Source organism: Hyperoodon ampullatus (genome assembly GCF_949752795.1).
Source record: "Hyperoodon ampullatus genome assembly, chromosome: 4".
Lineage (NCBI taxonomy): Eukaryota > Metazoa > Chordata > Mammalia > Artiodactyla > Ziphiidae > Hyperoodon > Hyperoodon ampullatus.
In genome coordinates this window covers 146,411,433-146,466,975 of record NC_136917.1, presented here as the reverse complement: position 1 = coordinate 146,466,975, position 55,543 = coordinate 146,411,433, and the positions used below count along the sequence as shown (strand labels likewise).

The 55,543-nt window shown below is 35.9% G+C and overlaps 1 protein-coding gene across 2 annotated transcripts; it reads right to left on the bottom strand.

Annotated features, from left to right (window-relative positions):
• Nucleotides 1–13,062: 13,062 nt before the first annotated feature.
• On the bottom strand, nucleotides 13,063–45,742 carry LMBRD2 (LMBR1 domain containing 2; the record flags this gene model as incomplete). 2 transcript variants are annotated; one of them, XM_079702789.1, is made up of 17 exons in its annotated part: nucleotides 13,063–13,123; nucleotides 14,063–14,192; nucleotides 17,920–18,025; nucleotides 19,357–19,403; nucleotides 20,840–20,943; nucleotides 23,824–23,921; nucleotides 24,581–24,686; nucleotides 26,305–26,438; nucleotides 26,998–27,179; nucleotides 30,283–30,466; nucleotides 30,833–30,946; nucleotides 33,199–33,273; nucleotides 39,408–39,618; nucleotides 40,538–40,705; nucleotides 43,830–43,925; nucleotides 45,214–45,311; nucleotides 45,569–45,742. In XM_079702789.1, the coding sequence occupies 17 exons, from the start codon at nucleotides 45,740–45,742 to the stop codon at nucleotides 13,063–13,065; spliced, it is 2,088 nt and encodes a 695-aa protein (XP_079558915.1). The 2 variants fall into 2 exon arrangements, with proteins under 2 accessions (XP_079558915.1, XP_079558916.1); XM_079702790.1 differs by having other exon boundaries at nucleotides 14,063–14,189.
• Nucleotides 45,743–55,543: the final 9,801 nt, after the last annotated feature.

Below are 55,543 nucleotides of genomic sequence, written 5' to 3'. Positions count from 1 at the left end.
ATGAGGGTCTTCTGATTGGATTGGTAAAAAAAGCAGACAGGGCTTCCCTGGTGGCACAGTGGTTGAGAGTCCGCCTGCCGATGCAGGTGACACGGATTCGTGCACCGGTCCGGGAAGATCCCACATGCCGCGGAGCGGCTGGGCCCGTGAGCCATGGCTGCTGAGCCTGCGCGTCTGGAGCCTGTGCTCCGCAACGGGAGAGGCCACAACAGTGAGAGGCCCGCGTACTGCAAAATAAATAAATAAATAAATAAATAAATAAAGCAGACAGCTAGCTTAAGGCCAGAAAGAGATAGTGTAAGGAGTCTTCTTGAATTCAGTGACTGAATGAGAATAATTTTCCAAGTTATACCTGGAACAGTAGCAAAGGTTTCATTAAATGCAAAATCCTAGTCAAGAAAGATGTGATTTATACTTTGGTCTAATATGTCTATAAATCTCAATCTTTAGATAGTGCAGTAAATGTTTACCATCTGCCTACTATGTGCTGTACACTATGATACATTCTGTGGACCTGGTAGTAAGCAAGGCAAACATGACCTTTGTCCTCATGGAGCTTACAGTTTGACTGGGAAAGAGATGTTGAGTAAATCATTAAAAATAACAGGTTAAACACTAAGTATGTTAAGGTTTTCAAAGGAAAGAGCTAGGCATTATGAAAGTGTAGACACAATCTAATTAGTCTAGCAGTTAGTATAGTGATTCTGTCTGTATGTTACTACCTATTTCATGTAAATCAGCTGGGAGACTTTAATTCTGCTTAAAAAAAAACAGTTAAAAACACGTGGGATAGTTTTGAGAAATCCTGCCGAGAAATCCAGGGCTGGAGAGTCTCTACAAAAAGCAAGTCTTTATGTAGAGAAAAGAAAAGTTCCTCTTCAAGGTGGGCAAGTGACACTTTGAGCAGCACTGGCCCAGAATGCCAACTCAGGATACCCGGAGTCTGCCTTCAGTGTTCCCACGTCTCCCTTTCTGGACCTCTCTCCCAAATTTTGGGCGCTCCATTACCCTTCTTACTAATTCTAATAGTCACACATCTAATCTCCAACCCTCCCCTCTCGCCACAGGGAAGAGACTGACAGGTGGTGAGGTTTAAAAGGTGTCACAAGGCCCCTCCCATTTAGTATCCTAGGAAATACTCCCCATTACCTACCATAATGCAGTAGCTCAGATAAGGGCAGGATGGTGACTGTGTAAATTATCCCATCTATCTACTGATTCAACACAAATTTATTGAGCACTTATTATGGGTCAGGCACAGGTGGTTCTGCAAACAAAAATAATTCCTCTTGGAGCTTATGTCTGAGAAGAGAGATGAGAAATAGCACATATTATGTTAGATAGTGCTAAGTTAAGTGCTAGGAAGAAAAAATTAAGCAGGGATGTTCCCTCAGAAATGACTTCCAGATAAGAGCCTGAAGGAAGAGGAAGAGCTTGACCACACAGATGATTGGTGTTTCTTAATAAATGAATATCTACTGTGGGGTAACATTTTGCAGGAGACTTCCAAGTACATTATTTGATTATAATCCTCACAGCCACATTGATAAGCATTGTATTATAAGCCATCCACTCACCACTCCCCCTTTTTTCAAACAAATATGAGACTGAGGTTTGGGTTTACTGGAGGTCTGTGACTTAACCAGGGTTCAGAGGTTCCAAACACCACCTTAAAAGATGCCACTTTCTTATCAATTCTAATAATTTGTGTATTTTTGGATCTTCCACATACACAATCATGTCAGAGTAAATAAAAGTTTGTTTCTTCTTTTCTCATTCTTAGGCCTTTTATTTCTCTCTTCTTATGATTATGGAACATACAATGTTGAACACAAGTGGTGACAGTAAGCAACCTTGGCTTGCTCTGGGTCTTAAAGGTAAAGATTATAGCATTAAGGATGACAGTTGCAGTAGTATTGCATTCATGTTTATGCATATATATGTCTATATATATGCATGGAGACATGCATCCTTTATCAGAAAAAAAGAATGCTTATATTTTCATTGTTGTCTTTTTTCATTTATTATTTTTTAATTGAAATACAGTTGACGTACAATATATGTTACAGGTGTACAACATAGTGATTCACAATTTTTTAAGGTTATACTCCATTTATAGTTATTATACAATACTGGCTATATTCTCTCTACTGTACAATATATCCTTGTAGCTTATTTTATACATAATAGTTTGTACCTCTTCATCCCATGCCCTATATTCCCCCTTCCCCTTTCCCTTTCCCCACTGGTAACGACTATTTGTTCTTTATATCTGTGAGTCTGTTTTTGTTGTTTTTCCTGTTATATTCACTAGCTTGTTGTATTTTTTAGATTCCAAATATAAGTGATATCATACAGTGCTTGTCTTTGACTTATTTCACTTAGCATAATACCCTCCAAGTCCACCCATATCATTGCAAATGGCAAAATTTCGTTCTTTTTAATGGCTGACTAGTATTCCATTGTATGTATATATACCACATCATCTTTATCCATTCATCTGTTGATGGACACTTAGGTTTGGTTCCATATCTTGGGAATTGTAAATAATGCTGCTATGAAAATTGGGGTACATGTATTTTTTCAAATTAGTGTTTTTGTGTTTTGGGGGATATATACCCAGGAGTAAAACTGTTGGGTCATGTGGTAGCTCTATTTTTAGTTATTCTGAGAAACCTCCATAATGCTTTCCACAGTGGCTGCATCAATTTACATCCCCACCAACAGTGTACAAGAGCTCCCTTTTCTCCACATTCTAGCCAATACTTGTTATTTGTGTTCTTTTTGGTGATAGCCATTCTGACAGGTATGAGGTTGTATCTCATTGTGATTTTGATTTGCATTTCCCTGATGATTAGTGATGTTGAACATCTTTTCATGTGCCTGTTGGCCATCTATATACCTTCTTTGGGAAAATGTCTATTCACGTCTTCTAACCATTTTTTTAAAATTTATTTATTTATTTATTTATTTTGGCTGCACCGGGTCTTCATTGCTGCACGTGGACTTTCTCTAGTTGTGGCGAGCGGGGGCTACTCTTTGCTGTGGTGCATGGGCTTCTCATTGCTGTGGCTTCTCTTGTTGAGGAGTTCGGGCTCTAGGTGCGCGGGCTTCAGTGGTTGTGGTTCGCGGGCTCTAGAGCAAAGGCTCAGTAGTTGTGGCTCACGGGCTTAGCTGCTCCACGGGATGTGGGATCTTCCTGGACCAGGGATTGAACCCGTGTCCCCTGCATTGGCAGGTGGATTCTTAACCACTGCACCACCAGGGAAGTCCCTGCCCATTTTTTAAATTGGGTTGTTTGTTTTTTTTTTTTTTTTTTTTTTTTTTTTGCGGTACGCGGGCCTCTCACCGCTGTGGTCTCTCCCGTTGCGGAGCACAGGCTCCGGATGCGCAGGCTCAGCGGCCATGGCTCACGGGCCCAGCCGCTCCGCGGCATATGGGATCCTCCCAGACCGGGGCACGAACCCGTATCCCCTGCATCGGCAGGCGGACTCTCAACCACTGCGCCACCAGGGAGGCCCGGGTTGTTTGTTTTTTTGATGTTGAGTTATATGAGCTGCTTGTATATTTTGGAAATTAATCCCTTGTCAGTAGTATCATTTGCAAATATTTTCTCCCAATCTGTAGGTTGTCTTTTTGTTTTGTTTATGGTTTCCTTTGCTGTGTGTGGGTTTATTTCTGGGGTCTCTATTCTTTTCCATTGATCTAGGTATCTGTTTTTGTGCCAGTACCATACTGTTTTGATTATGTATCTTCATAGCAAAGTCTGAAGTCAGGGAGTGTTATTCCTCCATCTCTGTTCTTCTTTCTTTAGATTGTTTTGCAGTAGTTTGGGGTTCTTATTTATACATATACATGTCTATACATATGCACGCAGATATCCATTCTTCATCAGAAAAAAAACTGTTTTTTTTAAAAAATAGAACTTTAAAAAATATAAGTGCTGAATTATATCAAAATGTTTTCTGCATCTATTTGAGATGATCATGTGATTTTACTCTTTCAACTATTAATGTGATTTACAGAAACTGATTTTTCTCTTTAGAAATACAGACACATTCAGAAAAGTGCATAAAATATAAATATATAGTAAATAAGTATAAATAGAAAAATGCTTGTAAAAAATGCCCAAGTATAAGAAACAAAACATTGTCCTTAGTAACTGAGAGCCTCTCTGAGTGATACCTTTGAATGTCCCATCCCTATCAGAAGCATACTGACTTATATAGTAAATCACTTAACATGACTTTCTTTATAGGTTTCTCAACTATGTATGCATTTTGAAACAATAAAGTTTAGTTTTAGGGTTATTTTTGTTCTTTTGCTGTTTTGAATTTTTTATCATTCCATTTTTCCTTTATTTGTATCTATATCTTATTTCTGTTCTTTTAATGATTATTGTAGCATGCATCCTCAACTGAAAATCTGGCTTAAGCAACCTCTTTACTCCTCCCTTAGAACACTATAATGCAGTTTCCTCCACTCCCAATTTATATGGTATAAGTTATGTAATTTAAATTCTTTTTTTTTTTTTTTAAACCCCACATTTGTTTATTTATTTATTTATTTAGGCTGTCTTGGGTCTTCGTTTCTGTGCGAGGGCTTTCTCTAGTTGTGGCAAGCGGGGGCCACTCTTCATTGCGGTGCGCGGGCCTCTCACTATCGCAGCCTCTCCCGTTGCGGAGCACAGGCTCCAGACGCGCAGGCTCGGTAGTTGTGGCTCACGGACCTAGTTGCTCCGTGGCATGTGGGATCTTCCCAGACCAGGGCTCGAACCCGTGTCCCCTGCATTAGCAGGCAGATTCTCAACCACTGCGCCAGCAGGGAAGCCCTAAGTTATGTAATTTAAATCTCTATATTTTTTAAGTTTATTATGAAATAAAAGGTACATATAGCAAAGCATACATAAAAGCACGTACTATTCAGTGATTCATTACAAGTGAACACGTGTAAAACCACCCACCCAAGTCAAGAAAGAGAACACAGGCAGCAATCCAGAAACTTCTCTTGTGCTCTATTGCAATCACTAATCCCTTTCTCCTCCTCAAAGGTAAGCAACAGCGTGACACGTATGGTAATCTTTCCTTGTTTCTTTTTTATGATTTTACTACAAAGCATTCATCTTTTAAGTCTACAACTTAGTTTTATCTTTTTTTAACTTTATATAAACAGAATCACACTATATTATTTTTTCACATCTGAATTCTTTGGATCCACATTATCTGTTTCATCCGTGTTGTCATATAGCTGTAATTAATCATTTCCACTTATTCATGCATATATCCATCATGTTGAATAAATAAACTCATTTTGTTGACTGAATTATTTATGGTTGAAGTAACTGTGAGTAGCACCATGAACATCCTTGTACATGTCTCTGGGTACACATACACACACATTTTTGTGTGATATATATACTGGTCGCCAAGCCCAAGTTCACCTACATTTCCTCCTATGTTACCTTCTAGAAGTTTTGTGTTATAGTTTTAGGTTCATGAACCATGTTGAGTTAATTTTTGTGAAAGGTGTAAAGTTAGTGTCTAGACTTTTTTTTTTTACACGTGGTTATCCAGTGTTCCAGCATCATTAGTTAAAAAGACTACCCTTTCTCTATTGAATTGCCTTTGTTCCTTTGTCAAACAATTGACTATATTTATGTGGGTGTATTTCTGGGCTCTCTGTTCTGTTCCATTTGTCTATTTGTCTATTTTTTCACCAATCCCACAATGTCTTGATAATTGTAGCTTTATAGTAAGTCTTGAAGTTGGGCAGTGTCAGTCCTCCGATTTTGCTCTCCTTCAGTATTGTGTTGGCCCTTCTGGGTCTTTTGCCTCTCCATATAAACTTTAGAATCAGTTTGTCAATATACACAAAATAACTTATTGGGGCTTTAACTGGAATTGCACTGAATCTATAGATCAATTTGGGAAGAACTGACATCCCAGTAATATTGGGTCTTCCCATCCATGAACATGGAATCTCTCTCCATTTATTTTGTTCTTTGATTTCTTTCAACAGAGGTTTGTAGTTTTCTTCACATAGATCTTAGATATATTTTATTAGACTTATACCTAAGTATTTCATTTTGTGGGGTGCTAATGTAAATGGTATTATTTTTAATTTCAAATTCTACTTCTCCATTGTTGGTAAAAGGGAGAGTGATTCACTTTTGCATATTAATCTTATATCCTGCAAACTTGCTATAATGACTTATTCCAGAAAGTTTTTTTGTTTTTTTTTTTTTTTGGTCAATTCTTTTAGTTTGCTACATAGATGATCATATCATCTGCAAACAAATACGGTTTTATTTCTTCCTTCCAAACCTGTATATCTTTTATTTCCTTTTCTTATCTTATTGTATTAGCTAGGATGAATGTAAATGGTGTTGTGTTTTTAATTGCAAATTTCCATTGTTCTTTTTGGTATATGGGTAAGCAACTCTCTATTTCCTTTGTCAGCCTGGCTAGGGTTTCATCAGGTTTTTTTTTTTGTTTTTTTGTTTTTTCAGTACGCGGGCCTCTCACTGTTGTGGCCTCTCCCGTTGTGGAGCACAGGCTCCGGACGCGCAGGCTCAGCGGCCTAGCCGCTCTGCGGCATGTGGGATCTTCCCAGACCGGAGCACGAACCCGTGTCCCCTGCATCAGCAGGCGGACTCTCAACCACTGCGCCACCAGGGAAGCCCTCATCAGTTTTATTGATCTTTCCATACACTCAGTTTTTGGTTTCACTGATTTTCTTTATTGTTTTCCTGTTTTCAACTTCATTGATTTCTGCTCTAGTTTTGTTTTTGTTTTTGTTTTCGTTTTTGAGTATAATTGCTTTACAATGTTGTGTCAGTTTCTGCTGTACAGTGAAGTGAATCAGCTGTATGTATACATATATCCCCTCCCTCTTGGACCTCCCTCCCCACCCCCCATCCCACCCATCTAGGTCATCACGGAGCACCGAACTGAGCTCCCTGTGCTATACAGCAGGTTCCCACTAGCTATCTGTTTTACACATGGTAGTGTAATTATGTCAAACCTAATCTCCCAGTTCATCCCACCCTCCCCTCCCCATTACCCGTGTCCACACATCTATTCCCTACATCTGCCTTTCTATTCCTGCCCTGCAAATAGGTTCATTTGTACTATTTTTCTAGATTCCACATATATGCATTAATATGATATTTGTTTTATAACAATAATTTATTTTAATTATAAATACAACATAAAGTAATGTGGAACCTACAGTATTGAATTATTTACCTTAAAACATTTCTTTTGTGATACCTGTTAATAAATTTGTAAGGAACAAAAAATGCCTTAGTCTACTAAAAAGAGTTTAATCTCAAAGGTGGTATGAAGTAAAACACATAATCAGCAAAATTCTTAGTAACTTGTAGAAATGTACTTTATTTCATGCAAAGCTACATAATTTCCTATATTTTAACAGCTAATCAAATAAACATTTCAAAAAATTCATTACATCGCAATAAGTTAAAATACTACAAAGCAATTCCAAGTCCATGAGTTTGTCAAAACCAAACTAAGAGAACATTATGCATAGATAAGGCCAAAGATGCTAACTTACTTATAGGTAGCACTTTGCAGGTTTGTTCAAATACATATTTAGTGAGAATCTGCAGAGAAAAATAGTTACATCTACAACCCATTAGTCAGAAAGGAAAACATGTGCCATTACGTAGCAGGTAGTAGTAGCTGATTAAAGATAAATTGGCATCATGCACCAAAAGTGAACATAATGAACATTTTGAAAATTATGATCAGATGCACTTTTGAAAGACTTATCTTCTATTTCACCTAATCCACTGAATTAGATAAATAACAAGTACTTTATTAATGCAACACAGAAATTAGGCATTTGGTATACTTTGCTTGGGTACTGGTATATATAAAAAGATACTGAAGAGATGTAGGAGTATTTCAAACTCATACTGGACTACTGAACTTTAGAGTATTGCCCTAAGGAAATAGGTTCTGGTCAGAACTTATTTGAGAAAGATTTTTAAACTACTTAAAAGCAATACTACAATTAGTTACTTACAAAAACATTTTATAAAAATTAAATACCAGAAGGTAACAACATCAATATTAGAGCTCTTTTTTCAATGCTATAATTTATAAACATATATATTAGATTACAGTAATTTAAAAGACAGGTCCACATGTTCTCTATCTAAATGAGAAAAATCCTTCAAGTTGTGTTCAAAATATGGACAAAAACAAATCCATTGGATTGCTTTAAAAAAAAAAAAAGAAGTCTCTCCCCTACAATTTGGTGTACTAAGTAGGGAAGATGCTAGCCAGCATTCTTTTGAGAAATACAGCTCTAAGTGATTAGGTTGATAAGATTTATGTCAATAATATCAACTCAAAATGGTGTTGTACAGTCAGATGAACAAATTATGACTTTATTCTCCATATGTCTGTCACAGTAAACCATTCTTTCTACTCTTTTGCACTAAGTACAGTAAAAATCTCCTTTTGCAAAATGATGTGAGATCAGGATAATCACAAAAGAAAAGATTTTCACAGGAAAAAAGGTTAATTCTCACCAGGAAGTGTGTTAAAAACAAAAGTATTTTAGGATATCTATGAGAAGAGGAACATGCCAATATTCTTGCTTTATTAACAAATTTAAAATTGTGATCCATCTCAATGGACAAATCTTTTGAAAGTGAAAATAAAATGTTAGGAAAACCAGGCTGAACATGAAAGGAATTAGGGGTGAGGGTATGTTCCCATTGCGATGGGACTGGGGATGGGGCAGGGCTAGTGGCTGCTCTGATCGTGGAGATGGCTCACAGGACCTGGTCTCCAGGAGTTAGTACAGGGGATAACACTGCCTAGTCTTCCAGGTCTCTGAGCAGGAAAAAAGTCATAGAGTTGGAAAGAAGTACCCCACACAAAGGGAATTCACAATTCAGAAGGCTTCCTGTAACCCTCTCATATTGTTTCAACCTCTCTTTAATGAAAACTTTGACAATGATGTATATTATTTATGAACTCCTTTTCATAAAAAGAGGCCTCAAGGTTCTTAATGTTTTGGGTCTGTTTGCTTGTTTTGTTTTTAACAATTACTGGTTTTGGAAGTCTAATTTTATGCTAAAACATTTACACTGAGAATAATTCATTTTACTGAAGTGTCCTACTTAGTGGCGAAAAAGACAACACACTGAGCTAGCATCCATCACATTTACATTCAGATGTTGCTTAGTTGTCTAGCAAAATCTGTTTCACTACTTTAAGTGCAATACTGCTATTCAAGTAGTGGGATCTGTAGTAAGAACCTTTTGAGTGTACTGATCATCAAAAACAACTGTACACAAAGAACAAATGGAAAAAAAATCTGTCAGCACATTAGAAGTCATACTATACAGAGAGGCTTCAGAGAGGAAGGAAGGTATAGAAGGAATGAAGGGGAGAAGGAAGAAAAGAAAGGAAAGATAAAACTCTAAATTCATTTACTTCTCAACATTTAGAATTTAATACAATACAATCCATTGTATTTTGGAGATTCAAGTATGTTAAGATTTTTCAGGGACATGTTTTGCCTCTTAGTGCAAATATATTCATCCCTGTGATTTTTCAGGCATTGCCCACACAAATCACAAGTATAAAACTCACATTACTGAACAGTGTGAATTATAATTATGGAGAGCTTATTTTCCCTTTAAAATAGTAATCAACAAAAAAATCAAGAACATTCTCTAAATCTACTAAAAGTATAAAAAAATGAGGTTTGCTATTGTACATCAATGAATCCCTTCATTGATATTCTAAAATGTACTTAAAAAACACTCACACTGACTTTCCTATCCACATTTAATTTCATTTGGGCACACAACCAGCATAAATTTAAGAACTGATAATCTAATCAAATAGTAGTATCCAAAAACAAATCAATTGGCAGCATTTTTTTAAAGAAAGTTTCGATTGTCGAACTCTCTGATCTATTCTTTATAAATGAAAAACCCTTGAATGTTCTGATTTAGCCCTTACCACTCTTGTGAAATGAGGGCCTCTTGTATGATGAAATTATTCCAAAGCCCCTGCGTTCATTTGGTAAGAGAACAAATTCTAATAATTAGGCTTATTTTAATAATGATTTTTACAAAAGTGCTCTATTGATAATAAGAAATTACTGATGTAGTAACAAAAGTTAATTAGCAACTTACAGATTCATGAAATTAATAGATTATTAATTGTTATTTTCTGCAATGGCTATTTTGAACTACTGGCTTAGAATATCCTTACCTAACATTATTTAGAAAAATAATTTAGAAAATTTAACCAGATATCTATTATTATGTAAGAAACACCTCAAAAGGTAATTGCCAGAAGTAATTCTTCAAGAAATGTACTTTGCATGTAGTGTATGAATCTAGTAGTAACGTTTTGCAAGTTTTTTGCAGTTTTTTACAAGGTGGCTTAATGAACATTAACTCACTTCCCCAGCAATGAACTTCCCCAGCAATGAATGATTTAACCCCAGGGGTTAAATCATTACCTTCTGAACACAAATTTACCTAGCTAGGTAACCTTCTTATATGATCATGTAAGATAAATTCTGCTTAAAAAGTTGAATACTCTGGATCACTTAAAAAACAAAAAATTATTCTGGAAATAACTCAAAAGTTATTAAAATCATAAAAAATGTAACAATAAAATAAAGTAGTACATTCCTTTACTTATTTCTATCAATATATCTTAGGGTATTATAAGTTATAAAAGTAACTGGATCATTTCTTCTCTTTTTCTGCTTCTATTTCTATAATAGCATCTGAGTTTCATGATAAAACCTGATGAGAAACAACATTATACTTAAGGAAAATATTCCAAAGTAAACCCAAAGACTGAATAATAAAACAATATTATTTTCAAAGGATTTTGATTAATTGTTCCCAAAAGAGCTTTTGCTCTGGGAACTTGTAAGCTTCTCTGTAATAATAAGAAACTGGACCCTTTCCTGGGGTGATCCTTTTCCCATCCACTATTTTCAAATAACAAAACCAGCACAGCTAACAACTTATTTTGTCTTTTTAAACGCCACCATATAAACATCAACTCAATACCCTCACAATAGCTTTGTGAGGTAGATCAGTAGGTAAATAGCAAGAGTCCTCTTCATCTTGAAAATGAAGAAATTGAGGCGCTGAATGGTTACATGATTTGCCCAAGGTTTCAATGGTAAATCATGAAATTTCAAACAGTGTTAAATTATCTCTGCTCCTGGCCTACTGCTCTATAACCATGCTTCACAATAAAAGGCTGTGTGTGTGTGTGTTCTTAAATAAGCAGTCTATATAATCTTCGATTGAGAGTAAAATCTATCCATTGATAATTATTTTAAAAGGGATCTAATCTCAAAGTTCATAAAAATTTAAGAAAATCAGATAATTAGGATGATACACTATTCCTCTCAGTATCTGCATAAAACTGTGGCTTTTAAAAAATTTAAATGATAACATTACGAAAAGAGGAAAATAAAACATTTAAAATTATGATTCAGGGAAAAACTACCCTCAAGAAACATATAATCAAATTCGACTATATAATTCATCTTCAAACTGGGCCACTACTAAAAGTTACATGGGGGCTTCCCTGGTGGCGCAGTGGTGAGGGTCCGCCTGCTGATGCAGGGGACACGGGTTCGTGCCCCGGTCCGGAAGGATCCCACATGCCGCGGAGTGACTGGGCCCGTGAAACATGGCCGCTGGGCCTGTGCGTCCGGAGCCTGTGCTCCGCAACGGGAGAGGCCACAACAGTGAGAGGCCCGCGTACCGCAAAAAAAAAAAAAAAAAAAAAAAAAAGTTACACGGGATAATAGGTGTTAAACTAAGACAGCCATGGGCAAGCTCAAGTACAGTCACCACTGGGTGAATCCAAGGTATGGATTCTCAGAGTTGCAAATATTTCAGGGACATAACTCTCTGCAAACACATTGTGCTCAACTATAGTCACTGTGCAATAAAACACTGATGATTTAAAATATAATACCTAACTTTGGCTTAAATACAAAGTTTAAAAAATTCAATTTTAAATAATAACGTGTTTAACCAACAAGTTACTACACATCTCCATTCTAAACTAGTTTTCTGTTTTCTATAAACCATAATTTAACTGTTAGTAATAACAGTAAATGGATTGACTTTTTACCTTTGAATAACCAGATATTGTTTTTCAAAAGGAATAAACAGGCACCTTTCAAAAGCAGAGAATTTTGTGGGACTCTTTGGTTATTAAAAAACCCCACTATTTACCATTAATAATTACGGTTCTCCTTGAATGGAAAAATCAACTCAAATCAATATGCTAAATGACAAAGGTGAACACCTCTCTTTGAAATGAAAATGTTTTACAAAGCCATACCAAAAGCATAAGACAATTTCCAGTTATCACCAAAGACTGAAAGAATATATCACCTGATTATAGTACACATGCTGAAGATACAAACACTATCAGTTGAAGGATAATCTTAATTATACATGCAAAAACCTAACTAATTTGCATACAGCATTGAAAAAGAGCTTTCTACATTCAGTTATGTCTGGTAAGTAAGCTGTGTTTTAAGACATGGGTTTTGTAAATATGGTTGTTATTGAGGTGCCCATCTCTTTGAGAAATAAAGGATCAACATACTCTTTAGAAACAGCAAAAATGTAAATCACAATAATAAAACTGTATATTATTCAGTTATAACTTATGGCTTCCTTGGACCTTTGAAACAACTTTCCTGAAAAAAATTTATCTGAAACAAACTGAACTACATGTTTTCAACATATACTGATCTTAATCATGAATTAAATCCTTCCACTGTAACTGTACTTCTAAGGCAGACACTTCAGGAATGGTATGTAACAAACCTTATTAGAAAAGATGATACTCTATTCAATGAACAATAAACTATTATGACTAAGATCCCATTAATTTTTAGTGCCTTTTTTATCCTGACACTTTTCACTGAGAGTTCAGTGTAAATTCTAGGGCATACAGATGTTCATAAAGACTAAACTTATGTGTTGATCTTGGTTAGTTATTCCATATATTCTTACAGATTTTAAACATCATCAAATATTCTGCTGCGAGACATTGAGAGGTATCGTCCACCAGGCTGATACCTGAAAGGTGGATAAAGAAATGATCTGAAGCATCAAAAATAAAGAAGGAGAGAAAAACAAGGACACATTAAAAGGAAGTGGCTACATAATTTGTAAGAACTGTAAAATCTATTCAGTAGCTGAAATCAGGAACTTATCCAAGAACGTTATCCCAAAGGGATTTACCTAATTATAAATCAACCAATGACTGTTTTAGAGCCTATGACATATGACACATATGGCGGGGTGAGAGATGTAAAAAGAAAGGAGTGGGGAGATATAAAATACATCATGGAACTTAACAGATTTAAAAACTACTCTAGATTGTTGAATATAAATAGAATATTCTTTTTGCTATTTATAGGCAATACTATAGCAAAATATCTTCATGCATATAATGTTTTGCTTTTGCTTAATTATTTCTACATAGTATAGTAGCTAAAAGCACAGACTCTGTAGCCAGTCCTGGGGTTTAAATGCCTGATTTTGTCATTTACAAGCCGTGTGATCCTGGGTAAGTTACTGAGCCTCTCTGGATGCAAATTCAATTGGACTTAAACCATAAAATACAATTACTGTTGTTAAAGTGCTTAGAGTAGTGTGCCATCCAGTTACACCTATGTAAACTATTGCAAAATATGATACATTTCATAAATGGGATTGTCAGAAATAGGCATATAAATATTGTTAAGATTCTACCAAATGATTTCAATTCTTTTTTGTTATTTATCATACTACTAGTAGTAGTTTGTGAATATACTAATTTCAATCACCACCACTAGATGCTATAATTTTTTAAATACAAAAGCATTAGAAGGTGTTAAAAGGTTTCAAAGGTTGCTTAATATGCTTTTTATTAGTAGTAAAGATGAATACTTTCCTTATGGTTATCTCGTCAAGTCAGAATGTTATTAAAATTTCAGAGGAATGCTGGAGCCAAAATGATAAGCTGGAACTTACCTTCCTGATTCAGATTCAAGAGGATCATCAGTGAATGTTTCTGCATTAAAATCCAAAGGTTCTGCATCTTGGAGGAGTTCTATTCGGTCCCTTTCAGTCCTATTATTAGCCCTGGTATATTTGGATGCTGCTGCAAAAGAAGAAAAAAATGTCCACTTCCTATTGTCTTTATGGGTCACAGTCTATGGACTCACAGAAAGAAAAGTCAAGATTATAAAGGATCTGAATTTTGATTGTAAAGACAATATTAAGAAAAGATAACTACATAGTTATCTTAAAATTAGATTAAAATGATTAATAGTATGATAGAAAATAACAAGGAAAAGTTATCCCTTGTACGTAGTCTAAGCTCAGAAGCAGCTATAGTGCAAAGACTCAATATGAATCAGAATTAGTATTTAACTACGGTATCATAACAGTGAAATTGTTCATAATCAAATTAAGTTTCTCAGGGACATGTGAAAGTATGAGATTAGATCATTCCCTAACACTATACACAAAAATAAGCTCAAAATGGATTAAAGACCTAAATGTAAGGCCAGAAACTATCAAACTCTTAGAGGAAAACATAGGCAGAACACTCTATGACATAAATCACAGCAAGATCCTTTTGGACCCACCTCCTAGAGAAATGGAAATAAAAACAAAGATAAACAAATGGGACCTAATGAAACTTCAAAGCTTTTGCACAGCAAAGGAAACCGTAAACAAGACCAAAAGACAACCCTCAGAATGGGAGAAAATATTTGCAAATGAAGCAACTGACAAAGGATTAATCTCCAAAATTTATAAACAGCTCACGCAGCTCAATAGCAAAAAAACAAACAACCCAATCCAAAAATGGGCAGAAGACTTAAATAGGCATTTCTCCAAAGAAGATATACAGACGGCCAACAAACACATGAAAGAATGCTCAACATCATTAATCATTAGAGAAATGCAAATCAAAACTACAATGAGATATCATCTCACACCAGTCAGAATGGCCATCATCAAGAAATCTAGAAACAATAACTGGAGAGGGTGTGGAGAAAAGGGAACCCTCTTGCATTGCTGGTGGGAATGTGAATTGGTACAGCCACTATGGAGAACAGTATGGAGGTTCCTTAAAAAACTACAAATAAAACTACCATATGACCCAGCAATCCCACTACTAGGCATATACCCTGAGAAAACCATAATTCAAAAGGAGACATGTACCAAAACGTTCATTGCAGCTCTATTCACAATAGCCCAGAGCTGGAAACAACCTAAGTGTCCATCATCGGATGAATGGATAAAGAAGATGTGGCACGTATATACAATGGAATGGAACTCAGCCATAAAAAGAAACGAAACTGAGCTATTTGTAATGAGGTGGATAGACCTAGAGTCTGTCATACAGAGTGAAGTAAGTCAGAAAGAGAAAGACAAATACCGTATGCTAACACATATATATGGAATTAAAAAAAAAATGTCATGAAGAACCTAGGGGTAAAACAGGAATAAAGACACAGACCTACTTGAGAATGGACTTGAGGATATGGGGAGGGGGAAGGGTAAGCTGTGACAAAGTGAAAGAGAGGCATGGACATATATACACTACCAAACGTAAGGTAGATAGATAGTGGGAAGCAGCCGCAGAGCACAGGGAGATCAGCTCGGTGCTTTGTGACAGCCTGGAGGGGTGGGATGGGGAGGGTGGGAGGGAGGGAGATGCATGAGGGAAGGGATGTGGGAACAGATGTATATGTATGACTGATTCACTTTGTTATAAAGCAGAAACTAATAAAAAAAAAATTAAGTTTCAGCTGGTTGCACACTGAATGCAGGGGGTGCTACATCTCACTTCTCGGCTAGGATTGTTTTTTTTTTTTTCTTTTGTGGTACTCGGGCCTCTCACCGCCGTGGCCTCTCCCGTTGTGGAGCACAGGCTCCGGACGCGCAGGATCAGCGGCCATGGCTCACGGGCCCAGCTGCTCTGCGGCACGTGGGATCCTCCCGGACCGGGGCACGAACCTGTGTCCCCTGCATCAGCAGGCAGACTCCCAACCACTGCGCCACCAGGGAAGCCCTCGGCTAGGATTTTAAGGTGTAATCAACTCAAACTCTTCAAAAAAGGCCTGAGTCTTTTTCCCATGAAGCAAGAGTTTAGGGCAGTAATGTCCAACAGAAATAAATTCCAAGCCCCGTATTCACTTTTTACTAGTAGATACATTAAAAAAAGTAAAAAGAAATAGGTGAAATTAATCTTAATATATTTAATTTAACTCAGTATATACAAAATATTATCATTTCAATATGGGGCACCAGCTACACTGCAAATGCTCAACAGCCATATGTGGCTAATGGTTACCATCCTGGTCAGCACAGATCTAGAGAACTAATTCCTTCTCTACGTGAATGGGGTTTTCTTCATAAACAACCCAAATTTTCACAATGCTATTGTGAGCAGCTCAACAGCTTCAAAAAAACTATAATATCTTTTTGAAAATTTAAGGCAAGCCAATTCTCTCATATTTTTGTCATCTTGGACTCTGCCCTTTACCGTTTCTCTCATTCATTCAGCAAATATTGGTTGCCTACCACATGCCAGTTTCTAACTCATCATCCTAAGGCTTTGTGTTTCCTCTTCTCTTAACCATTCTCCATATTCCCAGATCTCTGCACTCTGTTAACTCCAAATCCATGATAAACTTCCAAATCTCTTTGTAGAATCCTCCCTCTATTTTCTAGCTTTAACTGAAACTTTAGTTTTCTCCTATTTCTTCTACACTAAATCTCATCCAAACACATCCTTTCTTCTTTATCTCCAGGGTCATCTCAAGGGTGCTTATTTCATGCCCTCATCATTTTTTGACTGCATTACTAAAACAGACACTAAACTGGTTTCTGTCTCACTTCCCTGGAAATCATGCTTTATATAGATGTCAAATTCATCTTCCTAAACCAAAAATCTGTGCATGCTTCTTTCCATATTGAAATCTTATCTTTGGGATAAAAGCTAAACTTCTAAGCATGGTAATACCTGTTTCCCAACTATCTCTGCAGCCTCGCCTCTCATCAGGCTTCTCATACTTTAGGCTCTAGTCATAGAGAAAAACCTACATTTCCCCAAAGGTTCTCTCATGTCACTCATTCCTCCTTCTGCCTAAAACCCCTTCACCTGGCTAAGTACTACTTATTCCTAAACAGTACTTCTTTATAACAGAAATCTGTTCCCAATAAAGAATTCTTTTTCCATCCCCTGAGCTGTGTTCCCTCAGCATCAGGCATGCCCCCTTACACTCTCTCAGCATCCCTGCATCTCCCCCAAAGACAAACAACCTCTGCCTTCTACTCAGTGCTGGATCCTGGGAATTCACATTCCCAGAAGCAGATGGCAGGGTCAAGGATGTGGGGAGGCTTCCTAACCCAACCCACTGACCCATGTCTTCTGCCTGATATCAGTCCCTTACTAAATTATAGGCAAACCAAGGATGGAAGTTATCTTCTTTGTATTCCTGTATTCCTGGGAAAGTACCTGATATATATGGGTCAATCAGTAATTTATTATAAAAATGACTGAACAGCCTGAAAAACATCTAGGTAAATAGAAATCAGTACCTGCTTACAATGTGCCTGGGATAAGTACTATTATTTAGGTAGTGTAATTACAACTATTCACTTGATGTCCCAGATGTCTCCTTCTCCTACCAGAATGCGTATTTGAGTTTCTCCTTCCTCTCACACACTGAGGGATGAAAAAAGTAAAGTCACTGCAGAACCACATTTATAATTCTATAAAGGCATTTCTGGATGGGTAACTAATCCTCAGACTCTATGCAAGCAAGCATAAGAAAAAAATTTCTTAGAAAACTAGACAATAAACTACTTACATCGGTTGGTACTAATATCTGAGAAGTTTGATTCTTTTGGGTCAATATGAACATTTCTGTTTCTAGTGGAATCTTCTCTACTGTGTCCATAACGTTCTTTCCATTCCTAGGAAGGAAACACAAATGATTATATAACACAAGAACACACAGTCAGAAAATAATTCATCAGTGATAACAGATTTAGATTACATATGTAGAGTAATATAATCTAATTCTTTTTCATCAGGAATTCATCAGATAATCAGTATAATTAGCACAGTGCCTTTAGAAATCATAAATACTTTTCTTATCTCTAAATGCTTTTAATAGTTGCCAAACTTAACTTAAATGAAGATATTTATAGACATTTTTGCTAGCTATGATTATTTTAAGTTATTGAATTCTATCTAAAATGTCAAAATAATTTTACAACTACAATAAGGTTACCTTGACCATGTAAGAGTTATGATAACTCATAGTAATTAATGAGATGTTAATAAAATTTTCTCTCACTCAAATAAACTACAAATCGTAGAGACTGAAAAGTCATTTCTGATAGCAAAATTAGAGTTGTATACAAACATAATTAGGTAATGACTCACGTGGCATTGTGTCTTAACTGCACTAAAACCTTATTAACTGGGATTCTACTCATTAAATTCTTAGAATTGAAAGGAACTTTAGAGGTCCTAATTAAGCCTCCCATGCAGTGCAGGGTTTCGTTTTAAAATAACCATGCCAGATACCATTTGGCTCTCTTACTAAATGACATGGAAATTTCTATGTGTGATGATCCCATTGCAATTTTGGTAAACTGTGGAAGTTTTCACAAAGAGGTGAACTCTATTTCCAGTCACTTCTGCTCTTTTGTTCTAGTTATGCCTTCTGAAATTAAAGACCAAGTCTCCCTTACATAACATACACTAAAATACACGAAGACAACTATCACGTCTCCTGAGTCTTCACTTCTCCGGTAATGGACACACTCAGGTATTGAAAATTTGTGGTAACTGTGACTAGATTTTTATCATTTTTTGCCTTTTCAATTCTCTAGGAGGTTAGTTTGCCTCAGGAAACGAAGGACTAAGGAAAAATTAAAGAGGAATAAAATTAATGTCATATTACAAAAAAAGCATAATTTTCAAGCAATCAAAATCACTTTAATAGCAAAATTGCATGAATTTATTCACTTATCCAATAAATATTTACTGAGCACCTACTCTAGGCAAGAAACTGCTAGATGTTGGACATGAAGTAATTTATTACTAATGACTTTTTAGAACAGGTCTGACAGGATACCTACATGTACATCTGAAACTATTAAAACTGCTTTTCTGGAAAAGTACCTCCTATGTCTTTTTCCCACTGTTTTTAGCCAATTATTCTAAATCAATAAGATTCTTACGATATTGTACATTAATCTTTAGGTTACAGAAATGTAATAAGTACGGTACTTACTCTTCGTCGATTTTCACCTTCTTCTTGCCGTTGCCTTTTTCTCTTCTCTAGAGACAGAAAAGTGGTCTCAAATTTGGTATAACATGGTTTAATTAGATGTAGAGTAACTGAAGTAAAGGTATCAGGCTATGACCAATTTCCTTTAAATTACTACAAAGCCAAAGGTAATAGGTTATTGTTGGAAAGAACCGGAGAGGTCACCTAACTCCACAGAGAATACTTTCTCTACTTTTGTTGGAGATGGCCCTTTAGGCTCTGACTAAATAGCTTGAGTGAGGAAGAACTTCTTCCCCATGGTGACTTGAAATTTGTTTCTCTGCAACTTCTCTTTTTCTTTATGTCTTGTCTTCTAAATTAAGTTCATACTTCTTTCTGCATAAGAGTCTTTTCCATTACTCTTTTCTGGCTATATACTCAGTGGTTCTTTTCCAGAAGATATGTCCTCCAGACTCATTCTGGCTGTCCTAGCTTCCTTCTGACTTGTCAGTCTTACTCTTGAAAATCTTACCCAGGACTGGATATGATACTCCAGATGAAGTCTAATTAATGCAAAAAGCAGCAGAACTATTACATTAACTAGATACCACCTTCCTATGAGAGCATGTGAAGGCTACGCTGGCTTATTTTAGAGCCACAATACGTTTTGGATTACATTTAAATAAGATCACACAAAACCCCCAGACCCAAGTAGGGAGAATGCGTAAGAACCAATGTCCCAAAACTCAAGTTTTGTTTTTCTTTTTCCCCCTATTCTACCATCACTTGAACATCAGGAAATTTGATACACTCAGTTTTGAGATTAGATTCTAACAGAGTGCCATGTATTCTAACAGATTGTTAATGATTACCACATTCTAAAAACCAGCCTTGGCCTGAATGATTTCCTATGCAGCATTAAACTAATGATGATTCTTTACCTTTTTTTTATGGTGATTCCTTAAATTAATGAGTTTTCTAACTGTATTTAACTTGGCAAATCTATTTCAAAGCAAACAGGAAAATGACTCCAACACCAAACAAGGACGTTATTTAGTTGCAGACATGTTAATTATTAAATCCTCTGCAGAATTTCTTAAAGACAGATGAAACAATCATTTATGTTTTCGAATTATTTTTGCTATGAAAGCTTTCTGTAGAATTTTAGCTAAAACATATTAATTTGTAATTTCTTAAGATAGATTAAAAATTTCAGGGCTTCCCTGGTGGCGCAGTGGTTGAGAGTCCGCCTGCCGATGCAGGGGACACGGGTTCGTGCCCCGGTCCGGGAAGATCCCACATGCCGTGGAGCGGCTGGGCCCGTGAGCCATGGCCGCTGAGCCTGTGCGTCTGGAGCCTGTGCCCCGCAATGGGAGAGGCCCGCGTACCGCAAAAAAAAAAAAAAAAAAAAAAAAAAAAAAAAAAAAAATTCAAATCATACAAACATTAATTTTGTATTCTCAGTCTTAGCACTTTCCCTTCGTTTATTTTAAAAGACAAATCTTACCTCGTCTGATTAATTCTTTTCCTTCATCAACTAAGTCTGATGTCATATCATTATCTCCCATGAACTGCTGGAAACCAAGTAGATTCAAACAACGAGTTCCCAAGCTAATAAAAGTCGATTTTCAAAAAGATAAGCATTATTTCACACTGTAAATGTTTAGATAAATTAATTGTTCTTTAGTATTTGCACCCCACAGAAGCCTGTGGTTTATTACTAGTTATCATGTCAAGTTACCTAGAGCTACATTTGTCTTTTTTAAGAAGTACTTATTTCCCTTTCTAAGAAGCTTATATGCCCAGTACTCCACTGACTAGGGTATGCACCAAAGCCATATTTCTTACAGACACAAATTAAGTTAGGCCTTTAGCATACCTTCAGAAGATTATTATAGCAGGATGCTAAACAATGGCTATAATACAAAAGCAATTTATTATTTTCTTATATTCAAACAGCAATTTTAATAGTGAAAATACACATACACAACCAGTATTTACAAGTGTAGAATATTCTGGCTTAGAAAGTCTTAGTTATGCAAATTGATTTTCATGTTTTATTTTTTTTATCCTGAGAACTAGTCAATTCTATTTAAATAGGTGTTACTATAAACTCAGAATTCATTACTATAGCTTATCTGGGGGTTATCATTTTATATCTTATTTACTATTTACTTTAAACCTCACTGTTGTACAAGACAGAAATACTCTGAAAATATGGCATGCAAGGAAGGAAGGATTAATATTTGTTAAACTATTATGCATCAGACAATTTACAGATACTCTTATTTAATTCTTATTATAATTCTAAGAGATAAATAACACTTTACAGATAAGGAAACAGAGGTACAAGGGGTTAAAAACCTTGCTAAAGATCAATTAATAAATTTTAGGCCTGAGGATTTAAATCCAAAACAAAACAAAAACCAAGCTCTTTTTATTACCTTAGTTCTCAAACTTTTTCATTGATGTACATTTTTTTTTTCTTTTGAGGTAGAGAAGAATAGCTTTATTGCTTTGCCAGGCAAAGGGGGCCACAGCAGGCTAATGCCCTCAACATATGCCCTCAACACCATACATGGAGCAAGGGGGAGAGAGGAAGAAGGAGAAAGGGAGAAGTATGTGTGTGTGTATATTAGGAGGAAGAGAAAACAGCGGAGCAATTTAAAAAAAGTGAAGATCTCCCACTTTACATTAGTGATGTGTAAAAATCTGGCTAATTCATAAATTATCTGCCTGTTTTAATATATAAGGAATGCTCTGTATGACTTAATGGTAAGTAAAACTGGGGTTTCAGGTAGATGGTCATGCTAATTCCGTGACTTTAAATATTCCCTTACCATCTTCATATTCTTGTGGGAATACTATACTCCAGGATGAGATCATTGTCTCTGGGAAGGTCTTAGCTTTGTCTAAAGTGTCAGGAAACAGCTTTACATTCTCTAGGCAGTTAAGTCTGAATATTAGCTCTGGGTATGGCTGTGTGTTAGTAATATGGGAATTAGACTAATTATGGCAGCATTTCAAAAGAAAACTGGCCTATAAAGTCAAGTTACCATTGAAATGTCAGCAAGGCATTGCTTCATATACTCCTATAATAGAGTATTTTTATAATTTGAAAATTGAGGAATATGACCATTTTTTTCTCTTAAAGACAAACGGGCACTCAAAATTTATCTTAATTAACTCTAAAACAACACTTTTAAGGAATTATTTTTAAGTTCAACAATTTTCCTTTTAGACATAATTCCTTACATTTGTTTAAGATTTTTATAGTTGACAAGGCACTATCCCACCCATCTATTCCTCGATCAGTATAACAATCTAATAAGATGAGATGCTAATCTTACCAACATAACTACTAACATGAGAAGATACGATTTATACATCACAAGCTCTTAATGTTCCATTTGTAGTTTATAAACTGTTCAAATGAATAAGCATATAATAAAAATTTAATTTTGGATATCCAAAGGATGATTGGTCTCTTCCTTTAATACATCATTTTCATAGTATAAACCTCTGTCTTTTCTACCTTATGGAAAAAAATTGAAAATATTATATTTTTTTATCAGTTCAAATTAACTGTTTTATTCTAAATTATAATCCTTTAGCTCCTTTACTTATGAGAAGGTAAAATATATATGTTTTACAAAATTCAATAGAGAATTTATTTCAAACAAAACTTGTCTGTTTACTCAATATCCTAGTATTAGAATATCAGTACAGTAATGTACATTATTTACAATAACTATATAATGGTACTGAAAGATTTAAATGAAAAGTGGTTGGATGAAACTTATTATCAATAAAATTTTTTTTTTAAGTGGCATTTTTGGTGTGTCACGGAGCACTTAAGCAGTGAAGAGGGTAGGCAGAGTACAGGATATGGGCACCTAACACGTGGAAGTAGGGAAGACGGGGGGCTAGAAGCCAAGCACACCTGTCTTTTAACTCCTTTTGAGTCTGATCTCTGCCAAGGTTCTACCACTTTTTCTGATCCTATAAAAAGAGCAGCCCACGTACTTTCCTGCCTTACACGTACTGTCTGTTTCAACTGTTCCTCACCTGACCCTTTTTTCTGGCTATGATCTGAAACATCTAGAAACCCAAAAATAATTGTGGGGAAAGCCCTAAGACTAATATATGTTACTGGATAGAAGCTGGGTATGGGGGTGCTTTATAAGCTACACTGGCTGCCAGTATCACAGGCCAGGACTCAGAGTTAACATTCTGTAATTAATCCTATCACTCTGTAGACTAAATATGTGTAACAGAATAAATCTCTCTCTTTTCTTGAAAATATCTTTGGAGGGAGAACCTGACCCAGTCACTCAAGCGACCCCTTTAAACTATGCCTAGCACCCACAAAGCCACAATAAAACAAACAACCAGAACCCAATCAGTGAATATTTAAAAGAGCTTTAAGGAGAAAAGTTATCCAGATCAGACTAAGCGTATGTGGAAAATAAGCAATGTTAAGTTTCTTACCTAAAATAAGTAGCAATGCAGAGAATTACCACCAACATAGGATAATATATATAGAACCCATCTGCAATAAAGGATAAAACTTTCATGGAACCCATAATCTGAGGAGCAAGAAAAAATTAAATCAGTACAGTTCTATATCTTTCATTCTTTTTCATCATTAGAAAATTCACCCATAACCATTTATATCAATTAATTTGGAGTTTTCAAAAAAGTAGAAATGAAGCACTAAATAGACTGATTTTGAAGTTCTCATCACAAGAGGAAAGAAATTGTAACTGTGAGGTGATGAATGTTAACTAAACTTATTGTGATAATTATTTCACAATATATATATATATATACCAATTATGTGTACACCATAAACTAATATAATGTTATATGTCTATTATATCTTAATTTGCTTATTTATTAAGATATTTCTCCCCCAAATATTAATATTTTATAAATACTACTGAAAATCATCAAATACATTAAGACCATAAAGGTTAATATTATTATAGGTCAGGTCTATTGATATTGCTCAGCTGGAGAACTTATATGAACCAAAAAATAATTTTTTATAATAAGAGATGGCAATATCACTTTTATTCAATCATTAGTAATTACATATACAATCTGTAAAACAAAGTTTTAGTAATTTCTAAAAAGATCCTAATAATGCAACAGAACTTTTCCACCAGCAGTAAAAAGAAATTTCACAATAATAGCACCCTATATAGATAATGAATCTAAAGAACTCTTTTTTGACAATACTTACAGATGTATAAGCAGTTGGCTGTGTATTCTGGTGAGAGATGGATGAATCCATATGGGTCAAACCCAAGAAATTAAGACATAAAGGAGGAGTCAAACGGCAAAATAACCTGCAGTAAGTGTTAATAAACACAATATATAAAAAATAAAGCAGCAAGATACATTATATATTATGTTGAAATACATTAAGAACATTTCAGATCATTGTAACTATTATTCTCATCCATTGGTATTTTTAATTCTTAATACAAACTGCCCTTACTTTTGAGACATTCTGAAAATCCTATTAATCACATCTTCCTTAAAAACATCAACACCTACAAGGCAAAACTCCAGCCTCAGGATATCTCCTTCGGTGGTGTTTGCCACTGCTTTATCCCAAGAATTTGTAGAGTGCCTCTGTATGTGCCTCTTCCACGTCTACCATCTATGTAATCTAAATCTGTCTCAATAGCATGACGAGGACAGTAACATCCTCAAGGTGACTTGTACTCAGTACGTAAAAGATCTGAAGTTTTATCAAAGTATGTCAACTGACAATTACAGGTATAAATAATTGTTGGAGCTCAGTTTTGACCAGATAAAAAGAGAACCTTACAGAACTACAGAGTTGGAGAGTAGGAGGAGACAAAAATGAAGAGAGGGTGTGAATACAAAGAGGTAATATGAGGAGTTCTTTTGTGGTGATAGAATAGTTCTGTATCTTGATTGTGGTGGTGGTTACGGGAATCTACACACACACACACACACACACACATACACATGAATAAAGGACAAAAAATACTGAAAATTAATAAGGTCTGTGGTCTAGTTAACAGTAGTGTGTCTGTGTTTGTACAACAACAGTATAAAATGTCTCCACTGGGGGAAGCTGGGGGAAGGTTACTAGGACTCTTTGTATTATATTTGCAACTTCCTTTGAGTCTACAATTATTTGGGAAAAAAAGGTAAAAAAAAAAAAAAAAGTCTTGAGCTTCCCTGGTGGCGCAGTGATTGAGAGTCCGCCTGCCGATGCACGGGACACGGGTTCATGCCCCGGTCCGGGAAGATCCCACATGCTGCGGAGCGGCTGGGCCCGTGAGCCATGGCTGCTGAGCCTGTGCGTCCGGAGCCTGTGCTCCGCAATGGGAGAGGCCACAACAGTGAGAGGCCCGCGTACCACAAAAAAAAAAAAAAAAAAAAAACCAAAGTCTTAGAGATGCCTCAGATATTGATTCCTCTTGAAGTTCCCAAAGTCCAGCCCTAAAAACCTAATATAACTAAGTTAACAATACGGACAAATAGTAGATTGTGCAACCTAGCCCAAGCTGGAACCATCTCTCTAAACTTCTACTAAATCTCTCAGCAAGAGTTATTCTTTTGGTGTTCCTCGTCCTCCACAATTCAGTTTGAGGCTACTGAACCCCAGAACACTTTCTAGGTCTTAGTCTCTAAACTCTCAAATGTTCTTATTATTACTAACCTATTTATTGACCCTCTAATTGGTAAATCCAGGCTCACTATGTCTTTCTTTTCCTTCCTAATCTAGCATACCCATTTTAACCCTAAACTTCAAGCAGGATTTAGCTAGCAGTCAACAAGCACCTAATTAATACTTAAACCTAATCAATTAGCTCATAGAAATACAGGTGTTAGTGAAGACCCATAAACAAAAAGAAATAAAAGAGAGATCCATAAGAATACATGTAATGGAGACATTTCCCTCGTTTCTACACACAATCTACTTACATGCCACTGAAAAGAAGGCTGTAAGCATCAGTCTGGTGATGTGAAGCCAGGTAATAATAGTTAAATACACGAATCCTGAACACAGTAGAATAAACACAGATACTGAGGAAGAAGATGGAGAGGAAGCAAGCAATCTAAGAAAACAAAGAACCCAGTTTCAGACTAACAGACTTCAATACTTATATACTATCACAAGCATTATCTTTTAATTCCAGCTAACATTTATTGACATTCTAAAGTTTATACACAGTAACAGTATAAACTTTTAATGGCCTAATTTCATTTTTTCATAAAATGAAATTATGAAAAAAAATCTACATCTTAATCAGTCCCACATCCTATCCATAAGTTTCAAAGCTACCTCCTGAAGTGAGCCTGTTCTCCCATTCCCTTGGCAACTCTTCACAGGAAGACTATAAGTTATGTAGCTTCACTGGCATAAAGAGGATCAAAGCATTCTCATAGAAGTACTTTGCACTATTTTGCATCTTTTCATCTCTCCTCAAATACAGTTCTTAGTTTTTATATTCTGGGTAAAATGATGAAGCTCATTTTTGGAAGTGTGAATAATAACACTGTGGGAAACTTCACTGCTTTCATTATTACTAGAAGAAATATATGGAGAAAAGATACAACAGTTAAGGATTATACTATGGCTGACATTTATTTACGACCCATATAAAATAAACTGACCTCGATATAAATATAATTGTACGTTTTTTCGGCCAGCTGTATGAAGACTGCAAAGAGGGATAAGACAGGTGTAGTGCTAAAGAATGTGCACTCTGACCACACAACAATCACGGAGAAGATGGACAGCACCACAGCAAGTACCCTATAAAACCACGGTCGCAAAAGACATTCCCAGTACCACTCTGGAAGATAAAAGAAAAAAATGATTAGGAAAACCATAAAGGAGTAACAGCATATTTACAGTGTTTCAAAATACCTCCAATACAAGATACGTAATTTCAAAGAGAAAAACAGTGGCGGAACCAGGCAGACAGCATCCTAAGCAAATGATCACCAGTAATGGGACAAACTGATATTATGTGCCTCATGCTCTGATAAGAACACATCATTGCTGAGGTATTCCTGCCAAAAATGCAGAACCTGCTTCTGATTATGAGGAAACATCAAACTCAAATTCAGGGACATTCAATAAAAAACTGACCTGTACTCTCCAAAACATCAATGTCATAAAATAATAACAGAGACACAGAAATTGTTCCAGATTAAAGGAGACTAAGGAGACATGACAACTGAATGCAATGCACGATCTGGGATTTTTTTTACAAAGAATATTATTGAGACAATTAGCAAAATCTGAACAAGGTCTATAGATATCTGTACTGTATTAATGCTAATTTCTTTATTTTGATCACATTGTACTTGGTTATGTACAAAAATGTCTTTATTCTTAGAAAATACACACTGAAACATTGAGAGGTAAAGAGGTTATCATGTCTGGATTTAACTCTGAAAAGATAAAGGAAAAATATGTATACAGAGAGAAAAAGATAAAGCAAATGAATAAGGTAAAATGTTAACATTTAAAGAATCTGGGTGAAGGGCATATGGGAATTCTTTGTATTATTCTGGCAACTTTTTGTTAAGTCTGACTTTAGGCAAAAAAAAAAAAAAAAGTTAAAGAAAAAAAGGAAGAAAACTCACAAAATTGAAAAGGTTATACTTCATTTCATTCATTGAAGAGTTGAGCTCCTGGCTCACTCTAAATCTTTTCAACCCTACTCACAGGATAGCTCCTGGTGATTTCAATATCCACACAGGTGATCCTCCTTTCAATACCCTGGTCTTTCACTTCCCCGACCTACTCTCCTCCAATGAGTCTGTCCTCCAACTTAACCACTCATCCTTTAAATCTTTTATTTCCGATAACTCCAACCCTTATAATCTCATTAAAGAATAGGATCCCTGTCCCCAAGCAACACCTTCATCTAGTATTCCAGCTCCACTGACTGACTTTCCCCTGACTGATAGCCCATTTATTCTACTACCTTTTTCTTGCCACTTAACCTGATGTCCTTACTTTCTTTACCCAGCTCAGATTCCATAGTCTTTGAGGATAATCACTCTCCAATATCCCAATTCCTGTGGCCTCTCTTGCTTCCCTGTACTTGCTAAGCTAAACCACGCTCTGGTAAGATTCAACTCCTTGGCTACCCTGAGCCTGCACCCATGGAACTGTACATTGCAAGAGTAAGACACACAACTCTTCTGACTCGTCTCACTTTAAATTCTTAATCAGTAGCTTCAAGTGGACCCTGAGCACTGCTTGGCTAGCATACTATAATTCACCTATCTTCTCCCATGCATACTCTCCCTAAGCAACTATTTTGCACCTTCTTTCCTCAAATTTCCAAAATCTCTTGCCCTATAATTACTCTCAGCATTTCACTGAGGAAACAGAAGCTGGAAGAACAGAACCTCCCCAAGTGCCCGCCACTACATCTTTTCTCACCTGCTCAAGTATATTTGTGCTTTACTTCCTAAACTAAGGCCTTTCTCCTCACTATTCACTATTTCTCATTTCATCTCACCTGTAAATGTACATTGTCCCAGCCATTCTCTTCTGTCTCAACATATTTCCTCGAAAGTGTCATTTGCAAATTACATGCAATAAATTCTCTTGACCCTACCACCCTCCTTCAGCTACTCCCTCTTTATTCCCTTTTATAAGGAAAACATTCTGAGAGTTTTCTATTGTGTCTCTAACTGCTTTCCCTCTTTCTCCTTTCAAATTTCGATCAGGCTTTTTTACCCTTCCCCCCACTTCATTTCTCTGAAATCCCATTGTCAAGTCTTAATATTCATAGTAATCTACCTATCTGAAACATTTGAAAAGGTACTTTATACAACCTTTTTCTCAAAACATTTCACTGTCCTGGTTTTCCTCCTATCTCACCGGCCATTCTTTTTCTAGTCTTTTCTGCTGGTTCCTCCGCATCAACCTGATGTCTAAATTGGCAGTACCTCAGGCTTGGTCCTCAGATTTTCTCTCTTCTCTATCCCATCACTTCTTCACTGACTTTATCCTAACCCATGGCCCACCTATACATTAATGACACCCTAATTTATATTTGCAGAGCAGACTTCTTCCTTGAACTCCAATATCTACAGCCAACTACCTATTCCACATCCTGTTCATACCTTTATGTATATATTGCCTGTTTTTCTCACTCTGCAAGGGCAGGAATTTTTGTTTTTTTTGTTCAGATATATACCAAGCAGCCAACAATTCATAGCATATATAGGCTCAAATATTTGTTGAATGAATGAAAACAAGTATCACATCATTCCTTTATTTAATTAAAAAAAAAAGACCTTCATTGAGACATTTGTTATGGCCATTATGTTTTCATACTCAAGACCAAACATGTAAAAGAAAATCAAGTGAACAGTTTATTTGAATAAATAAGGTAAACAGAAGTTCTAATACTGTGACACTTTGATATTTTCATTAAGTTCTTCATACTAAATTTGATAACATTTGAAGAAAGTGTCATAAATAATCATAAGGGAGAGTAAAATAATTATGACTATTGAATGTAGGTTTTGTATATAGACTAATAAATGTAAGTAATCAAAGAGGACATCTTAGGGGAACATTTTAGTAGTATGTCAAGACGAAAGAAGAGATCCACGCTTGTGATATAAAACTGCTTAAAATTCTAATTGTTTTAAGTATATATTATGTATACAAACTATGCTTGATGTATTGCATATATTTTTGCACAGAATTTTGGTTATCTGTGAAGAAAGAGTGGAAGCTAATAGTTTATACGTTATATGACAAGTAAAATAGTTTTTGGGGAGAGGTTTATCAAATACATAGTATTACCATATGGCATAAGTCAAATACACAATTATAATTCAACTTTGCATTGGTGAAAATATACACTTTCTGTCAGAAAAATTATCAGCATTACAATTTGAAATGTACATCAAATTACATACCAACTGTAGGATTATAAAAATATTGAATAAATCTATTTTCTGGCTCCGGCAATTGAAAGGTATGAACAAACTGACAAGTAGCACTAGTTTCATTTTTTGCTACATCTTCTAGATAAAATGCTTGTTCCAAAAGAATCTGCCATTGTACTTGAGTTCGACGGTGTCTCTGAACTGAATAAATCACCTAACAAAGAGAGCAGGGGTATACCTGTCAGTGTTCTGATCCAACAGTGATTCAACTCCCCACTAAGGAGCATGTTTTGCTTGTCACAACAATAGGAAAGGGCTCATGGCATTTACTGGATGGAGTCAAGGATGTTAATATTCTATAATACATATAACACTTATGCTTAGTGAATAGATCTCCCTCCCCCAAATGCCAGCAGTAACCATGTCGAGAAAAACGAAGTTAAAACACTTCCAAGAATAATGATAAGGACAGGATCAAAGGAAATTTCTGATACACATTCACTCAAACTTCCTTTTTTGTGGGCAGTAATTACAAATCTAACTAAAATCATCAGAAGGTAAAAAGGCTATATAAAGTTACCTGTTTATGTAGTTTTACCAGACTCTTTTCACTTGGGTAGGTATTATGTTTTTCATCAAAATCTTCATAATCATCCATGTTCCTACCCATTTTTTCCTGATACTCTATAGGGCACTAAAAGGAATGAGTAGATTTTTAGAAATTTTATTTGCAAAAAAGATAAAAATTTTATTTTTATTAAAAATCTTTCATTCTTGAGCATATCTAATTTTCTTGCAAACATCTTCCAGATTTGAAGTTGTCTATGCCACTATTAGTCATTTATTACCTCTATGAACTTGGGCAAATTGGTTAACCTCCCTGAATAGATCTCAAAACGTGGCAAATATAAAAGAAATGATTAGAGAATTGATTCTCATGACTATCACCTTAACCAAAATGAGCACTAGCTAATAATTAGTACAATAGGTTTAAAATATAGGAAAAGAACTCGACAGCCATATGCAAAAAAAGGAAACTAGACCACTATTGCATACCATACATAAAAATCAACTCAAAATGGATTAAAGACTTGACTGTAAGACCTGAAACCATAAAAATCCCAGAAGAAAATATAGGCAGGATGCTCTCTGACATTGGTCTTAGCAATATCTTTCTAGATATGTCTCCTCAGGCAAGGGAAGCAAAAGCAAAAATTGACAAATGTGATTATATCAAACTAAAAAGCTTCTGCACAGCATAGGAAACCATCAATAAAATGAAAAGACAACCTACCAAATGAGAGAAAATATTTACAAATGATATATCCAATAGGGGGTTAACATCCAAAATATATAAAGAACTCATACAACTCAACAATGAACAAACAACTTGACTGAAAAATGGGCAGAGGAGCCGAATAGATATTTTCCAAAGAAGACATACAGGTGGCCAACAAGTGCATGAAAAGATGTTCAACATCACTAATTATTCAAGAAATGCAAATCAAAATCACAATGAGATTATCACCTCATACCTGTCAGAATGGCTATTATCAAAAGGACAAGAAATAACAAGTGTTGGTGAAGATGTAGAGAACACAGAACCCTCATACACTATTGGTGGGAATGTAAATTGGTGCAGCCGCTATGGAAAACAGTATGGAGAGTCCTCAAAAAATTAAGACTACGACTACTGTATGATCTAGCCATCCCGCCTCTGGGAATTTATCCAAAGAATATGAAAATACTAATCCTAAAGGATATCTGCATCCCCATGTTCACTGCAGTGTTATTTATAATAGCCAAGATAAAGAAACAATCTAAGTGCCCATCAGTGAATGAATGGATAAAGAAGATGTGATACACACACACACATGTGCACACACACACACACACACACATACATACAGGGGAATACTACTCAGCCATTAAAAAAAAGATAAAATCTTGCCATCTGTAACAACATGGATGGACCTTGAGGGTATTATGCTAAGTGAAATAAGTCAGATGAAGACAAATACCATAGGATTCAACTCATATGGGGAATATAAAAAGCTGATAAACAAACAAAAAGAAAATAAATGAATAAACCAAACCAAATAAAAACAAACATGTAGATACAGAGAACAGAGTAGTAGTGGGGGATAGGGTGAAATGCGTAAAGGGGATCCAATGTATGGTGACTGATGGAAAATAAATTTTTGGTGATAAGGATGGTATAGGGTATCTAGAAGTAGAAATATAATGTTGTACACAAAACTCACATAATGTTATAAGTCAATGTTACCTCAATAAAAAAATAAAGTCTTACATACAAGTCTTTAAAAATAAAGTAAACTAAATACAAGAAAAGGAATAGTTCAGTAGCTCTGTGGTTGCAGAGAAGACAATTGGGGAACTCATTTCTGGAATAATCATTTTCGGAAGTATATGAATACCTCTAATTCAATAGTAATGCATCAAAACCTTAACCGTATGGTTTCTTATTAAATATCTGTATTAAATATCTCATAATGTCGTTCATTTTATGAAATATATTGTAAAATACCATGTACAAAGCTGATTAAATGTGATTATTGAGGACCTAATTTATTTTCTTTTAGGAAATATGCTTTTAGTGACCACATTTAATGACACTTTTACAACCTATAAAGGTCCATCTCCATCACTGTGTCATGGCAATCATTTTACATTATTTAACATAACCTCTATAGCCACATTTCAGTGGAAAATACTGCCAATAAATAATGTTAAACCTATAGTAACAAAAGAACAAATTCTATCTACAAATTACTATGGGTTTATGGTTAATATTGTCATGAAAATGGAAAGGAGTTGGATGACTTCAATCATAGGCTGTTTGCATACTTTTCTGATGCTTTTATTACAATATAGTATGTAAATTTACATTTCAAAAGAAAATAGATGAGAATATTATTTAATTACCTTTTTAAGTATTGTGTCAACACATTTTCTCAGTGGGTGGTTATACTTGATGCTCTCATTCACCTTACGAACTTCCTATGAAAACAGTAAGAGAAATAAAAATATTTCCATTTCTGTAGATTAGATGTTTCAAATCAGGATGTTCTAGGTACTATATATATTCTCACAAGTTTAGTTCCAACCCAAATTACTCAGCATATAATAAAGTTCTATTCTCTGAATAAAAACTCTTAAGAAAAACACAAAATTATAGAACAGCTATACCTATACCCTCACGCTTTTTATAACTTTCTAGATTTACTGCCTTACCATTTGCTTACTTGGTACACAAAGATGAATAAACATTATAAAAAGTCATGAAGGATCAGGCAAACTGAGATTCTAAAAGAACAGGACTGAGTTTCTCCATCTTGCTCCTCAAGCTCAATTATCTCATTATCTAAAATACAGCAGAGAAACCAGAGGAAGCAGAACAGGCTAAAACTGTCACAAAGCACCTGCTCCTTTCCAATGAGAGAATACTTTACAGCAGTCACAACTAATGATTCATTCCACATTTTTAAAATTAAGAGTTCACTATGTGCCAGCACTGTGCTAGGTGTAAGGTCACCACAATCCATACTGGAGGGTGGAGTGGGAAGACATGGTGTTATAAGTCTTTCACTAAGACTGCAGTGTGGTGATGAGATAATTAAATCAACAATTTAATGCATATGAAAGAAATAAAGGGGTTAGAGAAGGGAATCTTTAGAATCAGTAGTTCTAAAAGAATCACAATATTCTATAATATAAATGAAATTTTTAAGAAGTTAGAATCACTGTTCTAGGAAGAAGAAACAGCATGTTCAAAGGCTGGGAAGCAAGAGTGAACCAACCAGGATATTAAAAATAACATTCTGATTGTAGGGTAGAGGATGGCCTTAAGAGATGTAAAACTGGGGGGCAGGGAAACCATAGGGCATATAGAAAAAGTTGTGAAAAAATATAACGTATATGGAAAAAAAATCACTATCCTTAATATATGGAGAGCTCTTAAAAATCAAAAGAAAAATGGGAAGATACAGAAGAAATGCAATTGGCCAATAAATATCTGAAAAGATGTTCAATCCTACTAAAAAAAAACCTACAACTTTTAAAAATGAGGACAGTTTTCTTGTAAAATTATAAAAAGCTGCTTTTATGTAATGTGGTAAGATTGCGGGGGAAAGGGCCTCCCTATACACAGTAAAATGTGATATAACCTATTTGGAAGATAATTTAGCAATATCCATCAAAATTTTAAATATGCAGACCCCATGAATAATCTGTACCAACAGACACTGCTCCTGTCGAAGAGCTTAGCTTAGTGAAGAAAACAGACATTATTCAAATAGAAATGGTGTGAAAACTGCTGTATAATCTAGTGTGGAAGACTTTCTGATGAACTGATTACTTAAACAGAGATAAAAAGCTAAACTGAGGATAGGAGTCAGCCGACCAAAGGGAGGAGCAAGAATATTCCAGACAGAGGGACAGCATGTACCAAGGCCTCCAAGCAGAAGTGAACAAGGAGTTTCAGGAAAAGAAACTCCAGTGACTAACGGGAAAGGAGAGCAAGGGTCTGCGCTGTGCTTGATCAGGCTGTAGAGTAAGAGCAAAGTATTCCAGAAGGCCTTAATAACATTTCATTTTGAGGTCAATGAGTAAGACCTAAAAACGGAATGACAGGACTTGGGTTTTTAAAAGGTGCTTGAAGCATCACTACATTACACTCTTCCATTTCTAAGCTACCTTAAAGTTTTGTTGACTAGTTAGCATAACTTTGAATACAAACTATACAGTCTGATTATATATTATATATGAAAATCATATTTTTCCTCTAAATTCTTTAGCATATTAAACAAAAGCAAGTACTGAAACATTGATATCTGCTATATCTTATAAATTTAAGTTTCCTTCTCGGTTCATAATTTTAATAAAGTATGGAAAGTATTTGAAATAATAGCTTATTTTCTTCATATCAAATAATGTAATTTTGAACTTTGTCATTATTGTGCCCAATCAATTCTTTACCAGACAAAATATATCAAGTCAGACTAAAAGGCAATTTTCAGTGGAATAAGTAGCTATCTGTCCCTCTCCAAATCCTCTGCCTTGAAAAATGACAGCAGGTAGAGGTGACCTCTGGCCATCTAGCAAAAATTCCTTTTGAATGGTTTGCCATGGCTTATAAGTTTTATTAATGCTTCAAAGAAAAGTAACAGACAGATGTATACATTCATTCCATAGAAAATATATCATAAAACACTAAACTGGTTTTTATAAAACTGCATTTGGAAGATTTTATGGATAGATGAAAAATATAATTAGTAATTACCAAAAAAAAAAAAGGTGATTGTGATATATTCAAAAGATGTATTCAAAACCAGTGGATTTTAAAAGTTTTCTCTCAAACTAAGTTATCAGTATTCTTGTCCATGCTTTATTCTACACACCTCCATCAGATTGATTATCCTAAACCATATACAGGATCATGTCTCTTTCCTGCATGCAAGGTGTCAATGATTCCTCACTGCTTTCAAAATACACTGAACTTTTGAGTCCGACATTCAAGGCCCTGCTATCTGGCTATCTATCTTTCAAACCTTATAAACTTTATCTTTTATCTTATGCATAATTAATTTGGTTTTAAAACCTCCTGATACCCGACCAGAATGCTGTCAGCTATGAAAATTATACCCATTCTTCAAGGCCCAGGTCATATTTCCTTCCTCCATTTCACCTCTTCCTCTAAGCGAAACTTCTCTACACTACAGCATGTATCATTTACAGTGCATTTATCATATACTGTGAGGGACTGTACAATTTTCTACTCTAGACCGTTAGTATCCTAATGGCCAGTTCCACGTAGCACTTAACATGGCAGGAAGACACTAGGTATTTAAAAAATGATGAAAAAAATTTCTCCACAAGTTTATAAATTTTCAGACATTCAGAAAAACAGGAAGGATCCCAAATTCCCTTTAAACACATGGACAAAGAAACTCATACCTGCTAAATCATGCATTTTTTGCGGGGGCCAAAAAGGGCTAGAGTTCTCCTGCTATGTATGTGGACTTCCTGCTATTTTCAAATGATCCATTAACAGTGGTTCCTTACCATATAAAAATGGATCAAATTAACATTTTGTACACCTTAAATTTACACAATGTTTTATGTCAGATATATTCAATAAAGAGAGTGGTTTCTTAATTACATGGAAAAATTTTTCTTATCTAAAATTGTTTAAATCCCTCACACCTTAAACCTACACTAAAATAGCAAAGAAGGCATCAATTCCAATCCTTAATTTTCCACATCCTATTTCTAAGTAGAGGACTCCCATTTAACAACAACAACAACAAAATCTATCTTTATTCAGACACTGAAGATTCCTCCTAGCAAAATCCAGATCTAAAATAATAAACTGCATTTAATTTAAATTTGGTCAAGGAATTTTGAATGAACTGGTGAAATCCATATTCCTTAAATCTGAAACAACTGAATTTAATACCAACTTTTGAGGGGAACATTATCAAATTTAAATGATCTCCTTTTAATTATTTTATTATCAAATATAAATTTTCAAATATTTTTTTCAAAATTCAAATTTTCAAATATATCAAATATAAAAAATACCAAATATAAATTAACTTCCTTTGAAAAATGTAATAATATCCATCACATGCCTAAGGAAATGTAATAGAGTATTATTTATAGGAGATTTACTCCTATATTTTGAATCAATGTCTTCTGCTACAGTTCTTAAGATTTTATAAATAAATGCTGAGAAGTCAACATAAAAATTTTCAACCAAAATTAAAGAATCAGTAGTCATTCTTTTGTTCATTTATTCATTCATTTAAAAATGGCTGCTGAGTATCTAAGAATCTGGAGGACCAAAGAAGGTGTTACAGGTTGAACTGTTCCCCCCAAAATCATATGTTGATGTGTCAAGCCCCAGTACCGTAGAATGTAATCTTGTCTGGGAATAGGGTTGTTGCAGATATAATTGGTTAAATTATGATAAGGTCATACTGGAATGGGGTGGGCCCATAATCTGTCTGGTGTCCTCATAAAAAGAGGAAATTTGGACACAGGCACACAGGGAGAATATAATGTGAATATGAAGACAGCGATCTATAATACAAGCCAAGGAACACCAAAGACTGTCAGTTAACTACCAGAAGATAGAAGAGAGGTATGGTACAAATTTCCCTATAGCCCTCTAAAGGAACCAACCCTGCTGACACCTTGATCTTGGATTTTCAGCCCCCAGAGCTCTGAAACAACAGATTTCTGTTGTTTAAACCACATAGTTCATGGTACTTTGTTGTGGCAGCCCCAGGAAACTAACACAGAAGCCTCCGCTGAAGAATTCTCACTGTGTTGAGACCTGAGAGTGAAATAGGAATTAGCTAAAGAGACTGGAGAAATGAGCATTCCAAGAGTTTGGGAATAGCATACTCAAAGATAGAATAGAGTGCCAACGAATGTAACAGTTAAGAGCAGGGGTCGGCAAACCAGATCCAATCAGGCCCACCATCTGCTCTTGTTTGAACACATCCATTGCTCATTCATTGATATACTGTCTATGGTTGCTTTCATGCTACAGTGATGGAGTAGTTGCGACAGAGACCATATGGCACAGAAAGCCTAAAATATTTACTATCTGGCCCTTTACAGAAAGTTTGCCAATCCCTGCTAAAACATGAACTAGAGTCACACAGTGGCTCTATCACCCAGTAGCCATGTGAACATGGCAAACTCACCCTCTGTGTGTCTCATTTTCATTTATAAAACAAGGTTTAAAAAATCTCCCTTATAAGGTTGTTTTGAGAATTAAATGTATTAATATATATAAAGTGCTTAGAAAGTCATAGGCAAATATGTGACTCTATATACTTGTTTGCCTACATACTTGTTTGCTATTATCATCACCATTATTAAGTTTGAGGAACCAAAGCTGACCAGCATGGGGAAGACAGAGAGATAAGAGAGACCTAGACGTGGGCCAAATCATGTTTTGGTAGGCCACATTACAGCATTTTGCTTTACTCTAAAGTGAACAAAAGCCTTCAACATAAGGTTTTAAGCTGAAGAATAACATTATTGGAATAGCATATTTGCCCAGAAGAGCAAAATTTGAGGTGACTACCTTTTTTAAAACCAACAATGAAATTATTAAACAGCAAAATTTTATAATTTGTTGTATTTTTTGTGTGTATATTATTGAAATTTATACTTTCAACAACTTTGTGAAGTTGGTTCAAGTCATATGAATTTTACAAGTGAGTAAAGTGAGTGCCTTATTAAGATTACAGACAGGAAACAAAACTTAGGGACACAAATTCCCATGTATATCGGTCTCTAAAGAGGTTTCCAGACTTGGTGGGATTACTTTGGGTCAAACTTTCAGGAAGATGCGTCCTTTAATTTCTATTTTCACTTCTACTATGTCACGGTAACCATATAACTTATCATCTAATCTGGGAATCTTTTGAGTCTTAACTTTTAACTATTAAAAGTTAACCCAGGGGACTTACTTGGTGGTCCAGTGCTAAAGAATCCGCCTTGCAATACAGGGGACATGGGTTTGATCCCTGGTCAGGGAACTAAGATCCCACCCGCCGCGGGGCAACTAAGCCCGCGCACCACAACTACTGAGCTCGCGTGCCTCAACTAGAGCCCCCGTGCCGCAAATTACAGAGTCCACGTGCCACAACTACAGAGCCCACGTGCCCTGGAGCCTGCACACCACAACAAGAGAGAGCAAACCCGCACATCACAACTAGAGAAGCCCGTGCACCACAACGAAGAGTCCACGCAGCGCAACGAAAGATCCTTCATGCCTCAAGGAAGATCCCGCGTGTCGCAACTAAGACCTGGTGCGGCCAAAAAAATAAATAAAATAAAAATAAAAGTTACCTCAAGACAACAAGCATAACACTGCACTGTTGAATACATTCTCCCTGCATCTCTGTCGGTTAGAAGATGGAGATGATATCTCATGACGCTGAACTGCCAATAAGAAGTCACTCGAATGGATGAGACATCCTTAATAACTGTACATCACAAAATTTTTATTCTAAAGCCCATCAGTGTGCCAACAACAACAAAACCAACAGTATATCCAAAAGGAGATGCACACAACTTGATGACTGTTGACTCTATGGTTTAAAGTTGCTTACCTCCATGACATCTTCTAAAGTCTCTTCTGCATCTGCTTTCTCCGTCATCAATTTGGCTGCCTTAAAATAAGTTTTCATAAGTAGATAACCTCTTTTTGCTCCATTCCAGTATGACCGAGGGATTTCTACCAAGCCATACCCCAACAACAACACCAGAAGAAAAAGACCCCATGTATTTGCAGCAGCTATCCCAATTGTCTGAAGCTGGTTCCTAAGGAAGAAAACATAAGCAGATAGCTGTGAAAGATAAATTTTTGCAACAAAAATGTTAAATGGAACTAGTGTTAAATGTTTTTTCAGAAAACAACTGCCCTACAAGATGGCTCCAATTTTATATGAAAAAATTCGACCTTCAAATCCTCAGCTACTCTTTTAGTTACAGCAGATAACGTGTTTTAATGAAAAGTTAGAGTGTGACTGCAGAAATAGACTTTAACACAGGAAACACGGCTTCTATTATAGTTAAAATTAGAATCTAGGAAAATTCATGGCAAGAATTATCCTGAAGAAAATATATTTTTCATTAGGTGCTTTCTTATTTAATATTAACCAAGAGAAGCCTGAAAAAAATTTTAAGCCTGAAAAAATTTTAACTTGTTTTAAGGCAAATGCACGCAAACCTCAAGAATGCAACAGTAAGGATTATCATTGCTACTCCATTCCTAAACTTCTCAGCTCTGACTCTTCACGTATATTATAATAGACCATAAGTATAATACAGATTTCAATTTTATTGCAATGATAAATCTGAAGTTAAAGAGAAATATGCCCTCAAATTATAATCAGAACAAAAGAAAAGTATTCACAAGTTCCAATGAGGAAGAAATCTAGGTATTTAGTCATACACAAAATTTGAAAGTCTATCAAAAAATCATGGGAGATAATACTTTTAACATATAGCTCTTAGACAAAGCATCAGTCCCTTGTCCAATATGTATATTCAAAGATGTTATTCCATATTTTCCTTCTTAGTAATATGTATTATTATGATATTCTTCTGGGGGAATCTATAAAACATATAATGGTAGGTTTCTCAAGGAAATGTTTGTTTACCCGCATATGAGATAAAAACTAATTTTCAAAAATGCAAATGTATACAGAAACAATGTTAAGAACATGGTTTTTCTTACCATTCTAAGTGCAAGTGTGGGTTTACAGCTACATAAATTAAAAATGCTCCAAAAATCAGCAAGTAGGTGCCATAATAGATTGCATTCTCAATCAGCGCAGTTTTGATCTTTCCAGTAATGGAAAACCCTCCCGATCTTGCATATGACTGCATAAAAGGTAACAGAATCCTGGATGGTAAGAAAAAATATGATTAAAAAACACTTGACATGTCTGTATCATCTCAAAATACTGAAAATATGTGAATCTCAACTTTAATGTGTGGTTCTTTTCATAAATAAATATGATTTTGAGTAATAATTAATACTGAAACAAACTATAATAGATAGCTGAATATTTTTCTAATATTAAATTTTGGGGAGAGCAAAGCACATTCCTGGGAGCAAAAGGAGGCCACAATGACCAACAGAGAGTACAACAGAATGGGTGACTTACAATGAATCTAAAAAAAGGCCTTTAATGCTTTTATGAATAATTTAGATTGCATCCAAAGAATAATGAGGAATCATTTTCTTTAACGGAAAGGAGACATGATCAAATTTTAGTTTTCTAAGGACTGATAAAGCTTCAACATGGAGAATGTACTTAAATGGAACAAAATTGGAACTATTTAGAGAGGGTAAGGGGTGGTGCTGTGGTAAGAAGAAGGAGAGAAGGGTGGCTGTCAGTATACTGATGTTGAAGTAGCTAGGACACATCCCAAAGGAGGTGCACAGGAAGTAGCTTTTAGAGTCATCGCCATATCAATGGTACTGAAACAACATCAGTAGATGAAATCTGGAAGTTTGAGTATATAGAATGAGGGGCTCCCCTGGTGGTGCAGTGGTTAAGAATCCACCCTCCAATGCAGGGGACACAGGTTCAAGCCCTGGTCCGGAAAGATCCCACATGCGCAGAGCAACTAAGCCCGTGCGCCAAAACTACTGAGCCTGCACTCTAGAGCCCACGAGCCACAACTACTGAAGCCCGCGTGCCTAGAGCCCATGCTCCGCAGCAAGAGAAGCCACCGCAATGAGAAGCCCACACACCACAACGAAAAGTAGCCCCCACTCGCTGCAACTAGAGAAAGCCCGCACGCAGCAATGAAGACCCAATGCAGCCAAAAATAAAATATATTAAAAATAAATAAATTAAAAAAAACAAAAACTGATTTAGAATGAATGAGGAGGAAAGATCTGAGACGGACCCCCTGAGAAATATCAACTTCTAAAGGAAAGGCCGACAAACAGAAGGAGAGACCAGCAAAGGAAACTGAGAGAGCAGTCGAGAGTTACAGAAGAAAACTAAGGAGTATATGGAGCAGAAACCAGGAGAAGAAAGTATTTGAAAGGGAGAGAGAAAACAATAGAATCAAATGCTGCCAAGAGGTCAAGTAAATTAAGAGCCTGTATGTGTGAGTGGAGAAAGGAGGGTAGAAAATACAGTTAAATGGGTTGAGGAAAGGGTAAGCAGTGAGCAAATGGAGACATTGATGCAGACAATTCAAGAAGTTTGGCTGGGTAGGATAAACTATGGTATACTCACAAAATGGAATGTTTTACAGAAATGAAAAAGAAAAGAATACTGAGACATACAACATAGAAGAATCTTCCAAATATGTGAGCAAAAAGAGAGGCAAAAAAATACATACTGTATAACTCCATATTTATAAAGTTGAAAAGGAGGCAAAACTAATCTATGGTGATCAAAGTCAGAATCATGGTTACCTTTGGGGAGCATAATGACTGGGAGAGAAGTATGAGGGAAGCTTCGTGGGATACTGTTAATGTTCTATATCATGATCTGAGTGCTGATTACATGGGTGTATTCACTTTGAAAAAAGTCAAACTAAACACAATCTGTGCAATTTACTGTACTAATTCATACTCAAAAAAAGTCTCTCTTAAAAAGTTCAGCTGTGGGGCTTCCCTGGTGGCGCAGTGGTTGAGAGTCCGCCTGCCAATGCAGGGGATACGGGTTCGTGCCCCGGTCCGGGAAGATCCCACATGCCGCGGAGCAGCTGGGCCCGTGAGCCATGGCCACTGAGCCTGCGCGTCCGGAGCCTGTGCTCTGCAATGGGAGAGACCACAACAGTGAGAGGCCCACGTACCACAAAAAAAAAAAAAAAAAAAAAAAAAAAAAAGTTCAGCTGTGGTGAGTAGATCATTGAGGGGGAAGATAGAAAACTGGAAAGGGTTCTGATTTGAGACAGTTTTGTTTTGTTTTTAAAGATGAGAGAATTGTACATGCTTGGTTGAAACTGGAAGCTAGAAGTATAAGTAATGAGAGCTGAAGAGGATGGGTCCATATTTCAGGAAGAGGGACTCTTCCATTCTTGGAGGGAAGGAAAGAAAGGATGGGTAGGTGGGTAGGTTTGTTGGTGAGAAGCTGAAAAGAGCTTCCATCTGATGACTTCTTTTTTCACTGGGAGGCAGGAAGTAAAGTCATCTGCAAGGAGAGAAGGCGACTGTTTCTAGGATGTAAGAGAGAGAGAGTCACAAAGGGAAGAGCTGTGATTTGTAGTGATTGGAAAGATTTGTTGTGGAGAATGAAGAGCAAGCAGACAAGAGAAACAAAAGATGAAAGTCTGGCAATGTGGAGGGCTTAATCAAGTTCAGTGAACATGCTACAGGGACACTACACTCTGCTATGTGATTTTTCTCTTGCAATGTTCACCACCTCCAGTTTTAGAGCTTAGTTACCTGCGTAATATCTAAAATGCTCAGTAGGCAGTGGAAAAAGTATGAGTCTGGAGCACAGCAGAACGACAAAGCTATTATCGGGTAGAAAGAAAAATCTGGAATGCATCACAGGTTAATGAAACTATGGCTATAATTAAAGTTATTCAGGGAGAGTCAGATAACAAGATGACCAAAGATGGGACCCTAGGGAACACCAACATTTAGGAAATGCGCCACAGAAATGGAGCCCATAAAGGAAATTCAGAAGGTTGGGTGAAGCACATAGAAAGAAAACCAGGGGATAATGATGACCTTAGCAAGAGAGCAGTTTCACATAACAATGGGACTTGAAGAAAACTGCATTGCAGAATGTCCAGAGAGAAGGCAATAACTAAAAAGGAATGGTGACGAGGAGAATTTTTTGTTTCTGTTCTCTATTTCTTCTTTGTTTTTTTCTTTTCCTTCCTTTTAAGATGTGAGAGACCCAAATGAGCAGAAAGAGACAGGATACAGACTTAAGGGAAAAAATAGTGACACTTGAATAAATTCTAAAATATGGAAGTTCACTGGAAAAATAATCACTTTTAAAAATTAAGCCAAAATATCAAAAATTTTTTCCTTCACTACCACTTACCATGTTAAAAATTGTGATGTCCAATATACTACCCTCCAGAAAATTGGCATGATTCCATCAGGAATATAACTCCATGGCTTGAAACACGGATGCTGGCTATTTAATAACAATTTAAAGCCAATTAATCATAAATGATTACTTACATGAATTGCACAATTAATTTGTGTGTGGCAAAGTTCACTTACATTCGGATTTTAAATTATTGATTCTAATTTGTACAATTTCATAGAAAACTTAAAATTCAAAGCTGACTGTCGAGAAAACATACAAAAAGGGAATAAAACTGTTTTAAAGAGGAATGCATTTAAATTTTCAACTTTCAGTGTTTTTTTCAGTCATTGAGTAAAAAGAGGACAGGATGTTCTAATAGACTAATAAAGTGACAGTCTTTAAAAGCAAATGCATCATGAAATCAAATCTCTGATTTGGTTACCTTTAGGGTTGATGATTACCTTTAAGATACACACTCACCCCATTTGTGGGGCTGGTTATGGCAGGAAGGAGAGAAAGACGTTAGGTGATTAATTCCTAGAAACTGGAACCCTAACTCATCAGTCATACAGCATATCTCCTATGGAGATAGATGCCAGCATCTATACATAATTCTGTTTGAAGTTTCTGAATATATGTGTATCTGCCCATAGATTCTTCCAGTAATAGTCAGCCTGCTTAGACTGTAAGGCTATCCTTTAGTACAAGGGCTTCCAACAATCCACAATGGTTCTTCAAAAGGGAATAACAACTACATTTAAAATTTACCCTTATCCAGCTTTGATTAAAAAAAATAAAATAAAAGCTGCATAAAGAAGCATGCAAATACCACTTAAAGCACTGGTAAAAGCTATAACCAATATTTGTTAGTTTTTTACTTGGAAGTTTGATATGAATTCAATATAACCTTTTGATAATTTGAACTTTATTCTCAGACTAAAACTATAATGATATCAAAGGATGTGCAATATGAAAGGAATATCCTACATACAGAATAACCTCCTCACCCTTTATTACAACCTTGTAAATTAAGGCAAATGAGAAAATGCATGCCCCATTGTTTTTGACTGGGGAGAGGCTGAGAGGAAAAACAGCTTTTGGAAGTCACTTTCTTAGTAAGGGACAAAAAAAAAATCAGGTTTTCTCCAAGCTTCTCATTAGCATCTACTGAAAGGCCTTGTTTACCAATAAATATCTAAAATTTATTTAAGATTTAAACTTAAATAAGATACAAGGTAATTAAAAGTCTATTAGCAAAGGATGAAGAAGGGAGGTGAAGAGAGAATGAGGATAAACTTTTATAAATATAAAATCCAGATGGTAAAAACCGACAAGTTTTAAACAAATTGCCCCCTACAATATTAAAAAAAAAAAAAGAAGAAGAAGAAAGTACCTTGGAACCGGGGTAGCAGCTGCATACAATCCTGTAATGTTGCTACTCTCAGTAGGGCTCGAGTTTGCAGCAGCATGTTTGCACCGGTTGTATATTGTCTAAAGCAATGAAGGTATGGTTTAAAAATGAAAACCAAAAAGTTACCAAGTACTTAAGGGATATTGAAGTGTATCAACCTATCTACCCAAAAGTACCTTCCTGGCTATGCTTTTTAGTGATCAAATTCATAGAGTAACACTTAAGTTTAAAATATAAGTTAACTTTTACATGACTTGGTTGTCTTAAAAACATATCTCAAACATGCTGTATGACTACAACTGCCTTTTAAATTGTGAAAATCAGTTTCACCTCTTACCGTACTAACATCCAGAGGCAGTATGAAGACAATTAGAAAGCAGAGATACCAAGCTAGCAGTGTTCCAACAATTACAAGTCTATGTTGTTTCTTAAAGTCTCCATATCGATGAAGTAGGAATAATGCCAGAAAAAAGACAAAAATAATCTCGAGTCCCAAAGCTGCACCACTCATTATTCAATGTTTGCTCTGATTAACCAAAGTAATTCACATACAGGCCTGGATCATATCTGTAAACTGAAAAAAAACAAAAACAAAAAGTGTTAACATAGGAAATGACCACTTGGAAATCTCCTAATTATTTTTTTATTAATGTACTAATAGATTCTTTAGAAAACTGTCAGGCTTTACATTGGACTATGAGTAAGATGAAAAGGATAATTCCTACTCTCAAGTACTTATGTCTTATTTTTTAAATCATATGTTGAAAATTTCACATAAATTGTATCTTCAGGAAAAAAAACTACTTTAGCAAAAACCACACTAGTTCCAAAAATGTTACAAAGTAAGAATACTAGATATGAACAGTTTCAATACAGCCTCACTTAAAGTTCGTTCCTTAATATTGTAAGTCCTAACAGAATATTTTCTATTAAATACACTAGTGACTGGATTCTAGGAAATTAGATATTTTGTAAAATAAAGTTTTCTAAGTATTGATAGTCATTACTTAAGATTTTCTAAAAGAGAGGGAGGGAGAGTCAGAAAGGAGAGACCATTTGAAAATAACGTTTCCTTTAGTTTGAAATAGTATTTTTCTTTCTTTCGTCCTAATCTTGTGTAACTTTTGGGACCTGAAATTCTTATTCATTTACTGCTCCACAAAATATACTCAATATACTCATCACTTTCCACCTATCTACACAAATCTTATTTTCTTTAAAGTTACTTCACCTATTTTATAGGCAGAAAAATTTACCATTGATTACTGAATAAAGTCAGACATTCGAAAATATTTTTAATTATAAATGTTGATGATACAGATAGCAGAAAATGGTTTATTTGATGTCTTTCTACTCTTATAAAATAATTTACCTTCACTAACTGAAGAAAATATATGTGCTTTCCACCTCTATAAAATCAATGTCAGGCATTTTTCTTTGTCTATAGATTAACTACAGTATCCCAAGGAATGAATCAACATCTTAACATAGAGAATCAAGATTATGATGCAACCCACCAAAATAAAATAAGGTAGAATCAATAAAATATGTCAAATTAACAAACATCTCCAAACAAAACTAGTTATTAAAAGAATAAAGAAATTTGGGTACTTTAACAGGCTAAATTTAAATTTACATAAGAAATCCTTCTATATGGAATATCACAAATAAAAATCACATTTAATAAACTACTTCATTATTTCTTTATATTATTGAAGTAGTTTCTTTCCATTCCTCTGTGGATTTCAACCAATATTTTCATTCTTAAATATCTAAAATTGAACCCCATTTGTCACTCTCTATCACCATATCCTGCTATATTTTTCTTGAAAGCACTTATCCACCTGATATGATGTATATTCTTTACTGTCTCCCTGAAAACACCCCCCAACACGCTCTCTCTCTCTCTCTCTCTCACACACACACACACACACACACACACACACACACACACACACACACACACAGACTCCATGAGAGCAGAGACTTGACTATTTTATTCAGTACTGTACCCCATGTCTCTAATAGTGTCTGGCATACAGTCGCTATTCAAAAAATAGCTCTTGAATGAATAAGCCAATGAATAAAAAACATTACTGTATGCTTTAGTATATACACTATTTTTTATTCCTGCTGACTTCAAAGGCAATGTAAAACTCTTGTTATTGTCCTCAAAACTAATTTTACAAATACTTATTACAACTCAAAAGGCTTAGAACTCTGCTCATCACTACTACTCAAAATTTCAAATTTCATTTTCAGAGAAACAACTTGTACCATCACAATAACAGTGAGTTAAATCTTATTTATTTATTTATTTATTTGCGGTACGCGGGCCTCTCACTGCTATGGCCTCTCCCGTTGCGGAGCACAGGCTCCGGACGCGCAGGCTCAGCGGCCATGGCTCACGGGCCCAGCCGCTCCGCGGCATGTCGGATCCTCCCGGACCGGGGCACGAACCCGTGTCCCCTCCATCGGCAGGCGGACTCTCAACCACTGCGCCACCAGGGAAGCCCTAAATCTTACTTTTAAGTCAAGAATAGATTAAGTGGTTAGGTGACAGCTCGATGTAGAATATGCTGATGAAAACTGTTACCATCTTTTAAGATACAGCTTTTTTAAGAAAAAATCACTCAATGTGAATTTAATATAATTATCATATGAAAATCCCTTTATGGTTGGACCTAGATATTTATTTTACCTGAAATTGTCCAGTGCAAGGAATATGACAACCATAGAAAAAAGAATGAATTATCAGAGATTAGCAAGGAAATGCTAAGGCATGGTAGAACCATTGATGGACTATGACTGAAGTATAAGAAATGATATTTGTTAAGATTATTCAATAACATTAGAAAACTACCATAACATTAACTGAAAAACTAGATTCACAGATTTTTACATAAATAAGAATGAATGAACAACAATGAAATATGTGGAAACATCGATAATAGTTACGTAATAAGATTATGGATATCAGCAAACAACACAGTTATAAAACAATCAGTTATAAACTTGCTGCTAGTTACTAACTTTTTTACAACAGCTGTCAGTTTTTCAGTCTGATTCATAGTCAGTACTCTTAAATGTTATAGTGAATAAAAAGAATTATGGATCCTTTATTCTAGTATAAAGAAATGATTTGGTTACATCTCTTCCCATACTCAGTGTATTCGTCTCCTATTGCTGTTGTAAAGAATTACTGTAAACTTAGTGTCTTAAAACAACACCCACGTGTCATAGTTTCTGAAGGTTAGATATTTCATAGTTTCTGTGGGTCAGATGTCTAGGCACAGCGTGGCTCAATTGAGTTCTCAATATTGAAATCAAGGTGTCAGCAGGGGCTCCTTTCTGGAGACTCTGGGGAAGAATCCATTTCTAAGTTCCTTCAGGCTGTTGGTAAAATTCAGTTTGTTATGGTTATAGGACTGAGATCCTCATTTCCTTGCTGGCTGTCAGCTAGCATTTGCCCTTAGTTCTAGAGGCTTCTTTCTAGTCTTTGCATGCAGCCCAATATACCTCAGAGCCAGTAATGGCTTGTCAAATCCTCTGCACGCTTGAAATTGCTAACTTTCTCTTCTGCCCTTTGCTTGAAGAAAGCTCTGCTTTTAAGGGTTCATCTGATCTCATTGGGCCCACCTGGATAATCTAGTCATATTTACTGGTTCCACAGGGATTAAGGCATAGATATCCTTGGGGGTCTATTATTCTGTTCATCACACCATTTATTTCAGTTCAAACTGAACACTTGTTGCCTTGTTATGACACAAGGTTAGGCCTAGGGGGTCCCATGAAACTAGAAATGAAAGTTGGGATCTCCCTAACCTGAGATGAGAAAATAATAGTTTTAAAGTACATATCTTTGACCTTGTACCTAATTTCAAATAAGGAATTTTTTTTTACGGTCCAGAATGATAGTAGTTTCCAAGGTTCCTTACGAATTCCTATAGCCTGTTTTAGTTGTTTCAACTGAATAATTTTCTGTTCAAAGCTAGGGGTGCTGTATTCTCCATCTGATTTAATTATTTGCATATTAAATTCATAAAATAATTATCAATTAAAATCTAATAAAAATAAAGATTGGACAACTCAAGTTTGGTGTATTAAAAAAAAAAAACTCATTGCCAGGGTGGTCAGCAATTTGGCACTATGTATCGAAGAACTTAAAAAAGGTATATATCCTTGTGGCCCTAGCAACACTTCTTCAAATAACTTAGAGAAAAACCAAAATGGGAACAAAGATTTATCTACAATATTATTTTTCACAGCAGCATTATTTAAACATAAAAACCTAGAAACAATTTAAATGTTTGTACTAAATAGTTCAGCAAGTCTTAAAAATGTCCACCAGTCTCATTGTTGTCCCTTACCTTTTTGACAAAAGCAGCCAAGGGTTTCATAAATCACTAATCCCGCTAACCTGGCCATGACCTATGGGAGCAGGGATCTGTGTCTGAGTCAAGGACCACCTAACAGAAAGACTCCATTACAGACAATGATTAAAGGGGCCCACCAGATTCCTCCAGCCCGGAAGAAAGGTGAGATCCAGAGGGACACTATAGAGATGTAAAACGGGGCATGGGTGGGACCTTAGGGAGGATACATAAGAAACGCACATATATGCATGGACAAATATACATCAGAATGCTAACAGTGGCGCCACAACCTAGTTAAGAGATGACTTCTATTTTCTTTCTTGCTCTTTCTTTGTATGTGTGTGTTTTTACTTTCAAATGATGTGGGGTTTTTTTGTAATTTTAATACTATTTAAAAATCAGTGTAGTAATATGAAAGTAAAACACATAGCAACTAGACAATGAAAAATTTTGCTATAGTGTTACCAAGTGCCTAGAACTACAACTATTTTAAAACACAAATGTTTTATTATATTACGGTAAACCTGGGTTTCAAATCCCAACTCTATTTAATAATTGTGTAACTGTATGCAATTTAAGCTGCTGAATGAGGATATATGATCACCTCACACAGGTTGCTATGAAGATCAAGTGAGTTATAAAAGTAAAACGCCAATAGGAGTTCCAGAGTAGGTCTTCAATAAATGCTAGTTGCTAATCTCCACCTCCTTCATACCGTGTGCTTCCAGAAGATAACTAGTTGCCTCAATGGTCTCAAAGCAGAGCTTTACCCTAAATGGTCTTCCCCCCCAACCCCCAAAAAACCATGAATGGATGGATACCAAATGCTTTTTGTTTCTCATTCTCTGTGGTTACCACAGCTTGGACCCACACTCATTCCTATAAAACAAAAAATGATGTTCACGTTCATAGAAATTGCTCCCCTTGCCTCACCTGACAAAGTGGGATTACCTCTCTAGGTCTGTAAGATAGCCCAAACACCCCTTCCTCTGTCCTTTGTGCTCTGTCCACCGTGAAGAGATAGAACACATCTCAAAGCCATGTCACGAAGGTACACTTGACACACCAACGTCCTATAGAAAGACAATGCCATTCTTCTAGGCAAATGATCAAAATGGAGGTGAAGCAAAATGGATCATTTGCTGAACTGTAACGATGTGCAGCTATGCAAAAATATACTTGGGGGCAAAAGGGCAAATATTCCTTTGACTACAACAATGGTCCTTCTAATGCTATTCTTTATTAAAATAATGTGTTTAGGCTAAAAGGCAAAAATAAAACAAGAAAATGCTAAAATTTGGAGGCAAATCCAAATTTAGTTCCATGTGATTAGAAATGAAAAAGAGGCATAAATCTATCATAGGTGGGCATTAACACCACAGCAGCAAAAGTAGATTTTACTTAAAATTAAAATGCCAATTCATTCACTCATATTTTAGTACCTAATATGCAGGCACAGTCTACCTTTCAAAATATCAGTTCTGAAAGTTTTAAACATTTAAAATCCAATTCAGTCTTTTACCAGTCATCAAGATATTATACAATAATACTACCTTCAAATGCCTTTCATAATTAGTTTGCTAATGTTACTGACTTGGAGTACTATTTCCTGAGTATTTTATGGTTGATGACAGTTTTTCAGGCTAAACACACTTTAAGCAGAAAATTTAGAGGTTAAGATCATTTTGGAATCTGAAACATCCCAAATATTTTCAAAAAAAAGGGGGTGGGGGGAGAAAAGAAAAAGACAGGAAGGAAAGATTGGTATCAATTGAACAAGAGAACAGGACAAAAAATTTGCCAAAACCTAAGATTCTGAACTGAATTAAAAATTTCCAACTAGAACCTAATGATTCATCAGACAGACTGTGTTAACTTAAATATGTATCTTTACTCAGACATGTGAATAAAAACTAGGAGACAACTCGAGATCCAAATAATGAAAAATCAAAAGAATCAGAACTAGATGTAAATAATGAAAGTCAACAATTCTTTACCACCAATCAAAATTTAAACCTTCCAAAGGTAATCATTAATCCCATGTTCAACGATTTCAGGTATAGGGAGAATTCAGCTTAGGATACAGATAGAATACCACAAAAGAATGTAACTCCCACTCTAAAAATGCAAAAAAGGCATAATATCTTTTGAAGCCATCTTAAAAAATGAGCTGAGTTGGCAAACCAACCAGGTGAAGTGAATTCCAAAGAGCAACAAGCCTTTTGAAGAAAGATGGACATATACAAACTGTTCCACCTTTGGCAAGGCATGAAAGAGGTAGCAACCAGTAAGTAGGCAAGAAGAAAACAACTGGAACTGTAACGGATCCTTAAAGATTTTAGGTAAAGAGATTATAAGACTTACTTTGGTAATTAGAAAATAATCTTTAGAATCCTTCCTAGTAACAAAATAATTTTTTAAAAAAACAAGTAGTTAATATTTTGTGTGAGTTTACTAGATTCCAAGCATTGTGCTAGCGCTTAACATGCTGTATCGAATTACACTTCACAGCCCAGTAAGAAAGGTTAGTATCCTTGTTTAGTAAAGGAGAAAATGCCACAGAGAGGGTAAGAACTGGGATTCAGAGGCATCCTGACTACAGAGCCAAGCTCACAATTAGGATACCAGAGTCTCTGCTCCAGTCCAGACATACTTTCTCAATGCAATTTAGACTGTTTAAATCATTTCTTTTGCTCAGTTTTCACTTGTTCATTTCATTTCAATGAACAAAGTAGAAATGTTCTCCTATTAGTTATTCCTTTATATATATAAAGACAGTGCTAATAAAGTCATGTTTAATATAGAATTTAACTAAGCCTTTTTAACTTTGCAAGTTTAAGGCTGCCATAACTTAAGGATAATATATGACTCTAATCTACATGGGGAAAGTAAAAAAGAAAACAGAGCGTATCAGAATTGGGAAAGAGCCCTTCTGTTCTTGCCCCAATCTGCGCATTATAGAGTATTAAACTGCAGAGAACTACTTTAAAAAGTAGATCTTTTAGATCTACTTTAAAATTCATTGCGGGGCTTCCCTGGTGGTGCAGTGGTTAAGAATCTGCCTGCCAATGCAGGGGACACGGGTTCGATCCCTGGTCCAGGATGATCTCACATGCCGCGGCGCAACTAAGCCCGTGTGCCACAACTACTGAGCCCACGCATCACAACTACTGAAGCCTGTGCACCTAGAGCTCGTGCTCCGCAACAAGAGAAGCCACCGCAAGGAAAAGCCCACGCACCACAACGAAGAGTAGCCCCCGCTCGCCGCAACTAGAAAAAGCCCGTGTGCAGCAACAAAGACCCAATGCAGCCAAAAATAAATAAATAAATAATAAATAAAAATAAAATTAATTGAGGGAAAAGGAATCTTTTGAAACTTGATTAGCAGATAGAAACTTCTTGCTATGTAACTGTTCTTAGTCTTTTGTTCACCTAAGCTAAATAACATAAAAAAACACTAACAAATCTTAAGATTTACTTCATGCTATGATGGAACTAAGGAAAAAGCACATCACACTTCTATTTAAATAGAATCTCTTTTGTCACATTTGATTTTCAAAAAGAACAATAATATACTACTGAATATATATATACATATAAGCTATATACATAGCTTAGAGATGAATGTAATTTCTAGTCCTTTTTGGCCTGTCCTATGCCCTAATATTGAATATGCTGTAATTAACTATGCTCTTGCCTCTTGTATGAGAAACATTTTCCCAATTTACAAAGTCACTTTGTACTCTGAAACTTCTAAAGAGTACTAGAAATTACTCACTCTAATGTCATTTGCAGACATAAAAAAAAATGTAATTGATTTGTCCTAGATACTGATCTAGTAATTCTACTTCTAGAAATATGGTATACCTCTCTCACTAAAATGGGACATGGGGCGTGCTGAGTAGATTAAAAGAATAAAATTAATCAGGAAAACAAAATAATCCACATCAGTAGCAATCATAATGCAGTTCTTGAAAAGACCAAACAGCAACCTCTATGTAGCTGGTAATCTCAAGTCTTCAATGGACACAATTCCTTATATTAAAGTACCAATTTACCAAGTTAAACTTTTACTAACTATATTAAGAGAACAACCATTATTAGAAGGAATGCAGAAAAAAATTATTCCCATTTTAGTAAGCTAAAATATTTCTGCTGCCAGAGCAAACTGTTAGTGAAATATCTATTCTACAATTTGAAGACTTTGATTTTCCAAGTTGACAGGCTCTCTCTGAAGTCCTATAAAGGACCTTGTGCCCACTAATTCAGACATTTCAAGTATTCTGAAAACTAGAAATGTTCCCTAGCTCTCAGGCTAAATCCTAGTATGAGGGTATTTCTTATCTTTAAATTTAGAATCATCCCATCTGTTAGAACTTCCTATCTATAAGATCTCTATCTAAAGTGGCTTCTCCCAATTACTTTATACCTCAAAACTTTGTTTATTCTCATCATGGTATTTTACATCTTTTTTTCTTGTTTGTTCTCTCTCCTCCATTAGCTTATAAGCGCCCTCTGTCTTGTTCACTTTCCTGAAGGAGACTATAATTTTTTTATGTTAAAAATATTTCCCCTGAGTTGCAATTTTAAGGGAAAAGGATGTAGATTTCAAGCGAAGGTAACTGCTTAAAGGTCACTTTATGTAAAAAATCAGAACACTGCATTTAAAAATATTTTCCAGGTAACATTAGTTTAATGAATTGTGAACATTCAGCCTCGTATTCTTCACCTGGTTTCAATCAGACTCAATCTGTGAACAGATCCCTTCTTTACACCAATTTCACCTAGTTTCAGGAACAAACTAAAGGTTCATGAATGCTTTCCTCTGTCAAAAGGTGGTTATTTTTCAAGCTAAGCATCAAGCCTGAAACAAGCACGTACCCAAACAAGGGAGGTTTAATTCCAGTGTAAATCGAAGCTTTCTTTTTTAAGAAAAAAAAAAAAAAAAAAGCCCCTCAATTTTTTTAAAGTAGTGGTTATTTTTCAAGCTAAGCATCAAGCCTGAAACAAGCACGTACCTAAGCAAGGGAGGTTTAATTCCAGTGTAAATCGAAGCGCTTTTTTTTAAAGAAATAAAAAGGCATGCTACACAGCATACTTAAGTAATATTCTAATATATTTATGACGCTGGGTTGCTTCCTTCTGAACCTTATACATCCTCTCCATTTTTATTAGGGTTGGAAGTTATTCCCCTATCTCTCTTCCACTGTTTTCCTAGGGTCACAGTTACAGGACAGTTTGCATAATGCATTTCGCACGGTCATCGTACCCGGACTATGGCACTCTCTCTACTCCAACCAGCTCCAAACTCTTCTCCGCGGATAGAGGGTAAAAGCAGCGTGCTTTCAGGAGGCGAGGCAAACAGAAAGAAGCCGGTTGAGAGTGAGCAACCGAATGGCTTTGCTGGCGGCGCCTAGCGTTGCACTGAAAGCCCTTTGCAAACAATTACTCACCTTATTTGTTCTCATGTTATTTAGCATGTATGAGCCTTCTCGAGGCTGCAAGGGGATGCTCAGCGTTGCCACTGCACACAGGAACCACCGTGATCTCCTGCTGCCCTAAAATTAAACCGCCGCCTCTCTTCTAAACCGCGCTTTCGTCTACAAAGCGCTTTCACACGCGTTATCCGATTTGACCCCGACTCCAAGCCTGTGAAATGAGCGTCGCTTGCCACAGTGCCTATTTTACAGATGAAGAAAGGATCCTGTCCACAGACCTAGTGCTAAGGGCCGCCCTCTCCCCGGTGGAGAACGCAGCTCCGGGTAGCGGGGCGAGCAGGTGTGACGCCCGCGGCCGCAACCTCTCACCTGGCCGGCGGAGCGGGTCACCGCCTCCACTCCGCGGCCGGGGACGTGGGCCCCGCGGCGGCGGCCTCTCTGGGTCTCCGGGGGTCCCTCTCTCTCCGCCCGCGCTCCGCCCCAGACCCCAAAGTGCCA